Raw genomic sequence first — 72,089 nt, forward strand, 5'->3', positions numbered from 1 at the left:
CTCACACATCACACAGGAAGAGCAACTACGTGAATTCTGAGACCCAAGTACGCCTTGTTCTATGCCAAGTCTACTGAACACCTTAAAGGTTACCTTGAACACGATATTTTTAATTAGCTTAACACAGTATGCTTTGCAACGTTTAACATAGAGTGGCAAGGTCTGGAATTTTTTTGTTTTGTGAGTCATTTTTTAATGTTTTAGCATGATCGCCAAACCTCTGTGACCGCGATGTGACCTTGAAGGAAATAATATTCGTGGTCATAGAGGTTTAGTGATTACGCTAAAAACATTTGTTTTTTGACAAAACAAAACAGAAGTTCTTACTTTGTCAGTTTACATCTACATCTTTCTGGATATTGTTACTCGGAGCTCTGACAGATATACCGATAAATGTTTTTCATGAAAAATACTAAACTTATTCATATATTTGAACTTAATTAACATATAACTTATTATGGTGTTAATTAATTTAATGAATACTTATAACATATAATAAGGAAATTGAAAACAAAGATTTTTTAGCTTGCTTCCTGTGCAGATGTATTTTTTGTCATCGCCCACTGCGTTCCACAGAATAACACACGAGATTTATACTATAACGCGGTCGTTTCCCACATAGAACCATTTACCGCGCTTTGATAAAGACCTACCGCCATTGTAACACTACAATAAAGTTTTTCCCATATCGACATTGTAAAATTCTATCGTTTTTTGAGGAGATGAAGGATTCATACCGAAATGTATTCCACATGCACACCAATGAACATTTTCATAATTACTGATTACACAAGAATAATACAGAAAAATTCGCTATATTGAATCGCATATATGACTTGAATTATGACTGAAAAAAGCTTAATGAGGTTACATACTATGTAGTGTGTTGTGTTAGAACAACTCATGTATGAATAATAAATATGATTTTACCTAATAAAAATATTGTATTTTTTCTGCATAAAAATATAATTTCCTAAGTTATAAACACCCATTTTACAATGAATACAATATATTTCTACTAATATGTTAATTCTTTAATTACAGTAGCAGATTTAGAAAATAGTGCAACATCGTCTGCAATTAATAACAGGAAATTTCGACCCTATCCGCAGAGAACTGAATGCTGTGGTATTGCAGATTGTTATATTCACCCGTTACCCCATTAATAAAATGTAAACCAAAATGAACCTAACATGCAACCTTAGCGGTCGCCTAAAGGTCATTCATAATATGTCTTGAGTTCATTCAAGGATTCAATACAAGATTTGACATCTGAATATATACTGGGTAATTTTTGAAACATTTACACTTAAATTAATATGTACAACAGACTTTGGCTTTCCATGGTATTAAATGATTTAGAAAAGTAGGTATTTCTGTACAATAGATTGAAGAATAAAAACATTCGAAAAAACGCAATACATAATAAGACAATACATAATTAATTAAATGTGATTCTTCTTGTTTACCAATTTCTCAATAACGTCTCAGTCCAATTTGTATTAATCAGTCTGAACTCTCAACCAAGTTTAATTTAGTGTGTTTAGTAGTATATTTTTCGTAATATTAAATATCGATTGAAAACTGTTCTTATGATTACTACAACTCAAGCAAGTGTTATCTGACAATGTTTAAATTCGTTGAGTTGTTAGTATAGACCAACTCTTGGTGCGTCTCCCATTGGTTTAACGTAAAAATACTTTAGTACAAAATCAGCTTGAAAATAAGTAATTTTTCGCTGACTATGAGACCTCGCGCGAAGGACGCGGAAAGAACCCTGCCGCAAAATCGAGCGATTTGCTTTTTAACTTGTATTTTTCCCTTATTTGAAAAAAAAGGGGGGGGGGGTATTGTGTTGACGTGCATTTACTTGATTGGCCATTTTCATATGAATATAGCATATTATTAAGCGTGGACATACTTCTAATATACTTACGCGTTTGTTGAATCCCGCGCAATGTTTTGACGTCACTACGACCCTATGACCTTTGTTTGTCCTGTTTTTACGTCGATACCACGCATAACGCGGGATATCGTAGTGAACGAGAAATGGTCTATTTTCAGCAGTGTTTGTCAGTGTGACGTTTTTCAATATATTAGAATATTAGTAGACACTATAACATCCCATAGGTTTCAATATATTGATGAAAATATATAACATCCTACAATTTCAATATAAATATGGCTCACAATTTTTGTTGTGGTTACCATAATAATTATTATCCAATCATCTTCGTCAAACTGGATATTTATTTGGCACTGCAACATCCCAGCCATTTTCAGGGACAAGGTTATAATTGTTTCACTATGTTTATATTTGAGAAGCTCGCGATTTCTCCTTTGTCTTCCAACTCCAAATCCATCGCGTTGTTAATAACTCCCATGCCTTTGTCATCTATTTGCGTGTTTGCGTCATCTGCTTGTGTTCTCACGTCATCTCTTTGTATGCTCAAGTCATCGCTACGAAAGGACCGAATCGACGCGAGGGCGCGCAAGCTTTCTTCAAGCATTGCTTGTTTGACAGGCCTGCAGCATATCAAGCAATAACACGCATATCGGAATTCGGGGTTGACGAATGAATAGATAAGGGGGTTCATACAACTGTTAGCGTAAGGAAGAATTAGCCCAACATTTTTAATAACGGGATCCATGAAGTAATCAGGAAAATATCGACTGACCAGATTATAGGTACACAAAAGTACATAGCTAAGTACATACGTCACAAATACAATTAACAACATTCTAGCAGCTTTCCAGTGCGAATAGTTGGTAAAATGTCCTCTTCTACTTATCATCCGGGTACTTTTCCATATTTTGTGAACGATTACAGCATACGCTATGGATGTTATTGACACAGGTACGTAGAATAAAACGATATTCAGGTACAGGGCCTTGAAATCTCGAAACCAATCACCAAAAGGCATGACTAATTTGCATGCAAATGGCGACTTTCCAGTGTATGTTACTCCTTGATCGTTTGATTGGTAAATCGCCTGGAAATAAACAAATTGCACAGGCATGAGCTGCGTTTTTTTGCTGCATTTTAAAAACGCAATTACCAATTGTGGTGTCACATATATCATGCGTAAATAAATAAATAAATAAATAAATAAATAAATAAATAAATAAATAAATAAATAAATAAATAAATAAATAAATAAATAAATAAATAATAATACCATGAATATAGCTAGAAACTGAATCATTATTATGCTTGTCGTATGTGTGTAAATTGTTCACACGAATTATGAAATACTACTACTACTAATAATAATAATTATTATCATGTTTACGTCACGTTTTACCACATATGAATTTAATTGGTACCAATAATATGGCGTGTCGTCATCATTGCTATACGTTATCAGGCGATGGCGTAAGACCGAACTTGATTAACGCACGATCGGGCTTCCGTACTTGCCCGATCTTTCTGGGCGAATTTTGGATGCGCGCACATTAATCCGAACAAATCAAGTGCGTTCCATCTCACCCGATCTTATCTTGATCAGGCCACTCCCAAGTTCAGCCTATATTGCGTTATATTAGCACCGAATCTGCATAACATTCTAACATTTAATTTATTAACACAAATCTTTGTTTGGGTTTGTTACTTAAAATTAACAATATTTGCAGCAAGTATTGCAGCAAGTATCAGTTCACAGTTTAGTGAGTGTCGTCTGCGTGTTTCAACGTATAGCGAGACGCGCGTACACGTTTTGATGTCACGGCGCTCTACGCCACGCACTATTTAGAGCAGTCGATAAGCAACATCACTGCGAACACCATGTGATAGTATATAATGAAAACAATAGCAAGTTCCGCACAGTGCTATATGTTAGAATCGATTCTACGACATATAATCGACTCCTTATCCAATACGACTTTGTAAATCTTTTTTTACTGTAATGATAACAGTCACAAAGGTATGTACTACCAAAGCCACTGAATATTAATTTAGATAAAACGAAATCCCAGGGTTCTCCCCAGGACATTATAGAGTAAAATTTCCTCGAGACAATTTACCAGAACAATGACAATATATGTAATTAACATATTCTAATGTTATGTTAATTAGTCAATACGCTATGCTATTTTCCCAGAGAGAACGCTGAATATAGCTATCTGAAGCAAATAGCTTGCGAGGAAGCAATTGGATCACTGTTTTAAAATTCATTGAACATTTGTTGTGTAAATGATGTTGGTATAAAAGAAATGTTACCGGTACTAGTAATTTACATTCATATAACCTCGACACATATATTACTCCAATGAAGAAACACTAATCAACACACTTAATTATTTAAACCTCTCACAGACCTATCAGCGTCTCTTAACACAGTGTATCCTGATGATTACTATAGCACTTTTTACTTACTTCATCTATTGTAATTCTCCCCTAAAGGCGGTGGTCGTCGAGCAGCGCATAATCGAAAAACAATGTAAAAAATCCCAATGTATTTGACATGTGCTGTGTACGTCGCTATGAGCCCCGGATCGACGACGACAACGACGACGACCATCGCGCCTTAAAGGCACCTGTCATTTATCTAGAACACTTATTTATTCATATCATAATATCAAAATACGCATTGAACTACTTAAAACATTATTTATTGATTTATTTAAGTGATTTATCAAATCTAAAATAGATTGTTAATTCTCTTGTGAATTTTAAACGGTATGTAACATTTAATTATTCAATGACTTTATCGCAAATATGTTAGTCCTAAGGACGTTTCGAGATAAGAGTTGTCTTCATTACGAGTAGGCGAATATCGTCAGATGGGATAAAATCAAAGATGTGTGAAACTGATTTATTTGCTTTACACTAAGGGGTCATTCAGACGAGATATTAAGATATCGCAAGTTGGTTATCTTCTTTTTCGGATGATTAACAAGGCCCCGGGTAATGTATGAATGACGTAGACCGAATTTTAAACTTGAACTTCGTTGTTTTTAGTTCAATGTCAAAATGCGGATCTTTTAAAATGGAAAATGGCGCTGAGATATCTTTACTCCATTAAAATGCACCACCATCATCAAAGATGTATGCTTGCACGTTAGTTATATCCCACGGGCTGTTTTGAAGACACTACGACATTTTTGTCCTGTTTTAACGTTCTATTACACGCATAATTAAAGTAATATACAAACATATGCAGCACATTTTGGTGAATTAAATATAACTTTTAAAGAGTTACCAGATCATATATTATCAATATTCAAAAGGAGGCAATGTTCAATTTCTAGATCACGTTCTAAAACAACAAATGCCGATTCGTGTATCAACCTGCTGCATGTCTTTACTTCAATCAACAAATCGCAACATGTGACGGTAGTCTTTCAAGTTGCAACATGGTGTGACACACAACAAGTCTCGTTGACATTAAATGCTGTCAACAAGAGTTGACCCGTGTTGAGGTGGAAGTCGAAAATATAATTGTTGACGGTCGACGACGGACAATTACCCATATGAATACCTGCCAAGGAAAGGGCAAGGTTATAATTGTTTCACTATGTTTATATTTGAGAAGCTCGCAATTTCTGCTTTGTCTTCCAACTCCAAATCCATCGCGTTGTTAATAACTCCCATGCCTTTGTCATCTGTTTGCGTGTTTGCGGCATCTGCTTGTGTTCTCACGTCATCTCTTTGTGTGCTCAAATCATCGCTACTAAAGGACCGAATCGACGGGAGGGCGCGCAAGCTTTCTTCAAGCATTGCTTGTTTGATGGGCTTGCAGCATATCAAGCAATAACACGCATATCGGAATTCGGGGTTGACAAATGAATAGATAAGGGGGTTCATACAACTGCTAGCGTAAGGAAGAATTAGCCCAATTTTTTTAATAACGGGACCCATGAAGTAATCAGAAAAATATCGACTACCCATATGAATACCTGCCAAAGCTGCCAATAGTTTGGTATAACATGGAAAGTTGGATATTGAAATTTTTTGTTTTATCATATAGTGATAATGTTACAACGATTTCACGTGGAACTTAAAAAAGTGACTACTACTATACTTCCCGGCCCACTGTTTATTTTGAATGAAATACACATGTTTTTTCCCCATACAGATTACATTATTTTACATAAAGGTTTTTCCATGCAGATTTATATCGTGTGTGTGTGGGTGGGGGGGGGTATACTGTTATATGTATACAATTATATTGTCATGTGTGTGGGGGTATATTGCTACAGCTACTTGATTATTTGGCAGTCACATCCTATTTCTTACATTTTTCATACAACCCCCCCCCCCGAATGAATGAGGGGCACCCCTCTCGTTAATTGATACATGTTTTGTGAAATTAACTTTACATATGTATCCTTGAGATTGCTAAGATTGAAACCTAAGTCACCTGTTCTTGAAGTCGAAAATCGAGCGAGATGTGGTATCTCGTTCGTGGCGAGATGTGGTATTTCATGCGTGGCGAGATGTGGTATGTCGTGGAATACCGGTTGATTTCTCCCAGTTATCCAATTTCTGATAAATACATTTTCTCTATAACATACCTGAAACATAAACGCTGTTGGTATAGCTGCAACACAGGCTACAGACCAAATAGCGAGTATTGATAACTTTGTTCTCTTATTGGTGAACTTGAATTTGAACTTCATCGGATGGCAGATGGCAAAGTAGCGATCTATTGCTATGGCAACCATTGTGAAAATAGTGACGTTAAATCCAACAAATCGTAAATATCGTAGAATGATACAAGCCCAATCTGATCTCCACAACAACGGCCATGTTTCCTTGAAGAATTCGGTGATATGAAATACGACAACAAAGATGGCCAATAAATCACCTAAAAGTAAAACAGAATTTAAATTGATTAATGAATAAGTCGTATGGAGTGACGAGATTCTCATTGAATTTTGGATAAATAATTATTATTTGTATTATTAATTTGACAGTACGAATACATTGATCACATAACAAATAACTAACAACACGCGTATATTATTTTCTAACGACGTATGGACGATTAATAGACGTACTCATTTTTTTGTAAAAAAGCTGCGATATAACTGCTATCCCGGACTGCTTTCAAGTCTGCTACTCTTTGACAATCAACACACATTCCAAAAAATCAATATCGTATTGACACCTAGTGTTAATAGGTTTATGTAGGGTTCATGCATTACATGTATGTACATTACATACTGTACACTTGTGTAATCTTAAAGCAGGGCAGTCGTCACCTGCGCATGCGTCAAATGGCCACAGCCTGTTGTTGTTTACAAACAAGCGTCTACCCACGAGCCTTTGTGTTTTTAGCGTGTGTTGTTATCGTCGCCTGGGACTCAATTCCCGTGCACGTGCGCAGGTGACGACCCTCCAACTTTAAAGCATTAGTGATCCACAAATGACATACTTGACTGTGTTTGAACTTTGAAAAAAAAGCTTTATAAAACAGACTCCTCGCAATATCTGTATTAATGTACACTTTATTATCACACTCTATTGCAAGCCCCGTTCTCTATACATCTCGCCCTGTAGCTATTCGATTTGAATGACATTACTTTCACCATTTATGTCATTTTGACGTCACATGAGCGCTCTATCACTAGAGGGCGTGACTTATGGAAATTACGAATTCACAGTTATACATGTGGATTTCAGTGACAATAGGGTAATAATACCAGTTGCCAACAAGTAATATTGTTGTTGTCAAATTGAACTGAAACAACGATTCAAATATAAACAAACACGTAATAGTGAAGGTAGTCAGCCTAAGAATGTTCACTCACCCACTGCAAACTTTATATACAGCATTTTTTTAACAGCTCTTAATTTCAGCCAAAAACAACTTTTAAATGTGGAGGTAAGTCATTATTTGAACTAATACATGGAATATAGAGGTATGTGTGGCAGAAATAATGCTACTAGTAATTAACAATATCGATTATTAGTATTCAATCAAACAATAAAAATATCGTGGACGGATAATCAATGATTGAAATTGTGCGTGTTGAGGTAACCATTATGCGATGATGTTTTAAGCTCATAGAAAAATATCTTTATTTAACTATGGTTAAGTTTATCATTAATGTTTAAGTAAAAATATTTGTGTCTATGTATTTATTGAATATTAAAAAATAATGTGACTAACTTCGCAATGAATTACAATGAAATTTATAACACGCGTGCAGCAGTCGAATTAAGTTCTAAATGCTCGCGGTTTAAATCCACATTCAATGACGGAATAACAGAGTGGTGTAAAGTTTAATTACTTTCATAAGATTCTTCTGTCAATTAATTTCCTCAATAAATGTTAGTTTCGAATCAACATCGTGTAGGCACAGTCAGCGATGCAGATTTACACCCGCTGGCGTAATCAAACTCCATTACTTTAGTTTCAAAAATACATGTTTAATTTACTTAAATAAAGGACGGATGTGACTCTCCCCGCAGTGATGTGATATGTAGCTGCCCTTAAAAAAGCAAACGTGACAATACCGTTGAATTTTACAGCAAGATAGCAAAAATAGATCCCATTGGATTGCTGATAATGTATTTAAAATGAAAATTATATTATCAAGCAATGTATTCTAATATGATATATTTGTATTTATCTGAACTTTGTCATTGAATATATAACATATTCACATACAAATTAAATGGGTCATGCGATTTTCGTATATATTTGGATGAACATTTTAACTGCGTTGATTTTTAAACAAAAAACAATCAAATTAATATTTGTTGATAACAATAGAAGAACATTAATTTAGAAACCTTGATTAAAATAATCAAATAAATTTAAAGTTGTTCAAAGATATTAAACTCTAGCTAGGAGTAATATGTGTTGAATATTGTTTGAATCACGAGTAACATGACTTACAGGAAATTCTTAAAAAATATTGTCAATGGCATAAAACCTTAGATGTTCTAAATACCCACATATAAAATTAATTTCCTTAAATTTAGGTTCCTCCTAAATGGTTTCCTCAATTTCCTGAGATTAGAAAGCTCCAGAATCGCCGATATACAGTATTGATTAGTTTGAATACTGTAAAGGGGTTAATTATTCACTGGGTTTTAATTTGGCTTTTTTCGCTGACTGGAAAATGCGCTAAATTAAAACCCAGTGAATATGTAAAATTGAGCATGGAACACATTATCCAAATGATAAAACCGTGAATTTTAAACCCACTAAATATGCCTGAAACACTAAATCAGTGAAATTTAAACCCAGTGAAAATTAGTCATATTACAGTAGTCACATTAACCCTGAGATTCGAACACATATTTGACAAATATTTGATTCATAGTAATGGAATATTAAATATAGTTGAAATGATATGTAACAATATCAATTTAAAATGCGGTAACGAGGCAGTGTTCATTTTTCCTTTTGACTGACGGCAATCAAAACGTTGATATTAACAGTTATAATGTTTGATAACGTTTCCATAGCAGCGTTGAATAAATAAATGGTTTATGACGAGATATCGAAATTATCGAAATGTCGTTTTGTTATGTAGAGAGTTATGTAGACGACCTTTTCTGACTGTAATCCCGTGAATGCACATAGTTACCATTTAGCAAATGTATTTCTGTGTCACGTGATACTTACAAGAACGATGTGTTACATTTGAAATGCGATAAAGACCCCAAGCATTTATATTACTGTTGTACAAAATATGATATATAAAATATTCACACGTCATGTGTACTTCGAAGTAAAAAAACTGTTCACAACGCGCACATAATTTCCACCTTTGCAACATACGGCTTTCAGCGTGCCATTTCTTAATGGAGAGTCTTGTTGTTTGCTAGGAAATCTCAACTCAAATCAAACTTCAAGGAAAATTTCATGATTGCCATGGTGAAAACTGATTGCCTAATTTGTTTTCTTAGCATGCGATTATCCAAAGCTCAAATTGTTAGTGTTAAATATAGCCAAACGTTTAGGATGAGTAATTCGCTGTATTTGTAACCAATGACGTACCGAAAGGTTATTGAGCAATCTATTGTGGTAAAGGGTATTATTTATGATACATCGTGCAATAGAGATAATGCATTTATAGTACATATGAAGTCGTACCATGGAGGGAACGACATTCAATGGAGAGATCAGAGTGCTTAATTGAGTAGTCGTATTTCGGATGTTTTCTTCAATGCCAATTTAAGGTACAATGGTTATATAAAAATTTTCATTAGATTCGTGTCATTAATGGTTGGAATTCAGAAGTTTTGTACAAATACCCATGAAAATGGTAATTGTTGGACCATATCAATAAATATGCAAATCAAGTAATTAGAGTAAAACAATACATAAAGCGCCGCACATGTACTTATTATCAGTATTATGGTGCACAATTTTGTTCTCAAATTTAGCACTTTGAACACCATATATTTTTACTCATGTGTTCGGGAAATCATCTTACCATATATACTACATACAATGCATCATGTTATATACAAGTTGTTTTAAGTATTTAACAGGTTGTCACGACAAAAACAGAATGTCGAATTTTAGTCATTTATTTTTATTTCTCTTCTATTTTTTCTGATGGATTAGAGATATATCATACAAATGCAGTGTTTGTGTGTTTTTTAAAATATAAAATGATACTTCTTTGAACGAGGGAAATTAATATTTCATAAAAATTGAGTGAAAATGGTCGCATATTTCGTGATTATTTCATTACATTATGTCTGTTTTATCGGATTTTCATATATTTTGAAATGGTTGCCATGGAAACATGCCTGAGAACGACCCATACGCCATTTTCACCAACCGCATCTATCTATCTCCATATATGTGATAATATAACGAAAAAAAAAGATATTGTATTTTGTTCCACAATGGGAAGGAATAACTCCTTAAAAATGCATTTTGTTAATTGGCCACAACCCAAACTATTGATATCTGGATTACTCATATATTGCTTAGTAAATTAGAGCACCATGCCTAAGGCCTGTATGTATTATGCATATACGAAAACAACGAAATGCGACATGAATCAACTTGTTGGTAAGAACTGCCAGCATTATTTAACTTTAAGATTCAACCTTGTGATGATCTTGTCAAGTGGCAAATACTCATTTCAGGGTCATCACACAGTTGATCTTCACTTGACCTTGGTTTAGTAAGAAATGTGTATACCATTCTAAATCAATGAATAATTAATACAATATGAAGTGTTTGTAAATTCTCCCAACCTCAAACAATTCACACAGTGAAATTAAGTCGTTTTACTCATGTAGTGGTGTTTTTTTACGAATAGTGAAACAGTCACGCTTGAATTGACTCACAAATTAATAATTATTTTACCAGAGTATCTTCGAAATCGTAAATATGATGGTTCCAAAAATAACTTTCAAATCTCAATTAATGTACAAAGTTTGAATGAAATCCATCTATACTATATATGTATATGACTGAGATCCAGATTCCAGAGTGACAAAGATGCCTGATTTTGATGAATTTTCAGAACAAAAATAGATCGGATCGTGACACGAAGCAATCACAGTCAGATGGTATGTGTATCGGTGTGTCCTAAAGTAAGGAGGAAGTTTTGTTATTTTCTGTTACTTCATTAGATATGGGAGATTGACTCGACTAACTTAACAAAGTTAATCTTTACTTCTTTACTTATTATATTTCTGTAATGTAAAATTGTAATATTTGTATAAAGACGGAAATATTCAATTTTTGGCTGAAAAGATTTGCGTAAATGCCTTACAGTGTTAGAGTAAAGACATGAAAGAACAATCTGGGATAACTAGATATCATACAGGCACTTAGGAAAAGTAAATATTGTATACTACGCATGTATCTACTTATTGTTATACATCTGTCACCGTAACGCCGTAAGTTACAGCATGCCGTAATTTTGCGGTATTTTACGGGGTATTTTCATCCTACCATATTATGGAAATGCGAATTCCAAAAATTGCTGTCACTGAGGTTTGACCGGACTCCACACAGTGAAGTTCGCTATTCTGTTCTAAACCTTTCGAATTTCACTAGCATTTTTAACTTAGCTTTATCACTCGGATTGAATAACCTTTACAAATTCAATATTGCTAGTTCAGATTCTACATGGTTTATTTTCTGTAATTTATTTTAATTTCGATTCGAATACGTTACCCAGGAAACCACCCTGCTCCGTCAACAGTTCAATGTACAGTTGGTAGCAAATAAGACCGATCGCAGCAGCTTGACAATACGGAGTTAAACGCGTACCAGTGACATGAACAGATCAAAACTTTACCCGTTGCGCTGCAACGCCCTAAACTGAAGGTGTTAAAAGTGGCAAATGTCGATAAACCCCTAGATGGTAAGGAGAGTGATACGAAACAACCAAATCTTCAAAGAAACTTAATTATGAATAAACAATGAATAAAACTCATTCCCGAGCTTTTACTTGTTCATTGACAGTTTCCACGCGTCGCGATAATTATCATTCCAGTAAACTAAACTATTCAATTTCTGAATATTTAGATTTTCTCATTTTGATCACTAGTTGCTGTATGAAAAGAATGTCTGTTTACTGGTAAGTAGACCGTTACTTTGTTTTACAATTACCCTGCCAGTCCTATGTTCTTATATATTGACCTGACTAGATACGGGTTAAAAGTACCCGTTCAGTGGAATATCGACAAATTCGATTGGAAATTGTCTACTTCCGAAAATAAGCATCATACTTAGAACAAGAGGAACGAGAAAAAGAGTAGTATAACCTCAATTATCATATCGGTTCCAAATTTTTATTGTCTGGTTTCAGTTAATAACAGCCACTTGCGAATGACAAATCTTGATATTGGCCGAAACAATAAATAACAACTGTTTTATTAACCCGAATGAGAACAGCGAGGCAGTAAGCGAGGTAAATCCAAAACGCTATGATCAAAATTAACCGTCATTTGAGAAAAGCATTAGTTGACTGGCTGGCATGGGTTCAATTGACATTTATAAATATTTATAAAGATGGAATGAGTGCCTTTCTTGGCTGGATTACCTCGGTCACATGTTACCACAATGAAAGAGAAAATAATATATAAGTATTCTGTTCTCGCATTTAACAAGGTTTTTCAGGAAATCCTGGAAAATGTTCAAGTAATCATTCAATTAGCATAAAATTAATACTGCGACAATCTTAACTGTAAACGGCTGAAAAACGGGTTGGTTTTGATCTTGTAAGTGTGAAAAGGGAGTTCTCGTCAGAGACAATATATTGAGACAATATGATCACTTTCGTTTTTAAATCCATTATTTTATGTTGCCAAAATAGGGATTTAACCTGAATTAAGCTAACCTGCGGCACTTGGCAACGCCCGTAACAGACACTGTACATCAATATCGGAAATTCTGAAATTCAAGGAAAAACAAGACTGTATCCTTATGCCTTTAAGTATTCTAAAATATATATGTGTTAATTTTTTTTTCATTTTTCCGGGGTGTACATACATCCAGTTTATTTCAAACACCGCTAATATTCCAAATTAACCGTAAAATTTTCAGGAGTGTAGATGTGAATTGAAATTGTTCATGAATTAGCATTCTAGTAGAGTTTAGAATTATCTATTATTTAGCTGTGAAGTTACAGCGGGCGCTAAAATAAACTGATCACGAAAACCGCTAATCAATTTGCTTTTGGGGTTTCTTAGCTGTGTTTGTTATTACTTTAAATTAAGATTATATAGATTAAGTAGGGGGGGGAGGGTTTAGAATATACAATTAAATCCCAAGATGCAAATATTGAGCATTTAGTAATATTTCACGCAAATATTTTTTTTTTGAAATTTGATTAAAAAACGATTTATGTAGAGAAACGTGGACCATAAAATCAAAAGTCCATGGGCACCATCTGCAACGATGGTAAGGGCTAGTCAACAGTTGTAATTTTAATATGGATACAAACGTCTCACTCTCATGGAATAACCAAATTCACAACTATAACTTGAATTTTTATTCTTAACATTACACACCAGTTTCGCGGGTGAAAAAAACTTATATCATATTTCTTATATGATATTTACTAGACAGCACACCTAGCGACAATTGTTAAGTCCAAGATGGATGTAATGTAGATTATATATGTATAGAAGAATAAGACATAAGTTAATTTTGCATTTATATTTTATTTGGTAATTTTATATTATTTACTTATTATTGGATTTAAATATTTATAAATTTAAACTTTATTAGTACAACAGTGAAATGCAGAAAGCTGTAGTTTAGAAACACATTTGTAAATACCTATCATCAACTTCATGGATCGACACAATAAATCCATTTTCTCTATATTTTTTTATGAATTGTGCCAGGAACACATGTCAAATTTGTATCAAGAATTTATGAGATATTGTTATGCAATATTCATACACGTGTACGGGGATACGTAATGGATATCTCAAGAGAACGAAACCTTCGTGTTTTGGGAGCGTTTGAAAACGATCCAATTTCGTGCGCGTCAAACAATTGTAATTCTAACTAATAACGTTTCAATACGCATGGGGTTCTTGGAAATGTTTGATTGCGTGAACGGAAATGAGCGAGACTATCGCCGAACCAGATCTTTCACATACTCACTAGCGATTCTTAGCGAATTCTATGATCAAACACCGCGGTTACAACAATCTCATCACGTCATGCAAATCGATCATTCTCGCGCCTTGTCATTCATTGTTCGAATGACGTATAGGTAAGGTTAATTTTCGTTTAAATTCAATTATATTTGTTGTATACGTGACGTCACTTTGAGATCTAGATCGAACGCGACGCCACGCGACTACCGCCTTTCATATAAACATTTTTAACTCGATTAAAACTTGTGTATTTTTTGATATTAAATAGTCAAACAGCATACGTCAATATGTATGATTTGAGTACATACAAGTGCCAATTATTATCAATAAGTCACTTCGGCTGCCCAAAAACTTTGTCGTATATTGCATAAAATATCTAATAGTAACTTTTGCACAGTACAATACTAGTACTCAACGTTTTGTAAAATAATCGGTTTCCCGCACTGTTGATGATAAATGCGTACTCACCGATAGCTAAGTTCAGGATGTAGTAACACGCATTCGAGCGTCTGTTCTGTTTCTGCGAATACACGATACACACAAGCACGTTCCCAATGAGACCCACTATGCATACGGTAATCAGAAATGGTACTTCGAATCTAGCTGTCGCGGAGCTTTCGTTGGGGGGTTCGCAATCGTGGCACGTTGAGACGTTGTGAGCAAGACCCTTCACGTGCTCGATGAATGTTGCATTGGTCAAGCTGCCCGAAGTCGTTACGTTTTCGGGTGACAAAGTAATATTTAAAACATCTCGCATCGTCGTTTCCAATAACTGCCCGAGTGTAGTAAAGGTCTTCGACGCCACGGTCGGAAGATGCGTGAAGTTGGACATGCCGAGGTTATCAGAGAAAACAGCAACCCCAGTGACTAACACGACACTTATGACGGCGTCATAACATTGAATTACTTTGTCATGTCACCGGTGATTGGTTTACATGAACACAATCTACTCAATATACCCGTGACGATTTAATCACATTTTTTTATTTATTGCATAGTTCTGCACATAGCACCATTAGGGGCGGACCAAATGATAATGTGAACGCGTGAACCAAAATCCACTATTAAGGGGCGGAGCTTAACACACTATTGGTGGCAGACCATAAACGATATTAGGAAGCGAACCTTAAAAAAAACGCTATTATCGGCCGGCAAAGAAAAGTAGAAGCTATATCAAGGTAGAATAGGTTACACCACAATCCCTCTATAGAAGTATATCTCACATATAAAACTGGTGCAGTAAGGGAATCATTCATGCGAGCAATTCTTGTCGAACCAGTGTAAATTATTTTAATATTGTCAGTAAATTGTTTCCCAAAATAAAGGGCTATTAAAATGTATTTAAATTGAATCAACAGTTGATCATGGTGCACTCAAACAAACGCTTTTTCCTGATCGAGTGCAAAAATGTATCGTCACACAATATGATCATGCATGAGGTGAAAAATGTCAAATATTTGAGTACGATTGGTCAATGTGTATAATATCGCCAAGTGCTTGTTTAATTCGAAGCGACAGTGCCTTTAAGAAGATCTTCATTTTTTTTAACAATGGAAAGTGATGTTACAACGGTACATTGTTAAATAAGATCATGTAAGCAGTGACCTAAATTTATATGTAAAACTCTGTGGGAAGACCGTCAATTCCGGGTGACCTCTCATCAGAACTACTTATATTAGACTCAGGCAAATTATGAAATGAAACCACACAAAAATGCCAACTAACAAAGTAGTTTCTTTGCGCCTAGAGGGAAACAGGATCCGACCAAAATAAATCAGAATAAAACTGTCGGGTTTTAAAATAAAATTCGTCTAGTAAAACATTGTAAAACATGCCACGTCTTGGAGTTTTACTAAAATTAATATGTTTGTTTTTTTAAATGAGTATTACTTAAGTAAAAATTATATTTCATTGAAGGTTATGTATTGTAACTAGATAAAGTTCAATGAAACTGTAATTAAATTTCATTTTTAATATATGATTGCATTTTGATACAATATAATACATTGATTCTCTAATTAATGATCGAAGTGAGTTCCCGCGTTATGCGTGGAACCTAATGTAAAAACAACCAAAGGTCATAGCGTCAGAATGACGTCAAAACATCGCGTTTGACCCGACAAACACGAACCTATTTTGGGATTATGTTCACCCTTAAAAATGTGCTATACATATTTGATGACGACCAATTTCAAAATCAAATCGTTCGATTTTTGCTGCAGACGTTCAGTTCGCGCCTTCCACGCAATACGCGAGATCTCGCAGTAAACAGAAAATAACTATTACAGCACCCGTTATTCATAAACTCGCGGACATTTAGAAAACTTAACACACTGCCACCAACGGCTAATACAACAATTATTTTCAAAACATCAACTACCTACTCCATGCCTGCCCATGTATATTGCCACATACACTGTATCTATATGTTGTTGTATATATTATAATTCCCTCGTTCCATATATACTGTTTACATAATCAAGTACACAATATAATATATATGAACAGTGCTGTACAATATTCATTATCTGGTCATATATACCACGTGTCATATAGGTTCACCTTTCATAACCTTTCACCTAGTCAGATATATACCATGCGGCTGCCTTTTCTTAAATCCATTACTTTGTTATATATTCCATGTGACTGTACTCTCATATTAGTGTCCTAGTCATATACACTATGCATCTGCCTTTCAATAATCATTACCAGGTCAGATATACCACGTGCCTTCCGATATCTATTATCCAATCATGTATATCATGTATCAAACTTCCCATGCCCTTTGCCTATCTGGTTATATATACTATATGTACACTTTCCCAAACCCATTACCTGGGTATATATACTAAAATGCATGCTTTATAATATCCCCCATTTGTTAACATATTAATGCTTGTCCACTGTATTCCCACACTCTTTACCTATGGGGTACCAGTCGTGCATTTATTTTTATTGATTTAAACTTATTATACGTATCATTTGTGATACATTTTCATCATCAATAAATAATGATATTACATAGAAATCCTCGGTTGACGTTTATGTTTTGTTTATAAATAACCCGATTCATACTATTGTATATAGTATCGTATGTATGCTTTATAATTTAGGATAAATTTTACTTCATTATTGAAACGTTGCTCAATTATGATGCGAGATATTTTATACATACAATGAAATTATAAAGCCTAAATTCAATTCCATGAAAACAATCAATGTTGTAGTATTTATTTGCAAACATATTAAATTTACATATCATGCAGCAAAATTCATTTTGTATAAATAAATACTTTTGTGTTGTTATTTCGTGTATTTTCTATTTCTAAATATTGTTCATTATTTATGTCAATGACCTTCCAAGATGTCTTAGACATTCTAAATCCATGTTTGTTGATGAATTGAAGCTGTACACTTGTATACAAAGTTCATCCGATTGTATGAAGCTACAGAAATATCGTGATCGTTTAGACGGTGTTCTAAATGGCAACTTAAAATTAACTTCAGTAAATATAATGTTATATTTTTTAGCATTAAGCATAATTCAAAGACACATATATAAAATCCGTAATGTTGTTGTTAGTGGAATCACGTTTATACGCGATTTAGGTGTTTTATAAACGAGTTTTAGATACCATATAAATAATTGTGTAAGCATAGCTTTTAAAATGTTTTCTAAAGCGGACGTGTAAATCTTTTGATAATGAGGAGCAACCTTGGGTACTGTTCTCAGGTGTGGTCTCCTCCACAAACATTTCTTGTTAATAAAATTGAACGAGTTGAACAAGAAATTTATAAAAACTTTATGTATAAGGTCAAATATAATAATCAAAATATTATGTATCACTCTGCAACCTTTCAATTTGCCTCTTTTAATTTTTTTACAATATTCCATTCATTCTTATTACGATTGCTCCTACATTTTATCTGAAGTCCCTTTACATGTTGCAACTTGTTCTACGAAGTTGCGCTCGCTTTTCCATGTACCAAAATGCCTATTTAATACAATGTCAAAAATGACACAATTGGTATTTTTATAATTTTAATTTTTAAAAACAATGTAGTCGCTTCTTTTAGAGAGCATTTTTTTCCTATTTGTGATTTTTAATATTTGATAAATGTGTTATTTGTGAACTACTTTATTGTACAAGCCAGTAAATGATTTTTCTAGCTTGATAAAATAAAATATAAATAAATAAGTGTATTTAAAAGGGGAGGTTCGTCGCCTGCGCACGCGCGGGAGTTGAGTCCCAAACGACGATAACAACACACGCTAAAACGCAAAGGTTCATGGGTAGACGCTTGTTCATACACAGTCTTTCAACACCCGGTTAGGAAACGCTCCGAGTTCTATTGTCACAATGCACGTTTCGCGTTCGTAAAATTAGCTTACCGGTAATCCCCACGCTGTCAACATTAACATAAAATTAACATATAGTATGACATCATTTTTACCCAGAATACCTTGCGATTTATTTCCGCGCAGACGCACACAACTTTATTTTCCTATTCACTACTGACAAGTTACAACTTTCTTTCGAGTATTTTATTATAACGAAATGCGGGGAAAACATGACGATTCCTCGATTTCAGCGACAGAGAAATTGATTGGGACGACATTATTATCCTTTAGGACGTTCCCATCTATTTAACTTGTATGGCATCCTGATAAGTGTATGGATTCCGGTTGAAATCTGGCCACATATAATGTTATCCATTTTTTGTGATATCTAACCTCCGAATGTTGAGGGACTGTGCTTATAGTAACACTGTGAGTGTCGAACGAACCGCACAATAAATCAAAAGTAGTACGCGATACAACGAATGCACTACGCAATATACGAATGTACTACACGATATAACAAATGTACCACACGATATAACAAATGTACCACATGATATAACAAATGCACCACATGATATAACAAATGTACCACATAATATAACGAATGTACCACATGATATAACAAATGCACCACATGATATAACAAATGTACCACATGGTATAACGAATGTACCACATGATATAACGAATGTACCACACGATATAAAAAATGCACCACACGATATGTAAATCAGTTTTTAATGTCTTTAGAATCAATTGCAGCATCAAGGATATTTGACACAAACAGTCACATAAAATATTGATTATTCCAGAACTATTTGGAATGCGTTATTCATAGCTATCACAAACACCAACCTATTACGTAACTACGGATTATGTTTCAAGTTGAAAGTTCATGGTTCCATTTCACCAGACTTTTATTTGCAACTGTGTTATACAACCACTTTGCTGCTTGCAGCTATATTTTACATTGCTAGCGCTCCACTAACAGCTGGATTGCAAATGTGCGTGCGATCGCTCATTGTCGGTACTTTAGGTATGCACTGAAGTAAAATTAATAAAAATGTAATTTTTTAATTTTTCATCTATAATATTTAATGTTATGATCTTGCTGGTGTTATTGTTCAACGCGAATTATGCGCTCGAAAAAACAATTACAATGCATTTATTGAGAGTGAAACGACACACATATAACTACCTACCAATGCAGAATAACTGAACGATATTGAGCACGTGGCACGGTATAATAGTTCCAAAATGAACTTGAGTTCATATTGTGTATGACCTTGGCGACGCACAGTTCTCAGTAAAAGAAATTTGATAATTTACACGGGAAACTTACTAGATTACTGTGATTGTATGCACAATGCAGTTAGTCCATGGTATATAATGTTGTATAATCAATATAAAAATGGGTTATTTCTCCGTATAGATTCCTGAAATATTGTGGAAAACCTTTGTATAAAACCCAAAACGTGGCGTGTATATTGTCTTAACACCAAAGTAGATATTTCTTGCATGCTATAATTGAACGTAACCTAGATAGAAATTTGTACCAACAAGACACTGCACTGCACTGCATCCTACTAGTTGTCATCAGCTTATGTAATTACACTTACCAACACGGGAATATGCCGTGAGTTTGATCTGCGGAAAGCCAGAACACCACTGACCGAAACCGCCTACCCTTGTTTGCATTACTCAAAATATTGAATGGCATGCATTCTTAATCAACGTAAGTTCAATATTAAAATCACTCGCGTGACACGTACGCTTCACCCCGGGTATGATTTCCGAAAACAATCGTGTCGTGTTTTTTTTCTTTAATAAAAAAATACAACGTTTATGGCAACCGAATCAAAATAATTGTCATCGTTATCACGCAATCGTAGTATATAAATACGCCCCACCTTTTGTAATGTAGCATATCACTCATCATCAGAACTGATTATTGGCGATTCACTGGTAAGTATATTTCATATGAAATTTAAAACGAATAACTGAAATTTGGCACGTGCATGTATCAATGTATTTTATTAGAAAATGTTAAATGATAAAAAAATATTTCTAAAAAATATAATAAATCAAAAGCCACTAGGTTTATTGTTTTAGTACTCCGTTATATGGGACTGGTATGTACTTAGGTATTTGTTATAATTATCTCTGAAAAAATGTATATAAGTATAGTGAATTTATGATGCAAAACAAATGGTATAGCGTTATCATGTCCGGCTAGCATGTTCGTTTCAGTATTTCCAAATACAAATATAAAGCTACTGTGCTATTTTATCTGATATGACAGTCCACTCATTACTGGATACGTATGAAATGAAAGTAATGACTATGCTCATTCAGAAATCCAAGATTATGTTTATCTGCTGAGTTTGTAACGCACATAACAACACATATGAAATCATGAATTTCAGAAGACTAATAAAACCTTTTGATTTTAGGAAAAATAAATGATACATTCCTAAATATGCATGTCGACAATGCTAACAAATCAACATGAAGCCAATGTTAACCGGTGATTATTCGTATATATATGAATTACATTAAAAATTCAGCGCAATGTATACTTAGACAACGGCTTTCTCCATTTCGTTAGGAATACAATGTACATGCATTAAGACATGATATTGACGCGATATTAGTCTCTCAAGTCAACTAGTTTGGTGTCCAGTATCGGATGCTGAATATTGCTATTAGACTAAATCCTTTAACAAACGCGTCTATTGCATTTGTTTATTTTTTAAACTTTTACAGATCTGCTCGTTGTATTCAACTGCTGAACACGCTTGAAAACGGCAAGTAGTATGTTCGTCTTCTTTCGTGTTTGTAAAAAAATCAATTAGCTTGCTGTCAAAGTGATATATCCATTCGCAGGAAATAATAATTACTTATTTTATAATAATAATTAATTAATACTAATAATACTAATAAACTAATGAGTACACATAAATAATGCCAAAAATACAATTTACTATACTGCTTGAATCACGCGTAAATAAAGGTTGTGTAATCAATTTGTGGTTGAGTGTAAGACAAGTGAATTTTTAGACGTTCGTTCGAAAAATAGTCACCATCGATGATCTTGAATTCAATATTAAAATGATGTTTTCTTTGGTTTTGTTTTCTCTTATTTAGCGACATGAAGTTCCTCTGCTTACTAGTGTTGCTCTGCGTGCTCGGTGAATGTGTTAACGGTGAGTAAATGATTTACAATATACATGTATCACGAAGACGCCGTAGATACTGCCAGCGAGTTTTATTGACATTAGTAGTACCAGCTTATACTTAGATTACACGCACCGTCAAATAAGTGATTGTATCGGTATTCTAGTAGGCCCAAACCTGCCCTAATCATATTTATAACTCAGACTGGATACCCCGTAGAACAGAAGCCGTGGTCAGAAAAACGTTAATTACAGACAACTTTTACTTGAAAATAAACTACCACTGAAATTTGCGTACCCATCTGGTTATTAGATGGATACACTTGATTTAACCAATGACGTACCATGCTTGTTAGCACATCCATGATTTAACCCAAGTTTTAGAATATAAAGATGAGCAATTGGTATTATTTCGACTCGCCGTGGAATACCGTAATGCAAATTACCATATCATTTTTATACCGGGTTTAAAAATAACAACGGCACACTTAGTGCAGCTCTGAATACAGAGATGAACACTATTTTGCTGCAATCTTGCCAGTGTTGACCTACGGCGCGCCAAATGTATTCAATATTATTTAAACCACATATATTGATATAGGCATGGATTATAAATCGCAATTCTATTGGAATAACTATTTTATTTGGATAACCAGTATATCACAAATATTTGTATTTACTAACGTTGAATATTTTTTTTCGGAATGCAAAATATGAACTTTATTGGTACTTTGTGAGTTTGTGGCTTCTTGGCTGGTTGAAGCGTTCAGGCAAATCCCCCTTAGTAAAGCTTTCGACTCCATACCACATATTTATCCACACACTGTACTGTACTAACAACTTTATACAGTGTTTGAAGCGTAATTATCTTGTTGCTCTCGCAGGGACGTTTTTTTCAAAATATAGTCCAGTTTTATCTTGTGTACCTCGGGGGTTCTGTTTCTCCCTTGTTTTTTCACTCATATATTAAAAACTATTTTTCAACAATTGTCCAATCATCTAATGTAATTGTGTATGCCGATGATTCAAGACTCCATAAAACAATTAAGTCCTACTATTATTACAGGGTAATATATTGGTAAGATCGTTTCTTGGTGTCCAATAAGCTTACATCTAATATGGATGAATGTGGCTTCATTTCATCCAAAAAAGCTCTTTCAAATACACGTTTTTAGTCCATTAAGGACCTGTGAGCAATTCTTTGTAGCTCCATGGTCTTGAGTGACTATATTAATAGGGCAGTCAAGAAATCGATCCATAACATGGGTTCTCTAAAATGATTTTTTTGAAAAACAAATCCACACTGTAACGCCTTTAGAGCATGTGTAGAGCAGTCATTACTTGTGGTAATCTAGAACAAGTTTTGATACCGCTGCAAGAATATCGTGCAACGAAGATACAAGTGTGTAAAGCTTTAAATTTGCCTCCTTGATCTGTGCACAGGACGGTTGCCGATCTTTGTTTTTTTATACAAATATGTTAATTTTAAAGTAACAAGTATAAATTTAACTTTAATCTCATTGAATGTTTAGCGTAATTTAGAGGTGTAATCTTTCATTGCATGTACCAATCTCTAGAATAATTATAACGATTTTTTTAAAATCATGCCCTAGTAATGATTTAGTGCTTTTGAAAAGGCAGTATTACGAGGATACAAGGATGCGAGCGCGAACTGTCTGGGTGCATACTTTGCAATATCCTCGTAATAACCTTATTATTATACATCTTTTCCTCTCAGGAATACATCATGGGAATGCAGAAATCCAAAACGTTTAGAACAGATTCAGCAAACTTTATTGCGTGGGTCCCGGTCAAACCCTGGTGGCAGCCATGTTATTTTTTATTACAAGACGCTTACGCGCGTAATTTTACCATATTTGGAATTCACGTTTCCAAATATGGTAGGATGAAAATACTCAGTGCAATACGGCACGCTATAACTTATGGCGTTACGGTGACAGATGTATAATAATTGATAATACACAGCTGCACAGAAAATAGAAGCCCGTCATTAAATCTCAATTCATTTATTCATTTAAATATGTCACATCCCAATTTACAGCAACTTTTTGAGGTGGAATATTATAAATGAGTTTCTGAATTGTACTAATGTTTTAAAGAATACATATAGCATTCATGAGAATATGCAATACCAAATCTGCAGTTAATCGTTCCAATATTAGTCAACAGTATTTGAACGTTTCCGATCTCTGTCAGTCTTATTTTTGTGAGTAAAAATTGGCAAATATTTCATCAGCGTTTGTTATATATACGATATTGAACACACATTTTTTCAACAAAACACCACTGTGTATTATGTATTATTTCTATTATTCAAAGTTAACAAGTTAACTCGAAAGACTATACATCCATTTTAACCATTTTATCATCGGTGCTTGATGTATATTATTTTTTTCATGCAGTTTTTTTATAAATGCAGTTTTTTATTAAATTTATTTGTAATAATATCTCAACACTTGGCTTGACATACTCACTCAGCCAAAATTTAAACTGCTTTATGAACTCGCTATTTTTAATATAAAACTGACTGCTTGTAATGACTGTTTTGATGTGCTGCACGTGAACAAATACAAGAGGTGATCCAAGGACTGTGTTACTATGGAAGTCATATGTGTTTGCTAATACGCAACGCGGCGTGAAAGTAAGGCTTAAATGTGAGCTATAATTCTGAAAGGAAAGCTTCAATTATAATCTAGATTTGGAATTTGAAGTGCGTAAGACAATTATTGGAAACTCAAACTACTATGGATAATCTATATCTCTCTTTGTTGCGTCATTTATCCCAATTTTCGCGTTTTTAATTCACAGGAGTTATTCAGTATCGATTGAATGTAAACCTTGAATTAGACAGCACTGACAGTGATTCAGCCTTGCAAATTATCGGTTACGATATGGCCCCTCAAGGTGCTGCATGTGAATGTAGTCCTATTTGTTGCACTACAATGCAGGGAGAGTGTCCACCTTGCTGTGTTTTGTGTAATTATTATATAAATTGTATAGAGTCAATAGTACTATTAGTACTACTTGCAAATGTTCATTAAATAAATACGAGTAGTTCGTGTTATATATTTGCTTTGTGATGATCAGAAATCACTGCACGTAATCTAGGAGTTGCGATTATCATTGTACATTTGTACAAAATTAATAAACCGGATATGACGCACACAATTGGTATATCGGATATAACGCACAAGTACAATTGATAACCGGATATGACAGAATAGAGAACTCGCTTTAGAAATCTCAATAAGAATGATTCGGCGCGATGCCTCACATTTAATAAATAAAAATAACGAGCACAATTTTTAGTTTTCGTCACAGACAAGCTACATGTGCTTGACCGGACACGTTAGAGAAGTTCGTGGCCATCCTATTGCTGGCGCCGTAAACTGTGCAGCTATGCGCTTATACGAAAGTTTCGTGTTTTATTATAAAAAAGAAGAAGATATTATTTTTTTTCCGGAAGTTGAAAGTGAAAGTTGAAACTCGAGTGGTGCGGGCGCTAGCATTATTTTGTCACTCAGAATTATAATTTCGCAGTCTTCAAGAACTTTATTACGCAGGTTATACCATCCAGATAAACTACATATATACAAAAATACACGAATACTTTTTTTTTCAAATTTTGAATCATGGAATACAAATCTATAAAATACATATTATCAAACACAGTGTTAATGTCGGTACCAATAAATAGTAATCCTTTCAATCACAACTAGAAAACACATTTAAATTAACTGTTCACCTAGATTTCGGGGCCAACTGATGGAGCCCAATTGCCATATTCGTTTACTTCGACGGTATGTTTACTCCAGTGCATGACAAACAACAAACATACTTCAATTGTAATAGAGGGCGCTATAGTGAAACATCTAGATTAGCCACTGACTGACATGGAAGATTGGAAATTGTTGATGATGGTCATATATATATATAGTCTAGATGTGGGAGTCGATTATTCCAAAACAAAAGTACTCAATACAATGTATATGTAGAGCGGATAAATGCGGTAATAATTGTGTAATAGTTGTGCATTAATTCCTCTATTACCGCATATATATATATATATAATATTATGTTTCTTGGACAAAAAGAAATAGTCTTCGTTGACATTACTATTATATAATATTATATTTCAGGTGGAACGTGCTAGGAACGGAATTGCATTGCAAGTAAATATGTCAGCGAGTATTTGGTGTCGTAAGGGTGAATAATCGATCATGGATAATCAGTTCAGTAACATAGAATAAATCTTAATACAAACAAATTCCCAAGTGTGGTTGGTGTTCATATATTGTATATTTGTTTGTTTGTTTTTTACTAAAAAACGGAAAAGTGGTCGATTACACGTCTATGCTACTTTGGTAGTCATTCTTAATATATACTCCCAAATTAAATTACCAAAACCGATAAGTAGAGTAATTGAATGGCGTTGATTGATCAATAAATCGCTGTATCTATAACTTTAATTACACTGATTGATTGAATTAATCCTGGCGTTGTTATCACATCGGCGGGTTAGATTATGCTTGATGATTCTCAGGAATAACTGTTGCTTTTGTTATAAATTACTGCACTTTCCACCTACTACGTTACGGACAAGGGTGTGAACATTTCTGAGCCAATAAAATGTTTTTCAATAGAAGCTGCCCCATACCTTAATCACTCAAGATTCGTTAAGAGTGAATTGCCAGGAATATGGATAAAACTGAGACGAATTATGCAAGGGCGGTCTTCATTTACGTATCAAATACACTCTACTCATCACTCACGTTCACAGATAAAAAACAAAGAACTGGGATAGGATCAACATCCTTATCAGAGACATAAATCGGGGAATGATGCAACAAGAGTACAAGTGAAATTAACTCTACAAATGGAAAAAAAAACAATACTCACCCGAAACTGGTCATATATTCAATTATTTTTCGACATTATTTCTTATATAAAAATCAAAGACAAAAATTGGAATATATCATCACTTTATTTTTGATACTAGTGTTTGGTATTATATCAAACGCGTTTTATTATACTGGCTTCCATTGGCTACAGGCGTCCTACGATCAAAAATAGTCAATGTATCCCTATTTCGGTTTTGAGTGTTAATATTATTGTCGATTTCCTACTTGAAGAATGGAACGCTTACCAACGACTTTCAATGTTTAATTGATAGATATTGGTGTTAGTGTAGGTGACGTATAATAGAAATAAAGTTCGTATTGTGGTGAAAACAAACATCTCCCTCTAGTGTTTGGTTGTGTTTAAGGCATTTATTATCCATTGAATTTAAAGTGGCCATTAACGTGTCATCGTCCGAATCGCACGGTCCCGTGTCTTCGACCTAAAGGCCTCTACACGATACCGTGCGGGATCACATAGGCTAATTGCGTATCTCAAGCAGCGATATCTGATTGGGCGCGCCTCGAAACAAAGCGCCCAGTCAGCTTTGACGTACCAAATTATAAAACAAAATTCCACTTCCTGTTTTTGTTGCTATGAGGACATCCTTTCCACACAAAACTGCATCGATTGCCTGTACCTGATGAGGCTTGAAGGCACCAACACCGAAAACTTTCGCAATTTTATCATCACAAATATCACGATTCATGGGCGCCGCCATGTAACACGCAAACTGATTGGACAATGATTAGCCGCAACTGACTACTGGGGGCGCTGTTAGAATACGCATATCTGATGGTCGTTCTGCCGAGGTCTGTTTAGATGCTTGGCCGAATAAACTTGGCTAGCGAAAATGTTGACGTGTGAGATATGTATTTATTATGAAATCAAATGAGAGCAATTGCTGTATCGAAACCATTGCCGTATTTCATAATCAGTTGTTGTTTTTGTTATAATAGTGTAGTGATTTTGTCCAACATAGTTTTGCTCGCAGAATTGTGGTCATTGTGGATATGTTACACGTTTTAATTCAAGCGTAATTGAGTATTTTGTATACACTAAAAAATCAAAATCACCATTATGTAGTTGTATTTATTTGGTTGGTTGGTTGGTTGGTTGGTTGGTTAGTTGGTTATTGGTTAATTGGAAACTCTACCTCCGTATAACTGCTAACAACTTAAGTTTTCGACTTTAATGTTGCGCATTTGAAAGTTATAAAACGCATAAATCATCAATACCGTGACCCTGGAATATATGTTTTATTTACATATAAAATGAAAATTACTACACAAATTTGATTACAACTAATGTAGAAGGATTACTCATGAGATATATATGGCATGAGAGAGAAATCGACACTGATATGTTATGATATGGTGTCGGAGTCCACAGACATGGCCTGAGAATATGCGTACATTATGGCAGTTACTTCGACCATACATATTACTCATAGGAATATCAATATCCTACGTAAGTATGTCCTTCAACAGGCACCTCTCCCCCAGGGCATACAACTCCTGTACAAGAGCTACCCGCAACAATAAATGAAACAATCATAAAACTGCAAATGAATGTAGAAATACCTACAGCGTAGAACGACTCAGCTGTAGTACATTAATCGTATTCTTAATTTAGCTGATATCGACACATCTGTTGTAATTAACAAATGATGTGAGTTAACTTGTCATTTGAGGTGGTAATTCAACTAGATAAATAATTTGATTATGCTTCTACTAAGTCTCGCACTGTTTTACGTGTGATCTGAATACATTATGTCAGTTACTGCAATAAGCCTAAGTAAATCATACTTATCGGGGTAGAAATATCATACGTAACACCCACCTCTCCGTCCGGGAATTCAATTTTAGCATCCACGGAATGCCCGCAACAATACATGAAACAAACATTTAAAAACAAATTAGATATAACTAAAGTGTACAACGACACAGCTGTTGTACATATACATATATGCTTTACGTAAATCATATAGACACATCTGTAGTACAGACATATGGTGCTATGAACGCATTGTGGAATTTATATGTCGTTTGATGGGGTGTGGCTATTCAACTTAGAAAAATATCATAAACATGTTAAGGATTCTTCTATTTAACTTCACTATAAAACGAAATCAAGTGCACAGCCTCCTCTTGGTACCAACCTATGCGAGTATGTCAAGGGATATTTTTAATATATAAAAATGGTTGTAATGAGTCGAAATCTCTGGAAAGTATTCAATATTACCGGACGATATCATAGTGAGTCATTGAGAATAGATATTTTGTCTGAAATGTCTGGTTATATCGGATAATAGCGAGTACTGCAATAACCTACTGCCATTTTTTATGTTTTACCATTATCGATCCTAGCAGTTTTCACCAATTTTAAAATGTAATCACGCGATTCTTGGTTTATCTTCCGGCCGTTTAGGTACATATAACAAATAGTGTCTACCCATACGTGTTAAAAGACTGCATCAATTCCTGACTTTCACAAATATTGTAGTACATTCATGGCAGTCAATTTAAGTACAAGAATAAGTCATGTAAATATTTACTAGTTGTAGCTCGCTGTCTTAGTTTTTCTCATTCGAGAAAGATAACCTTGTCTTACAGAATCAGAATTGGGTGTTTGACGTTGGGTATAATACACCACAGTTCAAACATGTGTTTACCACCAAAACAGGTAGCTGAAGTGTGACTATGCTGGTGACCTTTAACCTCAACATACAGTAGTCCAATCCACAACTTAGACAACATAGACGGTTACCCTTCAAAAGTGTTCAAGGTTTTGTTTCTCAACATTCCTGTTGACAACATCTTATTGTCTACTATAGATACTGGAGTATTTATTTGTTGTTGTGATCAAAATAAATCACGTGTCTATGACGTCATTGTATGTCATATAGATTACATTGTTTGAATAATGTGGACCAACATACTTATCATTCCAATTTGCAATCTCAATTTTCTAAATTAAAATCGCATACTACACAATCCAACACCCAAATAAACCAATTCAGGCATTTCACCTATCTAGCTTTGGGCCATCCTGTATCAAATACTGACAGACTGACGTAATTCAGGACACCAAGTTCATGAGACGATAATTGATATTCTCCAAAAATGTCCCAGTTTAAAAGATGTGCGATTCTATGATAATGGAGAATAGATATTATAATAGATGAACACTTAATTTTGCTTGTTTATTACTAAACACAAGACCTGGAACTAATCCTAAACCTGCTATTCCACCACTGCCACAAACAATTACCGACATCCCGGAGTAGTGAGGACCATGTTTGGTAATTCACAATTTTCAATGGTTTTCACCCACAATATTATACATCAAACAAAGACATCTTTCTTTGTATTTAAATCTGTCAATATTTACGGCGTGTAACGTAACCATGTGTTAAAATTAAATAAGCTGTCTACACATTGAAAACGTTCTACATGTATATTTAATAGCCCAGCCTGCCTACATTGTCAGTACTCAGACGTTGCTGTCCCGCTCTACAAAATCAGTGCATTGTAAGTTGGACTTTTATTTGTGATAACATAATATCATTTGATCGAATTTAACAATGAATTTCGAGGCGACTATTTATATCCAAATTTAGAAATAAATTGTTGGCAAATCGTTTTTTGCACGGATCCCATCTTAGATTGCAAAAACACTGATTCTAGTTTCACTAAATCACAATCATGCTTGTAATGGGTTTTGTAATTCTTGTGTAAATTTCTCTCCATATATTGATGGCATTGTTTGTATATTTAGGACAAGATGAGATTCTTCACAGTGGTATTGATCAGCTGTTTGCTGTGTTCCATGTGCTCCGCATCACCGCTGGAAAAAGTTAAACGTACGTACGTCTTTCTCTATTGAGTAGTACTTACCGTTGATTCAAGTAACTGTTGTTTGTCGTCTTAGTTTGCAATCTCACCATGTAGCAACCGAATAAAATAAAACTAAATTATTTGTATTATTCGCATACGTAACTGGCAAATCACAACCACAATGAAACTTATGCACGTTTTGCGACACAAATTAACCCACCCGAACATTTTAGTATACATTTAGATGCAATATTGAATGGATATTCCCTAAAGTCGTTAGGCGAACAAGTATAAATTCTGTAATGGGACACACCATTTTTGAATATGTCTTAATATATGGCAATTATAACTATTAATTAACTATATCTATTTTGGAAGAAGAGAAAACTAATCAACGCGTGTTTTTGGAATTTGAATGTGTGAATATTGAAATTCATATAATATCGGAAATATCGGAAAATTTTCATGGAATACACGGATTAATGCTAACAAGTATGTTTCTGACTTATTCAACGGCACGTCGGTACCTAGATGTCCGTTAGGTTATTAGAGCGTACCACATTCTAGAACATTACAAATTCTTTATATCGTTTTTCGTAACGCTGCGTAATACTGAGTGTAATCTATTGGGTAGATATTATCTCACATAAAGAAAGCAAATGAAACAACACGCTGTTTTACTATTACACGTGTTTGTAAACAAATGCTTTGTTGGTTGGATCAGGTGATTGTTTCGTCAATAATATAATTTCTGATAAAATGACGGAATACAATGGCATCAGAAATATGTGGTGTATCTGTCTGGATATCAATTCGATATCTACAAAACAACTGACTCGATTGTTTCAGCGTATCAATGGCGTCAAAACATTATTGAGAAATAAAACACTGAAAACGTTTGTAGAACGTTTGTGACACTATCAGATACAAGTTTCTAAGAAGGATTATTACAAAAAATTCAACCACAAATAAATATTGTACCCATGGTTGCTTTTAATCTGTGTCGTAATGACGCGTGGAAGGGAACATCGCATGGCTATGAAAACTATTTTCAATATATTGGTAGATCCCTTATATCGTCTATACTGCAAGTATTTTTTAAATTGTCTTCATTCGTTTGTTCCGTATCCTGCAGGTGATGCATGTTTTGGAGTTGTATGCCCCGAGGGAAAAGTGTGTGTCGAAGGACATAATTACGTAGGATACTGCTTCCCCGGTAAGTAATATGTTCTGCTTCCTGTAATTTGCATTCGGTCAGGTGGTGTGCAATAAAATGACACTATTAATTTATCGCGTCTTGGCGTGCTCGTAATTCTGATTATAGTGAAAATAGCTGAACAAGTTTAATAAAACTGATATTGTAGGTTTAAGAATTGAATATTCCATTCATCCGGTTCTGTGAGATTTGTAATGCACAAAATGAAAATTTGAAAACTCATTAAGCATCTTATTTCATTTTAATAAATTATCTCTGTCAGTTCACTTTTAATTAATGCATGTGTATAGTTTTCTAGCCATTCATATATTCACTTTAAAATATTTAACGCTGATTACCACTTCACCGTGGGTGAAATTTTAACAACCTTCTGACACTGTACCTTGACTGACACATATATGAAACAAAAAATCTTCCAATTAATATTTTCTGATTATAGAATCGTATGTAGAAGCACAAAATGGAGAACGAGACGTGGACAAGGTAGGAATGATGTTGTTGCTCTGTACTTTGTGTTCATAACTTTAAGTTTGGCATGAATTCAGTATGGTTTCTTTTATCGTAGTACATTCGTTCATTCTGTGATATATTCATGTTTCCGATGATTAGAACTGATCATAGTGTTTCTTTGTCCATACTGGCCAGACACAGCTACACCGCGTCAGCATGGGTTACACATATTAATTTTCTAAATAGAAATTTAGGTTAATATCATTTACGAATAAAATATGTACATATATAACACTGCTTTTCAGAATTATAAAAGAATTTATAAGGTGTATAGTTGACTCTTTCTGCCGAGCACATCATTTTTATGAGATTTATGTTTTTTTTACATACAGATACTGAACGAATAGAGAAGAAGATTGAGGATATCTAACAATTATCATTGTCAATCTAGAAAAGATGAAGTCCGAGGAATAAAATCATTTCTCGAAAAATATACTATCAATCTTAGCCGCAGAATGTTGCAATTTTATTTTAATTCATTTTATCTCAATAATGTCATTATAGTAACATTGTACAAATGATGTTTGAATATCATTGTAGTCGCATCATTAAATAACGTCTACATTATACTTCAAATTATAGTTTCATCAAATTTCCATATTCAATCATGGCTTGCATAGTATAAATTACACTTATGTTAAACAAACAGTTTGTGGTGTGTTATTCTCTATTCACGACACGAAGGTCCAAAAGATGATGCAATGTAGACGAAAACATATTTTCTAATCACACGGCATATTGATGAAAAAATGTTAAATGATCTATTCTAAACTGAACATTTTTAAGGACATATAAAGGAATTTGTTCAAAGAAGTAATACAATCAGTAGTACGCGTGCGCAGTCATTGTTATTGTACATAGCTAAACAGTCGCGTCACATGGGTGTTGATAAATGACGCAGTTTCATCAGATAAAAAACAACGTAATCATTTCGTGGTAATCATATTCAAATATATTCAACAAGATAAAGTGTAAAACAACACACTAACATTAACATGTAGGCAATCACATTGCATCTATGACAACTTGTAAATATTACGTATGACTAGCGACACGGCTTGCTTTACTAAACATTCTCCACGAGTATTACGTCCTAATAAAAACACCTCAGTTCGAGTGATGTGCAAGATGTGTAACCAGTACAACCTTTCTCTAGATATTGATGTTACCGATGAATCACAAACTAGGTATGCGATCTACTCATAAGTATGTGGATCGTTGACTTAAAGGGCGGTAGTCGTCGCGCCACGCATGTGCGACATTAGTATTGATAAACATTGTTTTTTCACAATCCAATGAAATCACGACTACGAGTTTTGCCCTAGGTGCCACTTGCACTAATTACCACCGGCGACTTCTTTGATACTTTCGAAACACCAAAACAAAGTACTTAATTAAAGCTTGGTAACCTCTAGATTTGAACTAGTTGGTGTACGCAACACGGTTACTAGAAGTCTTTTTATATGAGACCCGTATCTCGACGACTACCACCCTTTAATATAGCGTGTGCAATCTCCGCAAAAATAGTCGACCGTTAAAATAATGTTGTTATAAGTATAAATTAAGTACATATATCACCAAGCCGAAACAAGATTTAATGTAATAGTTTGCAAACCACTGAAAAAATGTTAAATGACGGTGACACAACGCTTTTTGTTTGTGAATTGTATCTAAACAATAAATTTTACACGCGTTGTATACGTTGCAAAGGAACCCATATTGCACACGGCGCAGTGAGAAGATCAGTGACCTTTACAATAAGTAGCAAAATCAGTGAGGAAAGGGCAGACCCTATTGCACACAGTCAGTAAATGAGGTCAAATTTCAAGTTATCACTCAAATACAGTCAATACTAATTCTTGTTCTCCAACAGGTGACTGTGTTCTTCGATTCCGATGGTCAACGTTGTTCCTGTTCTTCCTTGCATATCGTCGGCAAAGTAGAAGAACAAAATTCCCAAATTCAACAACGGATATAATTGATATGCCAACATAAAGTCCCAAAGTCCCTCCAATGTCACTAAGAAGGTCTTCCCACTGAAATACGTACATGGATGTAAAATATCAATAGTTATTTTTAAGAAATATAGTTCTTGTATATAGTAATGCTTTGTGTGTTGTCTAGCATATAATAGTTTGTTCGAAATTGCTTGAATGGTGATATGCAAAGAGTTCAGTGACTACCTTGTATGCAGCCTGTTCAGATACCGACTCGTAGTTTAAAGTCTCAAAGAATACTTCCAGTTGCACCAGGTTGGTTCTATAAGTTATTAACAGCAACACAACAGAAACATTAGTATATACAGGTTGCATACATTAGAACGTGAAAGATTAGTAAATATATAATCGCACCAACAGTATGATGTACTTTAAAGCGGGAGAGTCGTCAACTTCGCATGCGCCAGATGACCATAGGGTGTCTTTGTTTCCAAACAAGCGTCTACCCACGAGTCTTTGCGTTTTAGCGTGTGTAGTTATCGTCGCTTGGGACTCAATTCCCGCGCGTACGCAGATGACGATCCTTTCGCTTTAAGTGTATAAATAAATTGTGTTCATATATTACCTAGCCGAATTCACATCATTCACGTTTTTCAACTTGGAATGTTTCCATTTCAAAGATTTTAGAAGCTTGTTCTAAAAATTAAAATAGATTCATTTAATTATATACAAGGCATAAAAAGCCACACAAATCAAATGTACTATGATAATGAAAACGTAAAACTCGAATTATAAAGCAGCGTAGACAAACATGTTTCTACATACTAAAATGTATCATAATTTAATCATTTTTTTGTGAATATCGCACATTAATAACAGCAATTATAAAATCCGATTTTAATTTTACTTATATTTTGACATTATATTAAAATATCGATGTTGAACATCATACTGAGCTACTTGATTCAAGATAATCTTGTGGATTTGGCAATTTTCACTCTCCACTCATTATCAATGTCGCCTCACATATTAATCAACCACGTGCTCGTATCATATTTGTTTTTAAAACAATTTTTTTTTGCCAAATGACTATTGCCGAAGTTACCTTACTGAAAAAACAAAATAATTGACGAAGACGGTATTGATATGATTACTCCTATATAATATATATATTCAAAAACAAGCAAACTCAAAATGTGATTTTCAATTTGACTTCAGAAACAAGCGTGACACAACATTATCTATAATTGACATAACAACAGTGACTGATAACTAGTTCAATAGAAAATCATTTAGGCTTGGTATATTTATTGATTTTAGAAAGGCCGTTAATACTATTTATGCAAAGTGGGTAATTAATATGCATAGATTTTAAACCTAAAGTAGTAAATTAAATAATTATTTGATTTAATTGTTCATGGTGAAAGTAAAACATATTATTAAATACATACAAGATACACATCTGACGGCCACTGCGACTCGGATATAGTCATTTCATAATTGGTTTCTCTGTAATTAATAAACATATATATACTAGTAATTAATGTGGAGACAACATATAAACCGAATGAGTTATTATTGTGGGTATGTTTTTCAGAAGTACTTACTATTTCTATAAGAATGTTATCTGTCCAGAAAAAATGATACTCACTTGCATGGTGATGGACAGCTGCATCTGATTTCACCGATATTATTCAAATATTTCGTCAACTGTAGACATAAATCTGTTGAAAATAATTGTACCAAGATAAAGTTTATCATTATACATTTGTCATCCTAACGCCACAGGTTACAGCGTGTCGTAATTTTGCGGTATTTTACTGGGTATTTTCATTCTACCATATTAAGAAATGGGAATTCCAAATATGAAATGATTACGCGCGTAAGCGCGCTCTAATAATAACAATAAACATGGCTGCCACCAGGGTTTGACTGGACTACACACAAAGAAGTTTGCTGATTCTGTTCTAAACTTTTGGGATTTCGGCATTCCTATGGTGTATCCTTGGAAGGAAAAGATGTATAATAATAAGGTTATTACGAGGATACCTCAAAGTATGCACTCAGACAGTGACCCTTTTGCATCGACCCCCGCTGCGCGTCGGTCGATAATCCCCTGTGCTGTTTTCATACATACTTAGAGGTATCTGCGTAACCTTATATTATAGTACAGCGTACGTTTTTTGTAAGGATGTTGTTTCAACAGAAACTTATTTATGAATATTTTTATGATGTTTTGTCTTTATGGTTGACTGGAAATGATTTTAATTATACATCTAAGAATTGACTTGTATACACGTGTTACAGTTTCGTTTTATATGTGTCATGAGTTGATATGTCTATCAACAAAATTAATCTATTATATTTGATATATCCTTTTTATGTAACCAATACCATTCGGTCAGATGGTATCAACTGTGTCTGTATTACTGCATAGTATTTATTGTGTTTTGCACTGTAGTATAAATGTTTCAGTTAATACTAGTAACAAGTATAATGTGACAACACTGTGACTGCTGACAGTTGCCGACTGTGAATATATACTATGAATATATCTATATAAAAATGCTATTATGTTATCGATCAATATTTATACGTATTAATTGCTCTTTGTTTGTGAATGCACATTCGTGTTATGGTAATTATAACTTTGAGTCATGCAGCAACACTTTAGCTACCCAGCACATACCTTGCGTTTTATTCAGAATGCGGCATCGTGGTGCTTCGGTAAATAGGAACTCGGCACAGCCACAGTAGTGTATCAATGCATTTTCCAAGCATGCCTTCTCACAAGACTGTGCAATGCAAGCGTTAAAAACATACGATTGAGATTGTACTATGTTCTATACATTGTTCATCCAATAGTTCCGAATAAAGCATAATAACCCAAAGTTGTACATTTCATTTGTCGGTATTTATTCATAGGCAACGAATGATCGTCGCTGTATAATATTAAATATCCATGTCGGTACGGGTATATCAAATATGCGTGCCAGGCCAGGCAGTCGGTCGCAGTGAAGCCGGTAGACTGCATCAATCGTAAAATGTTTAATATAATATAATGTGACGTAATGTTATACGTAGCTTAATAGATTAAGTACCAAGTTAGGGCAAGAATTAAACATAATAACTGAATTGATAATATACATACAAGAACAGAATAGGAAGAGTTGCGTTGCTTGTCATACACTGTCCTTTCAGTTCGACCATGGGTACAATTGCCATATGGCCAAGGTTTTCGAACTGTAATTTTCTGAAATGAAGGCACAGTAAGTGTCAATGTAAAATATAAATTTCTTGTATCAACATATTAAATTGATTTTAAAACATCATATTTGTATTTTTCTTCAGTGAAATATGATTATTGGTTGTTATTTTAATTAGTCTGCACATAGAACACATATTAATTAAAAATAACATTTCAATTTAATAGGATTGAAGTAGTTCAATAAATTTCGTTCTCTTTACACGTAAAGATACTATTTACACCTAGTTCTAGACAATCCGGGACATTTGAAATGTAAAATGAACCATGGTGACACCAATTTGATGCGACGAACCTCGACCCAAAATAACCATTGTAGTAGCAATCAAAAACTGGCGTAAAGGCCAAAGATACTTGTTATGCCATTGAATACATGCCCACCAACTGATTGCAAATGTACACACATTACTGATTGTATGTCATACCCAATACAACCATATATAACTAACTTTTCTGCCATAAAATACCTCAACGTCAATCAAAAGAATACAGGTTTACTAGTCTGTGATATCATGCATAGTGTATACTAAGTTGTATTACCTGTTTTAGTGCTATGGACGTTATCGTTCCAGGATTTACAGTAATACCCTCATCAACTGGGAAAGCCAAAATGCCACGTGGAAGGATTGAAACCCTAGCACCCGAATCTTGTCCGTATACACTGAGATATTCTTCTTGTTCAGTAAAGAGAGTTAGTTTTAAACCTAAAATAAGCACCAAAAAGCACAGTGAAGACAATTTATGGGTTTAGATATAAGCTTGGTTTGATTCATGCTATTGCCTCTATGGAATGGTTTAGTTTAAGTTTCCATTTCATATACCATATACGTTGTTTGAAGGTCATATGAATTATTGTTTGATTGGATTTCAGAAACTGGGTTTACTGTTGTGGATTCTGGTGGCCTGGATTCAGAGACTGGACATTCGTCGTGTTTATTCAGTGACTAAATAACTCGTGGCTTCGATTCTGCAACTGGAGTCAGGGGCGGATACAGGATTGTTTATGGGGGGGGGATTCCAAACTTTAAAATCGTCAGACTAAGTTTTTTATTTCTTTTTTTAAACACTTACATTAACAAAAACAAATAAAAATCGATGGTACAGTATACAGTTTAAAAGTATGGTTAACATTCTAAGATAACTTTCAAAGAGTACGTTTACGTTCAAAACGGGAACACAATCCAAGTCTTCCCCCACCACCCAAAGAAAAAACAAAATAAAGAATGAAAATTACTATACTCCAAAATTCCCCCATTTTTTGGTGTATTTTGACTGTGACAATGTTGTCTGTCTGTCAAAGGTATACTGTCACCCATTCGCAATCTCCAAAAACTGTTGGGCTACCCTACATTCCCAAAATAAATGTCCTATAGTTTCAATTTGCTGACAGTGGTCGCACTTGTTACCATTTCTAATCATAATAGTATACAAATAACAATTTGTTGCCAAAATACGATGGAGAATTTTAAATTGAAATATTCTTAGTTTTTCTTCTACTGTTACTTTATATAGCAATACCCAAATTTGTTTCCAATCATTTTCCTGTATTTCCTCCGCATATTCTTTTTCCTTAAATTTGATCATAGACGTTGGAGTTTCAAATTTCTTCTTCACTAAAAATAAATAAAAATCTTTTGTTTTTCCATTTCCAATATTGACATAATTTCTAGATATGCCTCTATTATCAATCGTTAATGAACAGTTCCTCTGATATCTAACATTCTTCCATACTTTTGGTTTAGCTTCAATAATTCCCATACAAGTAAAAAAAAAAATCAGTGATATTGCCATATTTTGTGATAAAACAAGGAAAAGACTATAATTTACCATCCTCTGTCAACAAATCACCTGTGTACTTTATCCCTCCATTTAGCCATCTGATATAACATATTGAATGATCATTGATCGAAATATTCTTATTATTCAATAATATTTCGGATATTATTTCTTTGAGATTACTGGGTGGTTTATTAACATTTAACGGTGACCAAAATGTTAGTATAACTCATAATTACAAGTAAAAAACAACTTTAAACCCCCAAACTTATAAAAATAACTTTTTGTTATTAATCCCCAAACTGATTTTGTTTCGATAATACGTATTGCCCATGCTAATTTAAAAGCCTTGTTTAGAAGTTCTAAATCAGTCATTTGTAGTCCACCCTGACTTCTACCACCAATTATTATTGGGTATTGTTTTTAATATGATGTTTCTTGCCAGCCCAAATAAAATTAAAAAGTTTTGACGCCGCTTCTGTTATTCCTGGTTCTCGAATAAAAACTGTATTCATTGAATATAATAAATTTGGTGCTCCAAAAGATTTTACAAGTATGATCCTCCCTTTATGGACAAATTCCGTGACTCCCAAATATCCAATTTACTACTAATTTTTGGTAATTTTTGATAAAAATAAAAATGTTTTTTTTTTTTTCACGTTTTTCTTTCTATTATGTCCTACGAATATTCCCAAATACCTAATTGGCTCAAAAGTGGGGTGTAATTGACTGCCAATGTGTTTTCAATTTACCAAGTAATAGAAGCTCTGTTTTATCAAGATTAACCTTTAAACCAGAGAACCTGAGGAAATGTTTCAGTGTATTAAGAGAAACATTAACTGAATTATTATTTCCCAAAGTAAGAGTAGTATCGTTATAACCACACGGCAATTGAATTCCCTGAAACTGATCACATGATCTTACCACTATCGCTAATAGTTCTATCGCAATAACATATAATGCTGTGGATAGTGGGCATCCTTGTCTGATACTCCTTTTTAGACCAAACCACCCGGCCGAGAACCCATTATTTAGTACACAACTTTCAATATTATTATAAAACACTGATACCCATTTTTTAAAAGAATTTCAAAAATCCAAATAGACCAAGTGCTTTATCTAAAAAGGACCACTCAAAAATGTCGAACGCCTTTGTAAAATCGACGAGGAGAACCACCCCTGGGGTTTCTCTACTTTCATTATCTATTATATCTGTGATTAATCTTATATTATCAATTATTTTTCGTCCTGGAATGAAAGCAGGTTGATCTTCATGGATTAATGATGGTAACATTTTTTCAAGTCTTTTGGCAATACACCTACTTGCTATTTTGTAATCGGTATTAAGGAGAGATACTGGTTTCTAATTTCTGTGTTCGATGTGATCTTTTTCTGGTTTTGGTAATAAAGCAATAATTGCCTGTTTCTGACATTTTCCCTTTATTATATCCAGAATTTATTGCGCAAAGCAAAGCATCACCAATTTTATCCCACAAATATAGATGACATTCAGTGGTAACCCGTCACTACCTGGGGATTTGTTTTTTTGGGGATTTTTTAAGACCAGAGTAAATTTCTTCCTTACTAAGCAAACCTTCAGTCATATTTATTTCATCTTTTTCTACACAAGGTATATTTTTTTATTGAAGAAACCGAAACAGTCATCAGCTTCAAGATCTGGACTTTGTTGAGTTGTACAGATTTGCATAATATAGTCTAATCTCTTTTAAAATTTCGTTAGTATTATTTATTTTTTTGTTATCTACTCGCAACTCATTTATAACTTGTTTCCTATTGTTACTTTTTTCAAGGTTTAAAAAATACTTTCTACTTTTCTCTCCTTCTTGATACCATTTCATATGAGATCTAACAGCACTACCTTGGACTTTTTGATCTGTAATGTCCTCCAATTCTTTCTTTATTATTTCATATTTCATTAACGTTTTGTCATTCAAATTGTCGTTTCAGTTTGTTTAATTCAATGTACAACTCTTTTACCTTACAAGATTTCACACTTATGCACGACTTCGGATAGCTACATGGTGAGGGAAGGTCATCAGGTCTGCATGATACTGGCAATATGACTGGTCTTATATCATGGTCTGTTTCTTCATAGCCATATTGTAGTGGATCTGGGTTTGTGGTTGTGGGAGTGGGAGCTTGTAGCCAAATTTGTAGAATTTGGCTACAAGCTCCCACTGCAGGTATGCTCGTATATATGTTGAAGAACAGCACACAAGTTAGTTAAAATCAAGCTCTACATTTGAGTTGTGGTACTGCTCCCACCTGTACTCATCAAGTGTCAGTTTTCGTTAATTTTGACACAAGAAACATTTCTGCATTGCTTTTCATCTGTGGTGACAGGTCTCCTGCGCCAAACCCCTGCAATAGGGATAGAACCATAGATACTTTCAAACCAGACAGCTTTGGACCCACTTTGCTGGTAGTGTCACAACCGCTGAGAGCATGAATTGCTGGGAGGCATGACGCCAAGTTCTTGTCCAGTTGGTCAACCAGCAGGTGGACTGGTAAAGTTTTTCTTGTTCTCTAGTTGCGACCAAGTTTCACATACAGGTCTTGTGGTAATGGTACATGAGGTTGTTAAAGACATCAGTATCAGATGAAACCACTAGTACTGATTGAAGCTCATGCTTCACAACACCATCATTAATAAAATATATAATCATGTCATCAGCTTCTTCTTGGTTGCTGGAGAGCTATGTGATCTGTGTTTCAGTGCCAGCCAACAGTTTCCAGCATTCCCCACCATATACTCCTCCTAAGAAGATTTCCTTGTTGGATTTGGTATTCTTCACCATCCACTTGTAGATATACTCCTGCAGCTGAACTTTGTTGAACATTGAGCCCCAGAACAGATCAAGATCTACAGGGAGCTTTTGGTTGTCTGACCTAATGGTAATAGTAATTTGAAGAACTTCTCTGTGCCCTTTCAATTTGCGTGATTGACGATTTTTGATAAACATTTTTTTTGATAAAAAATAAGCTTACACTTAGAACGTTTCTGTTCACCTTGAAATTGTTCAAACACATGGTGTGATTTCCCGAGAATCTGACACAGTAAAACATCAGCAAACTTTTTCTTTCCTGCTGGTGCTGAGCAGCTTGTCATGACTGGCACAGTGTCATGAGTCGAAGTACAGTGTCATGAGTCGAGTTTTTCCCAGCAACCGTACTCTCTGTATGGTCAAATTTTCGAATGCACCCTGTATAACATGCCATTCGGAGATTTTCAATATTGTCTAAAAAACTATTCACTTTGAGTGATCAAAATATATTACTGACCCCTCAAAATGCGGTCATTTTGCACATTTTGAGTGGTCAAGCAACCTCCAACGGTTCTAGAGATACATATAGGCGGAATTAGCGCATATGACGAAAAATGGGCGTGGCCATTTAAAATATTTCGCCGTCTATGACAAATGTGTTACCAACCAAATATTGTTCCTGGACCTTTAATTAGTGGAATCCTGAAGAGTTTGGCTCTGGACAACAAATTGCACACAAAACAACCATGAGCTACTAGCGTATTACATTATGGTCTGATTTAATACTTGGATAATTTCACTAGACTTAAAAAATTGCTGCAAAGTAGCTGACACCAACAAATAATCCAAACGTGTTGATGTGTCTCCTCTCCTCCATATAAATCTATACCTATTGGGGTTCAATTTCCTAAACGTATATATTAGATGTACAAATTCTATAAAATTAAGTAATTCTGTTCGATAATGAGACCTATGTTCAGCAACAGAACTTCTTCTATCCATAATTGGGTCCAAAGGAATATTTAAATCACCTCCAACTATAAAATTACCATATGGATAATCTGAATTTAATAGATTGAACACCACGTATAAATTGAACTTGTTCTTTCTCAACATTTGGTGCATAAAGGTTTACAATTATTACAGGCAAATTTGCCACCTCTAAATCCAAAATTATGTATCGACCTAGACAATCAACGGTCTTATTTTTAATTGTCAATTGTATTTTTTTACGAAAACGAACTGCAGTCCCACAGCTATTACTGGTTCCATGGGCAAAAACAATTTTACTTCCCCATTTTCTTTTTCAAAGGTTCTGAACTTCTCAAACCCTATACATTAAAGCTAATTATCTTCAGTGTATTCATTAGCAACTGCACAACAAAAGTAACAAATAATTAATAATTAATACAAACAAGCAATAACTAACAAGACAACACAAATTGTAACAAGACAAGTTCCAGGAGATCAGACTTACAACTTGTGTCGATAATCATTTAAAGACACGCACACCCACCCAAAAATAATAACAAGTTACAACAGGTGTATCGCAGAATCGCAAAGTATTGCAAAGGTTATATTACCATTGTGCTCAATAACACACAACTGCATACAGGATTTTAATTTCGCCGGACTAAGTTAATGATTTTTTTATATTATACAAAAACAAATTGAATACATTTTTCAACGGGGGGGGGGGGCGCACCCCAAGATCGCCCTAGATCCGCCATTGGGGATTATTGTTTGGATTCAGAACTGAACACTTATACGGTCGTTGAATTCAGAAAATGGACACATGGTTTAGATTGGGCGTGTATATGTTTATAGTGAAATAAACTTCATTCACTCATTTATTACAAACTGCAACGTAGTTATGTTGTTGCTACGCCCATGTTCGTTAATTGCCATATTATGATCATGTGCTTTGAATTTCTCATTACTTTTCGTATTGTAACCCTGTCCTCAGTGACAACTACATTTGTAAATTGCTTGCCGTATTCTCATTGACCACTAAATGTGTTAATTACTTGACGTATTCCCATTGACCACTACATTTGTTAATTACTTGACGTATTCTCATTGACCACTAAATTTGTTAATTACTTGACGTATTCCCATTGACCACTACATTTGTTAATTACTTGACGTATTCCCATTGACCACTACATTTGTTAATTACTTGACGTATTCTCATTGACCACTAAATGTGTTAATTACTTGACGTATTCCTATTTACCACTACATTTGTTAATTACTTGCCGTATTGTGACGCTGTACTTATTGACCACTATATTTGTTAATTATTTACTGTATTCTGACCCTGTCCTCATTGATCACTACATTTGTAAATTACTTGCCGTATTGTGAACATATCCTCATTGACCACTACATTCGTTAATTACTTGCCGTATTCTGACCATATCTTCATTGACCACTACATTTTACTGTATTGTGCCCCTATTCTCATTGATCACTTCAAAATTACTTGCCGTATTGTGATCCAGATCCCATTGCCCATTTCCTTGTTTCATTACTTTCCATATTAAATTGGTAGCAGTTTCCATAAAAGTCATCCTGGAACTGCGAGAAATCACTGAAAGTATGGATAACATAGTTCAGTTGTAGAATATTATTCATTTTGACAAATATAAACTGATCGCTATCAATTTGCATAAATTCAAATAGAAATGGATGTAACACGTGTAATTACACTTTCACGCAATATGTATAACGCAGTTAATGTGTAATGTAACATGCCGTAATTGTAATTCAGGCCCGTAGCCAGCACATTTGAATAGAGGATTTGAAAACAACAATAATTAATTTGATGTGAAACGTGTGAATTTTATAATATTCAAAAAGTTTCTTTGAGCTCTGTTACAGACATTTTTATATTCTCGATTTTAAATTCAATTGGTTTACTTTGTGTTACGATGGCAAGTTATTTCACGTAACATCTTTGAACTATTTTACCATTTTTGAGAACGGGTCCTGAGCCATCCCCCACCCACAGACAAACACACCCACACCCTAGATCCACTACGGAAAAATGTTGTACACAAAAAAGACAACTTCCATATAAACATATGGTACTAAGTTAAGCTGGATTCATATTCATCTCGTCGCTTGAAAACTTTTAAAAGATACAGAGCTAGATGATATATGGTGTGGTAGTTTGTGTAGCGACGAAGTAAGCCCAGACTGTCAGTATTTGCTTAATTACATAGGGTTACTGACAAAAGATCAGCCCTTAAATGGACATATAAAAACAAAGTGAATTTCATTTTCTACCATGCTAAATTCAAACGTATCACTGCAAAAACTAAAAAATTATTCATCTAACTGTATTTTTTGTGTCTGCCTAATTGTTTATGGCCAAAACAGCGAAAACTCGTCAATATATATTTTAGTCTATATTTGCTTGCCAATAAATCTCCCAGGTTAGTTATAATACTACTTTGATTTTCCCGAAAGTAAACAGCCTGGATGACTGTAAAATTGAGGCATGCCATTCTTGCTGATATTTTGTTATCCTTTGAGTAAATATCTCTAAGAAATTTACAGTATCTCCAACTTGTTTTTCAAACCAGACAATGCCGAAACCATATTTGAACAGGAGATTTTTATGTGGGTTTCCCAAGTAAGTCTGCCAGTCTTGTCTAATCGTTTAAGCATGATATAACATGTTTTGGGGTTCCAGCTATTTTTTACTTCAAGTAATTTTAACCAATACGAGATACAACGCTTGAAATAACACATCATAATGACAGCCTTCCACATTCGTCATACATCGCTACATGGTTTGTACAACTATTAACGCTAAGTAGATATCTGCAAAATGATGTCGTACCCTCTCAATTGCCGAATTTTCGTGCCCCATAAGGCTACCATAAGAAATAGTTGACACAATGATTGCATCAAACAAATTAAATGCACTATCCAATGGCATACTATTAAGTTTCTTACAGTTTGTTGTTTCACTGTAAATCTGTTTTTAGAGGGTGGTAAAATAATATGCATATAGTAGCAGTTTAGCAGTGGTCTCCATTGACTTCAATGACTACATCTCCTTTTTATGAACCCACTAAAAATATAGTAAATTTTCAAAGACATCAAAAAAACGTGTAAAAAAATATGTTTGAAAAATATGATTCATCGCATAGTTTCAGTGCCGAAGCAACACTGTGAAGTAAAATGTTGGCTGCAAGAAGCGCTTCGACCTATATAACTCGTGATGATAAATCTTCGGCAATATTTTGATTTGTTCAACCCGTAGCTGTACACTATTGTCCAATAACAGAGGCTACACGTACTAATACAATAAGTTAACTACATTTGGCTGATACACTTGGAACAAAACAGTATATATGCCATCATTAACTTGAAGAATACAAAAGTAATGAACCAAACTAGGAAAGTACAGTGTCGTGTTAATCCCGTTCGATCCCCACACTTTACTAACTGAGCGAACACTAACACAGGACAAACGGCCACATTCAGGACCACCACATCTTTCGGAGAGTGACTACCATTACATTATTGTTTCAATGGTGTTTAAATATTTAACATCAGCTGCTTGAACGCGATCTTCATTACACCATCGCGGAATCACCAAATAAAAGCTTGCCCATTTATAACAACTTTTTTTATTTGCTGCTGTTGAGCTGAGGTGGCGTAACTTCACGATTGACGTTTAAAGCTCGTTGCCACCAATATGCTCATTGCTATGCAATTTCAGCTGAATATGAAAGTTACCTTACTGAGTCAAGTGGTTTAAACGATGATATTTCAATTGAAACTGTTTGTGTTATTATGTTCTAATCTACGATCATAAATCTATTTACTTCCAAAATTTAGGGGGTTCGAGCGAACCCGCCGAACTCCCCAAACTACGGGCCTGTAATTGCCATACCTTGGTTTGCAATTCTCTGACGCATAAGAACATTGCAAAATAAGGTCGTCTTTCTGATGTCCATATTTGGAAACTTCTTCTCTGGCGTGTTTCAGAATTTGTCTCAGGTCACTATGACTTGGTGCGCTGCTAAATGTCTTGAATCGTGTCCAGTCAGGAGGATCTTCACCTCTTACACGGTAAAATAGGTTGTCTTGGTACATATTACGGAAGAAGCGTTGAAAAACTGACATATCATTTGTGATATCTTTGAAAACGCCCGACCACACTGATAAAGGTTGAAGTTCTTGTGTCTCTGTAAGTGACATATCATTGTTCATCAGATGTCTCACAATTATGTAATGTTTACCAATGAAAGATAGATATTACGTATATATTGCAAGCTCACATGAGCTCACATAGAAATGCGTGTAATATAATGAAATGAGTTCACATAGGAATGCGTGTAATATATTGAAATGAGTTCACATAGAAATGCGTGTACGAATAGTGAAATTAGTTCACATGGGAATGCGTGTACGAATAGTGAAATTAGTTCACATAGGAATGCGTGTACGAATAGTGAAATTAGTTCACATAGGAATGCTTGTACGAATAGTGAAATTAGTTCACATAGGATTGCATGTGATATAGTGAAATGAGCTCACATAGAAATGCGTGTAATATAATGAAATGAGTTCACATAGGAATGCGTGTACGAATAGTGAAATTAGTTCACATAGGAATGCGTGTACGAATAGTGAAATTAGTTCACATAGGAATCCGTGTACGAATAGTGAAATTAGTTCACATAGGATTGCGTGTGATATAGTGAAATGAGTTCACATAGGAATGCGTGTACGAATAGTGAAATTAGTTCACATAGGAATGCGTGTGATATAGTGAAATGTGTTCACGTAGGAATGCGAGTGATAAAGTGAAATGAGTTCACACAGGAATGCGTGTAATATAGTGAAATGATTTCACACAGGAATGCGTGTGATATAGTGAAATGAGTTCACATAGGAATGCGTGTACGAATAGTGAAATTCGTTCACATAAGAATGCGTGTGATATAGTGAAATGAGTTCACATTGGAATGAGTGTACGAATAGTGAAATTCGTTAATATAGGAATGCGTGTGATATAGTGAAATGTGTTCACGTAGGAATGCGTGTAATATAGTGAAATGAGTTCACACAGAAATGCGTGTAATATAATGAAATGATTTCACATAGGAAAGCGTGTAATATAGTGAAATTAGTTAATATAGGATTGCGTGTACCAATAGTGAAATAAGCTCACATAGAAATGCGTGTATGAATAGTGGAATGAGCTCACATAGGAATGCGTGTATGAATAGTGAAATTAGTTAATACAGGAATGCGTGTACCAATAGTGAAATAAGCTCACATAGAAATGCGTGTACGTATAGGGAAATTAGTTAATACAGGAATGTTTGTACCAATAGTGAAATGAGCTCACATTGGAATACGTGTACAAATAGTGAAATAAGCTCACATAGGAAGATGGTAACGAAAAGAAAATGAGCTCACATAGGAATATGTGTGTGAATAGTGAAATAGTTTTTACATAAGAATAGGTGTACGAATAGTGAAGTGAGCTCACAAAGGAATGCGTGTACTATTAGTGAAATGAGCTCACATACGAATACGTGTACGGATAGTGAAATCAGATATCATAAAAATATATAGGTGTACGAATTGTGAAATGAGTTCATGAATTCATGTACGAAAGTACATACAGAAAAGTGAATCTTACGTTCCCACATGGGAATGAAATCTTTCTATTTTAGCTTAGATACAACACCATACGATAAGACACTATTCTATATATTAATATTGATAGACTGATATTACTCATGAATATACCACACTCACTGTTCTCTTTGAACACGCAGTTGTTTTCATCAGATGCGTCTAGACAGTCTTTGATGATATCACATACTCTGTAAGGATGTAGACATTCACCAGATGTACATTGCCACATACCAGATGGACAAGTAGAGCTGTTATCTGATGAAATGAAAACTAAAACAATATGTGTGTGTTAATTAAGTAAGTTTTTTCTGTTTTATTTTTCACGCCCATATGCGAAGAACACAATGGGAGTCTTTGCAGTTAGTGTGTCTGTATGTCTGTATGTATTTGCATACTGACGTGTCTGAGCTGAGCTTCTGCAAAATTGTCTTTTTCTGCGTTATTATATTTGTTGAAACTACAACTTGTCATCTAATACATTTCTAAATATCTTGTGAACATACTGGTAGGTCTAACTCTGAATTTGGTAACTTTCCTGCTTCGCTCGTTTTTCAGATCGTGGGCTTTTTCAGGCCTGTGACGGTATAAATCCAATATCGCGGCCGCCATGTTGAAGCCTCCAGAAAGCAACTCACTTACACGAAACCATGGAATTAATTATGAGTCTATCTTTAGTGTAAATATTGAAAAGTATGTTCGAGAGATTGCTAGTACTGTTGGGCCAAGAAATACTGCTGCCAGAGTGAATCACAGAGTTCTTGTTTCCCAGACTCTTTAATGACTGTTGAAAAGGTATGCACAGAATATCTTGAATCGCTGGTTAAACCAGGCACAAAGGTCGTGAAGTCACGGGTTAGCACTTTTATGCCAAATCATATTCCGGAGGCTGTACTAACTCGATATGGCCGTATTAAACGCGGGATCCTGAAATACCTTTTGAATGTAAGCACCCTGAACTCAAACATGTGAAGTCTATTTGTCGGCAAGTTTCTGCACTTTGTCAAGTAGGTAAACTAGATGTCGTAATTAATATGTCATACGAGGATAAACTAATAAACCGCCAGTTCCCAAACGAAATACTAAATTAAATGTTATTGATAAACAAACATACACTGCTACATGCAGTGACAATCAAAATGCAAATAAAGCTACTCAACATAATTGTACTACTGAAGACAATGACATCATGGAAACGCCTACTGAACAGATTTATGATTAAGATATGTATGTTACAATGCCAATCAAGCCTACTTGCGAAGACGCGACAATAAAAACTCTGCCTTCGGAATTTTCTATCATCCTTCCTCTGAACACTAGAACCAAACGCCGACAGCACGACATGTCGACCAATGTAAGGAAGTAACCAATCAGAACAACTGTAAGTAAAGTGCAAATACACAAACCGCCGATTTTCTTGTTATTGCCGTCCAAGATTTCCTTTATCGCTTTTTCTTTCTCCCTCAAGTCTCCAAAAGGATACATCGGATACATCCAGTACGCTAACTGGTGTTCTCAAACATCAGAAAACGTGTACGCTCGCCGAGTGTTCTGAGACCGAAGACAACACGTAGTCCACAGCATCGGATGTGTCACGCAGCTCTTGGCCACTGGCGCACGTTGCAGTTCAGCTCCCGTGCAGTCCAGACGCTGCAGCAAACATATGGTTCATGACAATGTGGGTCCAATACATGACGTGGGACCGATAGATGAAAGAAAGCCTGCAGTGATTCTACGCCGTAAAACCAACATTGTTTAGACGTCTGTATTTCGCCAGAAAGCGTGATTTGCTATTTTAGATCCCCGCTCTTGCTCTACACGAACATTGCGGACACGATTGTTGTTATGCATTATACGTGGGAGTTGTAATTATGTATCTATTAGGGAGTCGCCTGCAGATGCGTCCAGTCGGGATTTCTTTCGCAGTCACGCTAGTTTTCGTGATCACGTTAAAAGGATTGAATTATAAAACAAAAAAAGAAGGTCCGACTTTGCTAGTCTAGGGTTGCTGGTGTGAGAGATCTTGTTCAACAAAGGAGATTTACGCATTCCACGACCCTGAACTCTGGCGAGCAGATCCACGTACTACAATAGTCGTAGCCGGAGTTTTACATCGGTCTGAGGATCAACAGAGAAGGAAGCCCTGGGATTAGGAATGCTTACGCAGTATTCGACGCTTCAGCTCGTTAACTCTAGTCACTGGCTGCCCACGATTCACCGGGCGACGACGCCGACGCATGTCGGGGAAACGTCAGGTACCGGACATTCCAACACATATACTAGTTATTTCTAGTTCTAGAAGTTGATATTTTCCTGGCCAGTTTATTTATGGTATATTTTACAAGTGTCACTGATGTACGTGACGAGTAGGGAATGCAATTTCTCCCTCTGCTCACAGGATCGTTACCGACCTTGAGATGGAGTCTACAGTGCGTAATTTCGTAACCCTCACCTCTTACCAATCGGGTAGTTGACTGGTATACATTATTGCTTCTTATTATATGTGCATATAATTATATTGAACTATACTGATGCCCATTAGTTTAAATTATTCTGATATCATTTTATATTGGCTTAGGACCCGCACACAGGATGCTAAAAATATTGCATATTATTTGGTATTTTAGGTTAATATTTGGTCTGAACTTGTGATACTTGCGATTAAAAAATAAGAAGTGTACGTGTCTGTTCCACTGGTAACTTAAGAAATGTTATACACAGATGTTCATGCAATGACAATGCGCATAACTGATTGAATAGAATCCATGCATATTAATTACCCAATCTTCATAATGATTAGTCAGTTTTGGGCTTTTTTGCTTATATTTCAATGACAATTTGTACATAGATGCTCTATGCACAGACAGTAGTTTTGGTTTACAAACGTATTAAATACCTAATTCGCACAATTAGTTACTGTTACGAACGGGAATACGAGATAGTCTCCCGCGAACCTGGCCGCCAATATCTCGCACTCCAGAACGCAACACTAAAGGTCAAACAAAGGCACACAGTCAGGATATGTCCAATAATACTAATTTAATAATACAATAAGCATAAACCAATAACAGGAGTGATATAAATCACAAACCGGTCAACAATATACATCACAATAAATATAACATTAATGATAATAGCCCAGCTCGGAATTGTCTACCCTACCTAAGTGCAAAACTCATATTGCTTAGTTTCAGCGATAGTACTGTTAATCACAGCAACGTCGACGGCGATATCAGTTCTACAGCTCCAAACTAAGAGGTCTCGGGGAATGCAAATTACACGACACTGACCGTAATGTTACGCGACTTCCATACCGTCCGTGTAGAGAGAAGACCAAGATCAGCAAACCATGCTTTCTGGCGAAACACAGGTCTTTGAATAAAGTTGGTTTTACAGCGTAGAACCACAGCAGGCTGTTTTGCATCTATCAGTCCCACATGCCGAATTGGTCAGGCATTATCATGAGACATACGTTTGCTGCCACGTTGACACTGCACTGGAGCTGAGCTGAGCTGCACTGCACTGGTCGGGAGCTGGGTGACAACTTGATTAACTCGTGTTCACGTTCGTCTTGCACAAGCACGAACAAAAGAATATTAATTAGCAATGACAATACATGCTGTCTATTCTAATTCCGCAGCTGGGCAAGCCTCACTAGCTAACTGGGCATTATCAAAATACATTCATTTTACAACAAAAATAGAATATCATAACATCTCCCCCATACAAAAAAGAACGCTTTTCTAAAGAAATACGTTCTTCAAACTACAAATCCAAACTATTAATGCAATTTTACATAACAAATCTCAAACTCGTGATAAAGCATCAGCTAATACATTATCTTTTCCAGCTATATGTACTATTTTCAAAGAGTATGGTTGTAGCATCAAACTCCAGCGAAATAAACGATGACTCTTGGTTTTAAATTTTTCCAAAAACACAAGTGGATTATGATCCGTATAAATGGTGGTAGGACCATTGCCATTCGTCACATATATTTCAAAATGTTGGAGAGACAATACTAAGCTCAAAGTTTCCTTCTCAATTATAGAATACCGTTTTTGGTGTACATTTAATTTTCTTGAAAAATAACAAACTGGTTTCTCAACCCCAAAGTCATCTTCCTGGAGCAACACTCCCCCAACGCCAATATCACTAGCATCAATCGCTAAACTAAAAGACTTGCTGAAATTTGGAGCAGCCAAAATGGGCTCTCTTATTAACACAGCTTTAATCTTTGCGAATGCCTGTTCACATTCATCTGCCCAAATAAACTTCACCTTCGTACTTAGCAAATTGGTAAGTGGAGCCACAACCTCACTATAGTTTGCCACAAACTTTCGATAGAAACCAGACATGCCCAAAAATCTAAGGATTTCTCGTTTTGATTTTGGAGCCGGAAAGTTGACAATGGCTTTAACCTTGGCAAGTCGTGGCAACACTTTACCTAGACCTATGACATGACCTAAATAGGTCACCTTAGCTTTAGCAAACTCATTTTTGGTCAAGTTTACAACCAAATTGGCCCATGTGAGCTTTTCGAACAATTTTCTGAGATGGAGCAAATGACTTTCCCAATTTTCACTATAGATGACCACATCATCAATATACACAACACAATTTGGTACACCTTGTATTACTCTATCCATTAGGCGCTGGAAGGTTGCTGGAGCGTTTTTCATGCCAAATGGAAGAACTTTACAATGAAACAAACCATCAGGCGTGACAAAGGCTGATATTTCTTTGGCCTTATTAGTCAGAGGAACCTGCCAATAACCTTTAAGTAAATCTACCTTACTGATGTACTTTGCTTTCCCAACTTTGTCAATGCAATCTTCAATTCTGGGAAGAGGATAAGAGTCAGTAACAGTTAAAGCATTTACCTTACGGAAATCAATACAAAATCTCAAAGACCCATCAGGTTTGGGGATGAGAACAATGGGAGAACTCCAGCTACTCTGACTGGGTTCGATTATATCATGCTGTAACATGTACTGAACCTCCTTCCTCACCTTGGCCAACTTATCAGGGTTGAGTCTGTATGGAGCCTGCTTAATGGGGATAGCCTCACCGACATCCACATCATGCCAAGCCAAAGTGGTACGACCCAATTCATCAGAACACAAATGTTGAAATTCAAAAATCAACTCGCAAAAACTTTCTCTTTGAGGCTCGGGTAAATAGCTCAACAAAGACGACAAGTTGGACAAGGTCTCAGAATTGGATAATACAGCAGTTTGTGGATCCAGTTGTGACATATCAAACTCTCCAGGATCAGGATCATTTTCGCACTCAAAAGTCTGATTACCAGAACCAACTACACCTATCATCTTATGGGGTTCTCCCTTACAATCAAAATACTTCTTTATCATGTTAATATGACAAACTCGTTGACGCTTTCGGCGATCAGGGGTACTAATTAAATAATTGACCTCACTAAGTTTCTTTTTTATCTCATAGGGCCCACTAAACTTAGCACCTAATGGCTCACCCACTAACAGTAATAATACCAAGACCTTGTCACCTGGGCTAAACTGGCGTGCTTTTGCATTTTTATCAAACTTCTTCTTCATAACATTCTGGGACACTTTAAGATGTTCAGCAGCCGTCTCGCCTGCTTTAAAAAGGCGTTCTCGAAACTTGCATATATAATCTAACATATTGGTCTCTGGCTCAGCAACTAGAAACTGTTCTCTTAGAAGCTTCAGGGGACCCCTGACATTATGACCATACACAAGTTCAAATGGACTAAACCTGTAGAGTCACTGGGAGTGTCCCTAGTAGCAAACAATACAAGGGGTATTCCCTTATCCCAATCCTCCGGACACTCTGTACAGTATGATCTGAGCATGTTCTTCAAAGTTTGATGGTACCTTTCTAATGCTCCCTGAGACAGAGGATGATAAGCAGAGGATTTAAGCTGACTCACCCCAGTTGATGCATAACCTCCTGAAATAGCCCAGATATAAAGTTTGACCCTTGGTCAGACTGAATTTCTTTAGGAAGCCCATACCTTGTAAAAAAATGCACCAATGCCTCCACCACTACCTTAGCAGTTATAGTTTTCAAAGGCACTACCTCAGGATACCTAGTGGCCATATCCATGATTGTTAACATAAAACGAAAACCTGTCTTGGTTCTAGGCAATGGGCCAACACAATCAACCAACACCTTACTGAATGGCTCACCAAATGCTGGGATAGGCACCAAAGGGGCAGGCTTAAAAGCAGGCTGGGGTTTTCCTACAACCTGACAAGTATGACACGTTTTGCAGTAGTCAACCACGTCTCTATGTAATTTGGGCCAGTAAAAATGTGCCATTATTCTGGCTTCAGTCTTTCTTATACCCAAGTGCCCAGCCACAGGGATAGAATGAGCTATTCTAAGTATCTCATGCCGATAAGAGTGAGGCACCACTATTTGGTGAACTACCGTCCAGTCCTCATCAGCTGGGGAACTGGGAGGTCGCCACTTCCTCATTAAAACACCATCCTTCATATAACAACACTTCGGAAGATTTTCAGCCTCATTCTCACTCAATGCACTCGCCATTAGCTCTTTCAAGGTGCAATCTGCTTCTTGCTGCTCTACTAGTGAAGAGTGACTGAAGTCAGTCTTAATCTCACTACCATCCTTCAAATCACCAAATAAAGTCTCCGCTAACCACACACCAGAGTCTTCCTTCACTACCTCTGACACCAGCTCATCCTGTCTCTCCTTACTAGTTTGTGACCTAGTAACAACACACGCAGGGAATATACCAGGATATAATTCAAGCAACTCTTCAGTCTTGTCATTAACCACAGGCTTACAAGAAACCACTGGGAGTATACTCACCTTACCCCCAGCCAGGTCATTACCCAGTAGAAAAGTAACGACTTGACCACACCAACAGTCACATCTCCAGTGACCAAATCAGACCTCAACTCGACATTATACAAGGGAACAGACTCATAACCACCTCCAATACCCTGAACCAGCACACTGGCATCTGTATTTACATTATCTAAAGGTAATACACCAGCCAACATTAAAGACTGAGCTGCCCCAGTATCTCTGAGTATAACTACAGGCTTACTATCACTAACATTACCAAAGGATACCTCACCCTTTGACACAAAGTTTTTATACTCTTCAGGTACATCAAGAATTCCACATCTTTTTCCAGGCATGGCTGAACTCCCTACTACTTTCCTAACAGGGTCTCTAACCCTGGCAAATGCTACTGGCTTTCTCCACTGCCTCTCCTTCTTCAACTTGAAACACTCTGCCCTCACATGCCCTGGCTTCTTACAATAGTAACAAAGATGTTTTTCCATACTCTCTTGTTCTCAGCTGGTTTAGGTGTTACAGACTGACTTTTAGTACTCTCACCACTAGCCTCACCGTCCAATGCACCATTAGCACCATGGGAACGCCTATTATTCTATCTGGGGGAATAGGACTTTACACTCTTCTTATGGGTTAATTCATAATCATCTGCCACAGCAGCTGCATTTCTAATATTTTTCACTTTATGCTCATCAAGGTGGGTTTTAATATCCAGGGGAATGCTATCTTTGAATTCCTCCAACAACACTACCTCCCGTAAACTACAAAAATCTTTCTCTGCATGGAGGGACCTATACCATTTATCAAAAACTAGCTCTTTCTCCCTAGCAAACTCAACAAATGTTTGCCCACCGGTACGCTGCAAATGCCTAAATCTCTGTCTATAAGCTTCGGGCACTAATTCATAGGCTGACTGAACTGCAGCTTTCACAAACTCATAATCTGAATACTGCTCCTCATCAAGAGTGGAACATACTTCGCTAGCTTTTCCAGTAAACACGCTATGCAACAACAAGGTCCAATAACGTTCAGGCCATGCAAGTCGTTTGTCAATTTTCTCAAATGACAAAAAATAGGTATCCACGTCCTGCTCTTGAAATCTCGGTACTAATTTAATTTCCCGAGCCATATCAAATTCCTGAATTTTACCACCACCATACCTAAACCCAAACTCTGACCCACTAGGACCACTTCTATTAAGTTCCTGCTCTAATCTCCTCTTTTCCAATTCAAAATTTCTTTCCTTTTCCCTTTCTTATCTATCCTTTTCCCTTTCTTGTCTCTCCTTTTCCCTTTCCCTTTCTTGTCTTTCTAATCTCGCTTTTTCCCATGCTATCTTAGCTAGAACTACCTGGCTGTCAAGAGACATCTCTTCCTCTTCTTCCTCCTCCTCCTCAACTAACCGCAAATGTTCACTTAATACTCGCACCATCTTAGATTTCAACATACCTGACAGTGTTTCACCAATACCTAGGTATTCCCCAAGGGCCTTCAACTCATCTTTGCGCAATGCCTCTACATCTTTAACACATACACTGGCAGATTTCAGAAAACTTTCAGCATTAAACTCTACACTAGAAGTCATGATTGGAGAGGTGTCAGATACAATATTTTACAATACAAATATTACGCAAATAAGACTCGAATGCACCTTAGCCCTAAAATAACAGGTATCAAAACAATATCCAAAATTTACGCAATATAATAGAGTGAACAATTATATACTCACAATATTCATCAAATATATTCAATAGTAAGCAAATTATCAGTATGCTTTGTTTGACCTGTTACAGAAATACGACAGTACGGATCAATACATACCCATGGTACGTAACCAAACAAAATTCAGTACAATTTAAATTCATTAGTACGGCCACCAAACGCAATTCAAGCATTTATATATTAGAATGTACCATAACAATTCGTGTCGTATCCTGGCACGCTCGCCAATTTGTTACGAACGGGAATACGAGATAGTCTCCCGCGAACCTGGCCGCCAATATCTCGCACTCCAGAACGCAACACTAAAGGTCAAACAAAGGCACACAGTCAGGATATGTCCAATAATACTAATTTAATAATACAATAAGCATAAACCAATAACAGGAGTGATATAAATCACAAACCGGTCAACAATATACATCACAATAAATATAACATTAATGATAATAGCCCAGCTCGGAATTGTCTACCCTACCTAAGTGCAGAACTCGTATTGCGTAGTTTCAGCGATAGTACAGTTAATCACAGCAACGTCGACGGCGATATCAGTTCTACAGCTCCAAACTAAGAGGTCTCGGGGAATGCAAATTACACGACACTGACCGTAATGTTACGCGACTTCCATACCGTCCGTGTAGAGAGAAGACCAAGATCAGCAAACCATGCTTTCTGGCGAAACACAGGTCTTTGAATAAAGTTGGTTTTACAGCGTAGAACCACAGCAGGCTGTTTTGCATCTATCAGTCCCACATGCCGAATTGGTCAGGCATTATCATGAGACATACGTTGGCTGCCACGTTGACACTGCACTGGAGCTGAGCTGAGCTGCACTGCACTGGTCGGGAGCTGGGTGACAACTTGATTAACTCGTGTTCACGTTCGTCTTGCACAAGCACGAACAAAAGAATATTAATTAGCAATGACAATACATGCTGTCTATTCTAATTCCGCAGCTGGGCAAGCCTCACTAGCTAACTGGGCATTATCAAAATACATTCATTTTACAGCAAAAATAGAATATCATAACATTACTATTTGACTTTTTACGTTCAAATACTAAGTTCTAATCACATTTCAATTAAACAGTGTGCGAGATTGCGCTGGCGATATTAGTTTTACATTTTTATCTGTGCATGCATATAATTTAACTTATTTGCATAATAATTGGTTAGTTTTCAGTTTTACCATCATTATCTCAATCTCATTTTAAAGGAATTGATCATTACATTATAACGAAACTTGTAATCACGTGTCCTGGAATAACACATTGGTCCTATTAGTTTTTGGTTGAAATATATGCATATTAATTACTTGATTGTTCACATACATCACAAACACCAATTTTAGCATTTCAATACGACTGGGTATATAACGTAATGATAAAGGCGTGATTACTAATTGCTCAATGTTGAAAAACCTGCATCAATTTTATTATTATTAGCCAATTTCCGCTATCTCAAATAATAACATTAAAATTGGCCTTGTGGTAGAGGTGTTCTGGAAACAAATGTTTTCTGTAACTATTATAAAATTTATATTGTGCATATCAAATAGCAGACAAAAAGCAAGTTTCTTGTTTAAAATTTGAATTAATGTCTTAAGTACAGCTTTTTATTGGTTCTAATTTCAAGCATTACAATGATAGTCGAAACCTTCTAAAATGTTATAAGACATGCCAATATAAAATATATATATATATTATTTTGAGTATGTACTTACCTCCATGTACAAGCCGTTGATAGTAATCTACATTAGCATCAACAATTAAGTTAGACTTCATGTTATCAGCGGCAACTCTATATATTGCGCATGCGTGTGTGACGTCACTATAATCAAATGATTTGCAAACAAACGCTTTCTGGAAGTAGCATTTAACTAAGCAATCTTCAAGTGAGACACCGGTATACACTTTACTGTCGTTGGATATAAGGCGCTTAAATTTTGTTTTGTCAAAAAGTGCAAACAGTGCACGTTCTTTTATCTTGTCAACGGGATTGATCTTCTGTTCTGGAATGAATGAATGAATGAATATGAACATTACTAAACTTTTTTGAATCATTTTTGGCTGTTATTTGTTTTTCATTAAATAATTGTTTCCCAATTATTTATAATGCTAGACGTGCATTATGAGTGGATACAGGAATAGATGGCATTTCTATTTCTTATTCAAACGCTCCATATATGCTGGATCATTGTATACCATTACATACCACAATGCAAATGTAGGATACATGCCTACGTCCATTTTATGAAAATGCACAGCATTTGCATATTGAACCAGAATTTCTTTGTAGTTAATGGTTGGAATATTTTCCCATGGCGTATCAAAATACACAAATTCTGCTTGTTTGCACCTTCATAAACATGTGTCGTCTTCTATTTCGCAGTATTTCGCAGTATATATCTACACTGTCTCATGTTGACATATTCAACCGTTATCACATAACTTTGTTTAACACATTTACCTCATAGTTCGGTATTTTGCAGGTTAACATAACTTTGTCCAACACGTGTACCTCAGTCATATATTTTTCACGTTCACATACCTTTGCCAAATACCATTATCTCACACACGTTCAAAAATTCCATTTCCTGAAGGTTCTCTAGCTGGATGCTTACATATCTCCCCAAAAGAGGAATTGAACAGTACAGGGGTACTCTGTTCTTTAATATCATTTGTCTGATAATTTGAAAACCGCATCTAAAATTTTGTTTAGCATTTTCATAGTATCCAACCCGAACAACGGCTCCAATCAATCTAATCCCTGTAACAGTAAAGACAAAACACACAAATATTATTCAAATTTGGTCACAGAACAGTAGATAACCCCTCAAATTGGGTTATTTTTACTAAAACTCAAAAAGAAATTAAAAAAATTAACTCAATCGCTAAGTATAGCGAAGTTGGTCAGACAAGATCCTATGGAAAGTAGAAATCAACAAACTTATTCCTCTTAACACACTGCTTATTTATTATCTGAGCCCTTTACAACATAACTATATATCAAAGGTTGTTCATCTTTTCGTGAAAATGTTGGCCTTGTTGCATAAATTAGTTGCATTTGTAAACTTATCACTTCCCAGTAACGGCTAAAAGGGACTAGAAATGGGAGGAAGTGATGTATACCAATCAACAGGTTTGATGAACGACAGATTAGTCAAAATATACTTTTTGCTTTACTCAAATTATAACACTAGAGTGCGCACTTAAAGGGTCACACACTTGACCTGAGTTACCCAGGTGACCATCACATGCAGAACGTTTCTTGCCTTGTTCCTGCTAACACAAGGCTATGATCCCAATAAATTATTACTATTGCAAAATTTATATGCAACTAAAGCTGAGGGGTGTACCAACACAATCCTACTACAGGTGGTACGCCAAACAATGCAAATTAACCTTAAAATATGCGGCCTGTCACTATTGTCGCGGAAAGCTGGTTGGCACATCCCTTGAAGGTGACCTACTCAAGTGAACTAGCTACCGAAGTTTGACATCCCTGGTAACTAGGTCATGATGTTTTTCTGTGCCCGGTACCAAGGGTGCTGAAGTGTGAATATTTTTGATTGATTTAGCGTCATTTTGGCTTCAGTCACACCCATACAAACTGCTATAAATTAGTACACAAACCAGCACTCTTCGGTCAGTTATTGCAACTCACCTACAAGACCTCAAGATCAAGCCGACCCCCGAAGAAGTAAAGGCCTTGCACTCCACAGAGCTTGGACAAAGAATATAGATATAACTTTGGCTCTATACCAAGAGAATTGTGCATTGCTTTAAGTTCTCAGTAAAGATATTGCGAGATATCCTCTGTAAAGGTTTCGGAGGGCAGCTTCAATGTGCTGTTGTCTTGGCAAGTCCATGTGACTGTGACCCGTGTGACCCCACGTGACTTCCATGTACTTCATGTCATTATTGTATTATTAATAAAATAGGTTAACGGTGTATACTGTGTTAAAATGATTCCTTCGCACCAGTCCCACTGAGTGCTATATTCTCACTCCAAAGAACCCCTACCTCTTGACAGGAAATACGCTACCTGTCCTCACCTATCAACAAAAGGGACAAAACGTTACATTGGTGGCAGCGATGAAGATAAAGACTGGTGCAAAAGATACAAAGACAAAACAAGAACAGAATTATGGAAAAAGAAGAAACAAAAATTGATAAAGCAGAGGAAAACAAAGATGCATGGCAAGACACTGAGTGAGGTAGCGTTCCTAATGAGTGTTAATGGGTACCCACCTGAACAATAAGACAAAGAGGGAGATGCACCTACCAAGGAAAACAAGAGGTGATAGAGATAAAAGAACCACAGACACCAACTTCAGGGTGAATGACTGGGATGAAGAGGGAAAGGCAAGATATTTGGCTGTTAGTCTTACAGGGCTGACACAACAGGTACTGACCACCATCCCATCAGATGGGCAATTCACGTATGAAGAGTTGATACAAAGATTAGAGCAGAGATTTGGACTTGGAGGCCAGGCTGATAATTATGCAGCCAAGGTAAGAAACAGACAAAGAAAACAAATGTGGATAAAATGGTGCAAAGATTACAAGTTGTGTTCAGTCGCCTAAAAGATGCCGGTTTGAAACTAAAGCCAACGAAATGCCATCAGTTTCAAAGAAAAGTACACTACCTGGGGCATGTTGTGTCCAAGGGGGGCTACTGACCCAGAAAAATAGTAGTTATAAAAGAATAGCTAAGACCGAAGGCAGTAATCCAAGTCCGTTCATGTCTGGGAATGGCTTCCTACTACCGCCACTATGTCCAAAGTTTTGCTGATATAGCCAAGCCCCTTCATAGACTTACAGAAAAGAACAGACAATTTGAATGGAATGAAGATTGTGAAGATGCGTTTCAGAAACTAAAAGAACGATTAGTAACTATCCCAGGGTTCAAGGAGAGTATGTCCTGGATACTGACGCAAGTGACCTGGGTATATATGCTGTATTGTCTCAAGTACAAGATGGACAAGAAAAAGTAATCGCCTATGGGAGCCGATAACTATCGAAACAAGAGCGCAATTAGTGCATAACAAGAAAAAAACTTCTCGCTTTGGTTAACTATGTAAGATATTTACCATACGCACGGATCATGCTGCACTAAAATGGCTGTTACAGCTCAAGAGCCCGAATGGACAAATAGCAAGATGGATGGAAGTGTTGTCTGGGTATGAATTCACTGTAGTACATAGACCAGGGCGGATACACAATATTTCCGATGCATTGTCAAGGATACCATGTAAGCAATGTAGGCATAAGCAAGGCAAAGACAGCGCTCTTTGCACAGCTGGAGAGTACATGGCCAGTGCTCTACCCACCATGGGGGATATGGGACTCAAGATAAGATTGACAGGATTTCAGCCAAGCGTCAGCCAAAAAGAAATACAGATTGCTCAGGAACAGGATCCAGATGTAGGACCAGGTAAAAGAGCAACGGACTTACAAAGTAAACCAAGTTGGGAAGAGGTGTCCGGACACCTGCAAGTAAAATGTACTGGACATGTTAAGTGTGAAAGAAAACATGCTGCAAATGAAATGGCAAGCACTGGAAACAGGGGAAATTACTTGGAAGATAGTAATGTCCAGGAAATACAAGAACCAGGTATTGGAAGCACTACATAATGATGTAGCGACTGGACACCTGGGAGTAAATAAAACCAGAGAACGAGTTCATCAACGTTATTACTGGTATGGTATGACTGCAGATGTACGGTCATGGTGCTGCCAGTGTGTAGTTTGTGCTAAGTTTTGTAAAACACCCAGAAGACATAAAGCACCTTTACAACAATATATGGTTGGAGCGCTGTTAGAAAGGATTGCGATAGATGTAATGGAACCTCTACCCGAGACTGAGAAAGGCAATAAACTGATACTAGTGGTGGGAGATTACTTTAGTAAGTGGATGGAGGCCTATGAAATAACGAACCAAGAAGCTGTCACAGTCGCCAATGTATTGGTGATGGAATTCATAGCTTGCTATGGAGTCCCAAAATAACTACATTCAGTCCAAGAGAGAAATTTTGAAGCATCTTCATATATTCTAAAGTATGCAAGATACTGGGAATAAAAAAAAATACGTTGTACTGGATATCGACCACAGAGTAATGGCCTCATCGAAAGAATGAATAAAATTCTGGTTAATATGATTGCCAAACATGTGAATGAGAACTAGACCGACTGGGATTATTGGTTTCCGTTGGCCATGATGGCTTATAGATGTTCTGTGTCACGAATCCACAGCAGAGACCTCAAAAATGATAATGATGGGAAGGGAGACTGCATTACCAATAAATTTGACCAGGCAGACAGCAACACTCAAAAAAAGAGAAATTTACATTGATTATGCAATGCAGCTAAGGGAGAAAATTCAAGAAGCCTACCAGAGAGCCCCGACAAATTAAAGAAAAGTCAACTGAGGCAAAAAAAACCAAACAGTATAACAGGAAATTAGTCGACACACGGTTAAAACGGGGAGACTTTGTATGGTTATACGACCCAACCAAGAAAAAAAGGAATATCGCCTAAACTTAAAGCTAAGTAGATTGGTCCCTTTATTATTGTAAAGAAGTTAACAGATGTAGTTTATCAGATACAGAGAAGCCACCATTCTCAGGTGAAAACAGTACATTTTGATCGTTTGAAACTTTACCAAGGAACACCCATTATCAGTTGGTTGGAAAAAGAAACTGTACAAACTGTACCAGGACAGGAAAATAGTACGGAAGTGGAGGAAATAACTACCGAACAGACAGACATAACTAGAGAGGTCACTAAAGGTCAGAACAAAGAAACAGCAGAAACAACTCAGGAAAAACAGCAAAGTCATATAATACAAAGTAAAGAACAGGCAACAGAGAGACTGAATGACAAAGAGATAGGAAGGCAACGAAATCCCCACAGAAATAAACAGATTCCTGCAAGATTCCGATAAGCAAAGTGATTCATCTTTGGAATGACGTTGGTAGGGAACCTGCGAGTTTTGAACATGAAAGTATCCCCAAGTTACTGAAGAAAAAAAGAAAACGTCTATGAATTCATTTACGCAGGAGAAGAAAAACAAGTACAAGGTCTGCAGAAACATAGGGCTTCCAGGGAGACGATTGGATGTTGATGACAGGATAATTTCCATAACAACCCAAAGCAAATTCAGTTGGATACACCCTTGATCAAGGGAAGGACGTTTTCTACTGACTCTCTTCATTAGTTTATAGTACACGCCAAACTTTAGTAACAGCTAGCGCAAAGTAACAAAGAGTGGTCGCTACATTACAATGCTTGTTGCCGTAACCAATAATACAGTAAACACTGTTGCCATGACACGCAAAAGAAAATGGATGACAGAGAAGGGCCCGTACAAAATTCCGAAAAAGACTATACCTGATGTCAAAAGAGTACACTTGTCTTTGATGGATAATTCTCCAGGAATGTTAAAAACAGAAAACACAGGGAAAGACAAATAATACTGAGGAAGTAGCGATCAGTTGCAAAATTTGTAGCAAAGTATTCACTACATTCCAGCGTTTGATGGATCACCGACACAAGACGCATGGAGGTGAGGCTATTAAGTACAGTTGTCATGTGTGTAAAGAAAGACATCCCGATCGCACAAAAATAAACTGTGTGTCGCTGCAAGTACTAGAGAACAATTAGAAAAAACAGAGTTTTGTACTGGATCAATCAGGGAAAAGGCACATGGAAAGGAGACCTTCCTCCCCTGTAAAAGTGGAATCGCCCAAAGAAAGTTGTGCTTTGGTGGACAGTGGGCCGTCGATGTCTAAAAAAAAAAGATCGCCACTGGATAAAGACAATGACAGGTTGATCACTTTCGGACCCATGCCTGTTATAAAGTTAAGATCAACCAGCAAGGGAGAAGACCTCAAGATCATGGAAGAACAGTATCAAAAAGAAATGGTTGCAAAGAGGTCAAATGCCACTACGACCGAATCGAATATGTCCTCGGCCGACGATAGTCATCCAGTGAAGGCCGAGCAACCCACTGAGGCGAAGGAGAAGGCGTTTTTCACTCAAAGGTTTTGCACTCGTCAAGTTGATCTTGTGCTTGATCCTATAACATCTACCAAGGTCATTCTCTTCCTTTGGGAAAGTGTTATGGTTGCGGTTAAACATCTCTTTCACTTGGTGTAGTTGTTCTGTGTCAACAAGGGAAATCGCCATATCAACACAAGGCTCACCACCTCTCACCATAGTTATCTTCTGAGGCTTGGTCGAGTCATGTGACAGCACACCATTACCTGGTATGGACTCTGAACTAATAGTGTACACAGCCTGGGCCACACCAAGTATGTCGTCAGATTTGATGGTGATCGCATTTGGAGATCTGTTGTGTACCACTAATGGTACACTGTATCTCTTTTGCCCGCCCTCAAAACTTGTCCCGTAAATTTAATGACTTCAGGACATACACAGTATGCATTTGCCGAAATTCTCTTCTAGTGCTGATATCAACTTATCACTACTATTGCCAAATACCGATTTCGGGAAAGACACTGTAACCTCTAATACACCTCTGTATTGAAAAGGCTCTCTCGTCACTCCCTGAGTATGCATGAGCTCACTGACCAGTGTTCCCAAAGTGCTCAAAGCAGAAACTCTTAGGCCACGCCTGTAACAAGACTTCGATACACTATAAAACATATGGATCCTAGCCTGTGCCACATCATAGTTGCTACCCTGATCCTTACCTGTTTCTGGACATTTCACAGAGGTATGACGTGACCTACCGCATTTCTTACATGAAGCCGTACATTCTCTCGCCATATGACCTCGCTTCCAACAATTGAACTTCCTTTTTCTACCTAGCTCCTGCTTCCAGCCACCAGTATCACCAGTCTCATGCTGTGAAATAACAACTCTTTGTTCTGCCACTGTCGGATGTGACATGTGTTACACACTGGACTAGTGCTTAGCTTGGTTCCTTAATTCCTGATCCAGTTTATCTAGTCTATTCGTCTGGGCCTGCTACAAGGACAATATATTTTCTATTTGAGTCTTATTTTTTCTCGGATACTAATTTTTCCTAACTCTGCTCCTTCATTAACTTTGCTTTGATCATCATTGGTAGCTGCTTATCTGTGTCAGAACTCGCAGTGATCCCTCCATCATTGCCATCAGTATCTGATTTAGACTGCATCCCTGCCCGAGTCGCCAGGTGCGTCCTGGCAGTCCTGTGTTTTGTCATGGTGGGTTTCCTACTGTTTATGTCAGCCTCCGCCTTTCTGGCTGCTCTCAGTAATTCATCATGTGATGCAGAATGGTTGAATGTGTGTCTCACGATTGACGGTATACCATCATCCAAAAGACCTACGACCAAGGATTTTGCTCATCTATGCCCTGTGTACTGTCATGTGCCACGAGCACAGTGTGAAGTAGCCCTTCTCACCATACTCCGCTAGTTTCATTTTCCTGCTGCTGTGTATTGTAGAATTGTCTGATCACTATGTCACCAATTTCAACTTTCAAGAGTTTGGGTTAAGGTAGAAGCCTGCTCATAAAATAAAATACCCAGAATTTATTCATTTTGCAATAAACTGTACTCCAAGGCAATATATGAATATTGACCTAAAACAAGTTTTTTTTTTTGAGAAATTGATGGTTGTATTTAAGTCGCCACTTTGACACTATTATAACACTTTTACCATTGCAGAGTTCCAATGGCAGAGATAATATGCAATATCTCAAAATCTAGCCTGATGACTCAGGCTTAAAATTGTGTTCTATAGAATAGCAATTTTCAAGAAATATTTCTCAAAAAGCTTAACTGTAACACACAGAATAATGCTATTTCATTGTACCATGGGACATTTGCACATAATAAACTAATTAACATTGTCATGCGATTTATGACCAATTTTGTCAAATATTATGACTAGGCTTCTTCCTTAAGCACAATAACACTGTTTCAAAAATATTTCAGATGGCATAAATGTACGGACAGTGGCGGTGGATGTTACATGTTGAGCAGGTAATTCAACAACCTGTCTTTATACCATAGGATCTATATTGTTGTGTTCTTTTGGAAAATGTTGTCAATTGTTTTCAGTCGTTTGTTTGTAATATTGGTCTTGTTGGGTATGTTATATCTACTAATTAAAAAAAAAAACATCTTAAAAAATAAACCTATCGATGGTACTTGTCAATGTTGGTGGATGCCAATAAATTGTGCTGCTGGGTTGTACATGAATGAAATGCAAATTACACAATCATTTGAATAGCAATTTGTTCCGGTTAGCGACTTATCATTTCCAAGTCTTTGCAATAACAAACTGTCACTTGTATTTGTGCTTATTGCAACGTGTGATTGTATACAGCAAACCGTTGCCATAGTTTTTATTCCATAAATCCTAAATAGCTTTTGGCTTTGTGGAAAATATACTTACTTTAACTGACGAACATAAATTGAAGTGTAAGTAGTTAAAAAAGGGAATCCAATTTTTACCATTAGGATTACACAATTAAATGAACAATATAATAAATTAAATAATAACACTTACACTGTCATTCAAGAGCTGTTTTGTATAAATGAATGATATGTCCAACTTTAACACAGTAACACATTATTCAACTGTATACCATATGTCGTCAGCTATTTCATTTGACAGTTACAGTACCAGGTGACTTGGAATGAAATGTGTCACAGTGTGACTTTTATTTTTCAAAGATATTAGTATATATCTTTCTAGACTTAAGATCAAAAGAAACCAGACCATTAATAATGAGTCAGTCTAAAAGGCGATACACAGCTGTACATATGCATACTGACTGACACGACTACCAGAAAGAGAACATTCCAATTACTAATCCAGTTCTGAAGGTGTGTCAAGCTATTGTATGATCTCTTTTGCCCCCCCAAAAGATAATGATACATACATCGTGTAGTAAATACCAACACTCTGTACACAAGGTAAATTCCCTGGAGATCAATTTTCAACCATGGTTCCATCTCTCTAGCACCGCGGACACATGTTCCTGGATCTATGAATGGGTTTGTCTTGCCATCTACGGCCCCATCTGCTGTATGACCATACCAACTGCTGCTTAGGTACGCAGGTTTATTGAGTGCCACATTAGGAAGTGCATCAATGTTAACTATGAAAACAAAATAATGTGCTAAGAGTAGTTTATGTACTATATCTTGCTTCATTTTGGTAATTAACAATTACATAAACCCGCACATTTGTAGTAGTTCGTGTAAGCAAAAAACATATTTCCTTTTGCTCTCTTGTTTGTTATTTAGTAATGCCCAAAGTTCTAACCTTACAATAATACACATACAGAATATACACTATTTTCCGCAACAAAATGAGAAATAAATTGCCAGACAAACAAGAAGTAGTGCTGGAAAGCGATGTGGAGGAGTACATTCTGAGATCGCCCGATGGTTCAGACCGAGTGTATTTAGCATCTAAAATCTCAATGTGATCCATGTTAAAGACTTAAAGTGAATTAAATATCAGTTGTGCAAAGATAAATAATTAGAAACTTTTGAAACTTCTGAGGTTACCTTAAATTTCCAAGAATATCTTAAGCGAAATTAAATGCGGCTCATTAGTGTACAGCAAGTGTCAGAAATATTGGGGCAGCCAATTTGCAAACTCGCTAGCGAATTGGCTAACTGCTTGGGTTTTGACTAAACAGTTGGTTTTCAAATCTCGCTGGCACCGCCTCATGGTCGCGTCCACTCTGGGCGAGTCTATATTGCATTAGGGAATATGGAATACTTTTACATAGCCTGGTACATGTCTGGATTACCCCAGTTGATTCCAATTATTTCCTACAAATACACTAAAACCATATCATCTAGAATATTCAACTATCGTAAGGCACTGCAGTACTTTAATGTTACTGACTTCATTCAGAATCCTTTAGATTGTGATTGCTCTCTTTCTAAATTCAAATATGGTCCTGCTGATCACGTTGTGACAGGCGATCTAAACATTATTGAACATGAAAACCTCCGCAAGGTAATTTCATATGGGCCCAAGTTTAGAGAAGCCCAACACATCAACTGGAGCCATAATTTTAAGATCATCATGGTCTATGAATATGCCAGGAAGTGAACAAAAAGAGAGAAAGTTGAGCTTGACAGTCTTTCTGAATGGGTTAAGTCGAATAGATCTTTGATACTGAAACGCATTCACAAACTAAAATCTTTCGTGAATAGGAAACCTAAGTCAGTATTTAAAGATCATAATGCGCTGAAATGTTTGTCTTCTCTTCAGGACAGGTATGTTGTTGCAGATAAAGCTTCCAACAACATTGTTTTTATCTGTAAGTCGTATTACTACACAAGGCTTATTCAGGAACTAGGGTTAACCCATACATCAATCCTACTTATATACAAACCACTTTTACTGAGGAAGAAATCCAGACGAATCACAAGTCTTTCATGGTTTCTCTTAAAACACCAGCCAGAGTTGAGAATGATGGCGTATCCCGCTTGTATTAGATATGAAAACACCATAGAAAAAAAAGATTCATTGCCGGTTCTTTTAATTGTTCAACTAAAGAATTGTCTAAAACATTAACTACAATACTATCTGTCATTAAAGAAGGAATTCTAAAGTACCGTGACACTGTCTTCTTCAGGAGTGGTGTAAATCACATGTGGATATTGCACAATTCTAAAGAACTTTTGGAAAACCTCAGATCTAGATCTTTATCTGAAATAAAATCTATTAAAACATTCGACTTTTCGATGTTATATACTACAATACAACATGGTAAATTGAAATCACGATTGATAAGATATTGTTCATCAAGCATGTTTTCATAAGAATGGTTCTCGGCGATATAAATATATTGTTCTAAACTACAATTCCACTTATTTCATCAAGAATGAAACTACCACTTTTTACAGTGAGGAAGACATTGTCCTCATGCTTAAATTTTTGATAGATAATATATTTGTTAAGTTTGGAGGACATATATTTCAACAAATTATCGGTATTCCAATAGGAACCAACTGTGCTCCCTTGCTGGCCGACTTGTTTTTATTCTCGCATGAGACCGAGTTTCTTCAGAAACTTGTCTTTCCCATTGACATGTCCCACAGAACTAGATATTAAAGAAACTACAGTATCAGCTTCCTCGGCCTCATACCTTGACATTTACCGCGAATTTGACAACAATGGTCATCTTTCTACCAGACTTTATGACAAAAGAGATGATTTTAATTTCATTATCATGAATTTTTCAAATATACCTGTTTCCCCCACTTATGGCGTTTACATATCTCAGCTTATCCGTTATGGCAGAGCATGTAGTATGTATTCTGATTTTTTTACAACGACATCGTCTTCTCTGTTTTAAACTATTAAGTCAAGGGTTTATAGGCGAAAAAGTGAACATTCAAAAAGTTCTATGGCAAGTATCATCAGCTGGTGTTCTATGAAACAGATGATAATAGAAGGATGACCTAAAATTCACGACTGTGTCTCAGAGAGATATATGGCGGGTGCCACATGTGAAGCAGGATGTGCTCACTCTTTTCGAAATATCTGACATCACCTATTGGCTCGTGCCTTGAGGTCCATGTATCTCTCTCATTGATTTGACAGTGTGTGTTTTGTTTTGTCTGTGTGTCCCCTGTGTGTTCTCGGATTTGTAAATATTGCCTTTTGACATTGATTGTTTGGCTTATAGTTGGGTATTGTTGCTTGGATTTACACGCAGAAAATAGAACACTTTCTCTTGTATAATTGAAAGCGAAATCGCAATCCAACTAAAGTATGACTGTCCCTACAGTTATATAGATTCACCCAGAGTGGACGTGACCAGAGGACGGCGCCAGCGAGATTCGAAAGCCAACCGTTCAGTCAAAACCTAAGCAGTTAGCCAATTCGCTAGCGAGTTTGCAAATTGGCTGCCCCAATACTTATTAGACTTGCTATAACAGCATCAAGGAAGCAATGATATTTGTAACAATTATCATATTAACTAGTCACATGTTTTCACGTTTTCAGTTCGCTTGGTATGATAAGATTCTAGTTGTAATGTAAGCAAGCAAGCATCAGATTAAAGTGGGTGAGTTGTCACTTGCGCATGTGTCAGATGGTCATAGCGTGTCATTGTTTACAAACAAGTGTCTATCCATGAGCCTTTGCGTTTTTAGCGTGTGTTGTTATCGTCGCTAGGGATTCAATTCCCGCGCGTGCGCAGGTGACGACCCTACTGCTTTAAGATATACAGGCAACATTTGTTTACAGCACGAATTATAAAACAGACTACTTTTTGTATAATATGATTGGTGAAATTTAATTTGAATCTTAATTTGACCAACTAAAGTATCATTATTATACATATACTATAAAAAATCAATACCTTTTCCAAATATTTTTACTTCGCAAATATGTAGATGATCCTTTCTGCCCATTATTCGAACACTGACGTATCTTCCTACCGTCTTAACTTCACAGGAAAGCTGAATGTCAACTTCATGTATTTCGTCACGTGTCACTCTGCCGCATAATGTATCATTTTCGTTAAGAGACTCACTATTTCCAACTCTCACTTCAGC

General features: G+C 35.9%; 1 protein-coding gene and 2 long non-coding RNA genes across 4 annotated transcripts; 2 read left to right on the forward strand and 1 right to left on the reverse strand.

Annotated features, from left to right (window-relative positions):
* Positions 1–2,291: 2,291 nt before the first annotated feature.
* On the reverse strand, positions 2,292–15,380 carry LOC144359386 (allatostatin-A receptor-like). The gene is made up of 3 exons (XM_085508498.1): positions 15,017–15,380; positions 6,517–6,809; positions 2,292–2,993 (listed from the first exon to the last, which is right to left on the reverse strand). Exons 1-3 carry the CDS (start codon positions 15,378–15,380, stop codon positions 2,292–2,294), a joined length of 1,359 nt encoding a protein of 452 aa, XP_085364624.1.
* Positions 15,381–20,821: 5,441 nt separating this feature from the next.
* On the forward strand, positions 20,822–26,357 carry LOC102808439 (uncharacterized). 2 transcript variants are annotated; one of them, XR_014931701.1, is made up of 5 exons: positions 20,824–20,858; positions 21,660–21,707; positions 22,041–22,099; positions 24,899–25,066; positions 26,230–26,357. It is a non-coding gene; the product is annotated as an uncharacterized LOC102808439 (long non-coding RNA). The 2 variants fall into 2 exon arrangements; XR_014931700.1 differs by lacking the exon at positions 21,660–21,707 and having other exon boundaries at positions 20,822–20,858.
* A 4,103-nt stretch (positions 26,358–30,460) lies between these two features.
* LOC146734042 (uncharacterized) lies at positions 30,461–33,200 on the forward strand. The gene is made up of 5 exons (XR_014931702.1): positions 30,461–30,522; positions 30,770–30,854; positions 31,964–32,044; positions 32,484–32,527; positions 32,887–33,200. It is a non-coding gene; the product is annotated as an uncharacterized LOC146734042 (long non-coding RNA).
* The last annotated feature ends 38,889 nt before the right edge of the window (positions 33,201–72,089 follow it).

The sequence above is a fragment of the Saccoglossus kowalevskii genome, chromosome 15, assembly GCF_978046115.1.
Source record: "Saccoglossus kowalevskii chromosome 15, keSacKowa6.1, whole genome shotgun sequence".
Taxonomy (NCBI): domain Eukaryota; kingdom Metazoa; phylum Hemichordata; class Enteropneusta; family Harrimaniidae; genus Saccoglossus; species Saccoglossus kowalevskii.

Bases quoted from the DNA above. Each gene is read 5' to 3' on its own strand.
- LOC144359386 (XM_085508498.1), bottom strand. From the start codon at position 15,380: ATGTCCAACTTCACGCATCTTCCGACCGTGGCGTCGAAGACCTTTACT. The intron at 6,810-15,016 runs GTGAGTACGCAT...TTTTACTTTTAG, and splicing joins CATCCTGAACTTAGCTATCG to GTGATTTATTGGCCATCTTT. The intron at 2,994-6,516 runs GTATGTTATAGA...GTTTATTTCCAG, and splicing joins CAACAGCGTTTATGTTTCAG to GCGATTTACCAATCAAACGA.